This window comes from Chaetodon trifascialis, chromosome 19 (assembly GCF_039877785.1).
Source record: "Chaetodon trifascialis isolate fChaTrf1 chromosome 19, fChaTrf1.hap1, whole genome shotgun sequence".
In the NCBI taxonomy this organism is placed as follows: domain Eukaryota; kingdom Metazoa; phylum Chordata; class Actinopteri; order Chaetodontiformes; family Chaetodontidae; genus Chaetodon; species Chaetodon trifascialis.
Genome location: NC_092074.1, coordinates 6383564 through 6455652, shown reverse-complemented (window position 1 = coordinate 6455652; position 72089 = coordinate 6383564). Strand labels below are relative to the sequence as shown.

Here is a 72089-nt window from a genome sequence, read left to right as displayed (position 1 = left end):
TAGTTTATCAACAGTGGACAGCAGGACTACATGCTTGTTAAAGCTCTGCAGTTCTGCGGCTGTACGGAGAGTTTTAACATCTTTCAGCTGAATTTGGCTTTCCAGCCCACAGCGTTACTGTTTACATCATCAACACAGTCTCCAGCAACAGCAGGCAAACACCTGTATGCTACCATATCAGTTTTATTAGGTGATAATATGTAACTCACATGTTTATGGCTTGTGTCTGCTGCCCCCTGAGTGGAGAACAAAAAATAAGTTGATGCAGACAGGTTTAAGTGACAAATTTATAGCACTTCAGTGTGAATGAAAAGTGCAGGTAATACAGTGGGTTAAAGTAGCACACTGAGGCACACTGAGGCGGAGTACTCGATGGTTCAGCCTCGTGAAGGACAATCAGCAGTGTACTTGAGCAAAGTGCAAATGACAAGCTCAGTTATTCCAAATCTGCTATTTCTGTGTACTGACTGAAGTTAATGGCAGGCGGGTAAATGAACTGCTTGAGGAACAACACACCTAAACAGACCATCCAGCCCACTCGAAACCCTTGAAACATTAATGCGCTGTATGCTGTACTGAATGACATTTTACAAAACACATGCATTAATCCACCAGATTCACTTTATGCTTTAAAGCAATTAAATGTCTTTATTAGACCACTATTTTATTTTTGAGACCAAAATGGCATTAACATGGAAAAACCTCACAATAAGTTAACCACACTAATCATTACTTTGAAAAACAGTCTAAATCTCACCCCAAAGTGAGATGCACAGCAGACTAATCAAGGCGGGAGTGAGAGTCTGTGTACGATGGTGGACAGATGGCTTTGCCCCACCTGGGCACGTCTCATCGTGGTGACTGAGTGAGCAGCCTGGTTGATATTCTGCCTTTGAGGTCCCGCTGTACCCTCTGTGTGTGTGCGTGTGTGTGTGTGCTTCACCCACCGGTGTGTCCAGAGATGTTTACAACAACATCAGCCACATACACAGGATATGAAGCCATTTTTCACTGGCGTGGCAGCGTCGCAGTCTGTCACGGTGTTAATCATTAAAGCGTCCCTTGGTGGTTTACAGATTCATCTGCATTCATCTCCGTGGATGGATTCAGTCATGAAAGCGTGCTCAGATCAACAGCTGCATCATTATGATTAAGTCCTGCACTGTTTACAGGCTCTTGTTTATTGCAGCATTTATTCCGAGGCCAGTTAATACAACCGAAGGTGAGCAAAGTGCTGACACGCTCAAAGAGCTTGTACTGATTTGCAGACAAAATGTGCACGTTGAATACGTTCATGCATCATGTTTATTCCATCTCTCTCTGCTCTGATGTCTCAGATCTGGCTCTCGCTCCTCTTTCTCCCCGCTGTCCTGCATGCCTCCACAACAGCGGCGGCCATGTTAGGTTATATAAACCTCCAACCGGACTGTGCAGTGCTTAATGTCTGAATGGAGTCAGATCTTTGGAACGACTCGCTGAAGAAAGAGAGGGCCTCCTCGCCTGCCTGTCTGGTTACATAAGCAAATTCAGACAATTAAGTTTTAACAGGCTACACTGACCTTTTACTTTACGTCTTAATTACAAGCTTCACATTTTGCATGTTAGCTGCCCTCAGCACTGCCTGCTTCAGCCCCGGAAGGAGTTCATCATCAGGCTTTGTCTGGAATCCACACAAGATGCTGCTGGAGCAGCATCGTGTAATAAAACGCTCTTCTAATCAGCATTAATTAGTGTGGATTACAGTTCAAGCTGAATTTATGACCATAATGACCAGAGCATGACGGCTCAGGATAGACGCTCTTTGTTTGAGCAGCAATGGAAACAATTATTGACGAGAAAAGAATTGTTGAGATTTGTGAAAAGCTTGTTATTTAATTGTTCATTGCACAAATGTGTCATGGCTCTAATTTTAAACTAAGAAATTCAAGTTCACTCTGAGCTTTCGGCCAAATCGACTCCCTGTGTGAATGACCTGTTGTCTATTTCGGTCATGTAGTGCCACCTGAGTACCTTTGCTGATGATGAATATGGGATATGTGGCTTTTGTTTATCATTAGCTATTTTGTAAGTCAGTGGAGTAATGTGATAACTGGACATTTTTCAGATAATATGTCTTTGGGTTTAATATGTACTGTTGCTGCTGCTGTGTTTTACAAATAAATGAATGCAAACATGAATGCTGCATGAATAGAAATTTGTAAAAATTGCGCTCTCCTTTAGTTAATTTGTTCACTTAACCATTTATATGGCCACACAGGGAGCTGTGTGTGTATGTGTGTGCACGTCTGCTGCCCACGAGAATCTCTAGTACACAATTCAGGGTCAATTAAAACAAGCTTGATGTCATTTTGAACAGGACTTTATCGAAGCTCATCACTTCAGGCTGATCAACACCTCAAAAAGTACAAAATGAGGGTTTCTACCAATTCTACCAGACCAACTAGTGTAATGTTGTTTATCTGTGTTACACGAGTAGCTTTGTGTTCATACACTAAGCAACTTGCAGTACAGTTAAATGTCTTTGAGCGATAACACTGATGACCTCTGAGTTACTCATGTGAGGTCTGTAGCTGGTCAGTGTGTAGTGTTTGACTTGGATCATTTGTTAAGATGATATTATTGTGGGTGTCATGCTAATTCCTTTAGCGTGTTAATGATAATTCCCATTATGTGTTAGTATCAAGCTAACAGACTAAGCACAAGTTAATATATATATAAGTATAATCACTTCAGGAATTGCAAAAAAAGAATCATAGCTAATAGCTATCTTGCTCATTTTGGCCAAATCAATTTCCCTCGCCCCCGTCTTTCTCCCACCTTGTCACCATATGTTACCCTGACGTTGACATTTATGGCAGGATATGGTAACCACTGTGACCTTTTGACCCCATGTCAAAACAAAAGCAATAAAGACGGGGAACCTGAACGCTCACGGCCAAAAATCAACCTCTCAGTTATTAAAATCACACAACGGCTGCAGCGCGGCGCACTAAACACACAAACCCATCTCAGTACTGCATATGCAAGCATATATAAACACTTTATTACATCCTTGTTGCCAGTGACTGTGGCAGAGTAAGATTTGCTAATTAGCAGAATGATCTAATCTGTGGCACTAAAACAGATGCTGTAAAATGTGATATGTGATATATGACCAGCGTGGCCGTCACATGTTTCAAGTCAATTTCTGGAGAAGAACTCCACACATTCATCAACGCTATTTGGAATAATTGAATAAGCAATAAAAACAGCTAAAAACCTTTATTTATGTACTGGACAACACTCTGCAAGAAATAAGCACCACTGAGTATGCAATAGAACATCCATTCCTCCAGCTCTCCGTCCATCCATCATGTGTTTACTGCCATAAGACTGACACCTGGGAACAATAACCGAGATATGAAGATGCTCTTATTTCCATTCCGCACATTTTCCACCCTGGAGGACGGCTTATTTCATACTCTATCCAATCACGTTCTACCTGCAGAAGATTACAAGCCCCCACCGACTGCTCCACCCTCGACACTTTCTCCTTTCTCTCTTCTTTAATATCAGTCCTTCATTCCCTCTGCTCTGTCTTTCCCTCTGTTTCACATCTCTGTCGTCCTCTTTCCTTCTTACACCTGAATCTACCAGATAACCAAATACTGTTAGATGTATCATCAGATACTGCCTGTAAAAATGCTGAAAGATATTACGCCTTCTATTTTTAAAATGCAATTTATAGATAAATCTGACAAAATCAAGGCTACTTTTGTAAATGCTGTGCCTTTATTGCTCCATAATAGTCCTTTTCCTGGTCTATTTTTATCTGAATACTTACTGTGGAATTATTTGAAGCTTGTGAGACGGACTTCATGCGTGACAGATCCTGACCATGACGGTGAGATACTGCGGAGCTTTGATGTGGCTTGTGGCAAGAAAGACAACAGATCTTTGTTTTTCACTGTTCCACGCACATGGAGTTGGATGTGTGCGTCTCTCTCTTCTCTTGCTCTGTGTGTGTGTGTGTGTGTGCGTGCTGGCTGCCATTTTGTTTGCTCTCCAGTTTCGGTTTCAGACGCTCCCTCTCCTTCCCCGCATCAAACATCTCTCTTTGTCTTTCCGAATGAGCGATCTTTGACGGAACCGTTACGTTGAAATGTCTGATGAACGTTTCACAACAGAGGAAGTAATTGTGAGACGTCACTCGAGTGTGACTGATGCAGTTTGCCACAGGTTTAAAAAATATATGTATCAAGCTGACAGAGATGAAACAGCGTCTCGTTTTCCGCTCTGCTGCAAAAACTTCAGATGATATGCACAGATTCAGACATCGCTTTAACACTGCGTTGGTCCGACAATAGCTGGATTTAAAGGTTATCTACAGGGAGGGTAGTTTGACATTTTACAGTAACAGATAAGAGATTGATGTGAATCTACCTTGTAAAAATAAATCTTGTTTGGTAAAACACCTTAAATGTGAAGGTTGCAACAGCTCCTCACTTGGTGCAGCTGTTATCTCTCCTTACAGAAGCCTGCAGTGACAAAGGCACTGAAGTGAAATGGATCGAGTGGGTGTTCCTTTTCAAATGAACATTGTTGAATTGTCATTTAACTACAGATGAGACAGTAAATGGAAAATATACCAAAAACATTCTGGAGCTCAAAAGAACAATCACCCCGCACCCTAAAATGCTTCCTCTATCCTACTTATTCACATTCGAACCATAACAATAAGATGACACTACCCTTCCAGGAACCACAGCGAGCCTGAATAACAACAGCAGTGATGTAACATTACACAACGAGCCCAAGTGTCACTACAGCTGGAGCTCTCTCTCCGCAGAGGAGCGAGCGCTAAGTGCTGCGGCAACATCCCCGTGGCCTGCTCGACAAAGAACGCCATGCATTATTGACCTGAGAAGTCCGAGACCCCATCACTTATTCATCTGGCCCCACCATTTACAGCTCAGGAACACATGGCTAAAGAGCAGCGGGTGGAGGATCATAACAGTGTAGGCTACCCGCTTCAGACAGAGGAGAGCACTTCAGAGGAGATCGTGGAGGGGAAACACATTACCTTCTCCACTGCGGCCTTGAGAACAGCTACGGTGGCTCAGACATTCAAATCCAGAACCAGACGCGAACCCATCAGTCTGCTATACAATCATCAGCCCTTGCCTACGGCATGATAACATCGTGTCATGATGGGTTGCATATAGAGCAAGAACACTTGCATGAAATGTGAAGTTTTATTGGTGATGTTCTGGACTGTGGTGTAATTGGGAAGAGAGCTCAAAGCAGTTTGTTCAGCTAGGCTGGAACAACACTGAGAGGCAGCTTTAGAATTTAAAGGCCCATACAGAAAAACACTATAGTATGATGAACGCTATGACCACTGGGTAGGTGAGGACCCCATGGACTGTGCTCTCTATGTGCAGAGACACAAACACTCAAACCTCATCTGTTCATAACATCCTACAAGGCATGTTATACAACACATAAGTAAATCACACGAGGCGTATCCGGTCCGTGCCCCTGGCAGTTTACTGTACGAAGCTATTCAGAGGTAAAGCAGACAAAGGAAGTCGGTGAGAGAAATGACTGTTGGTGCTTTACGCTGTGGTTTAAGAAGCTGCTGCGGGTCAGACTGGTCCACGGCTTTATTTGTTTCTCATCATTATGGGAAGTGCGCGTGGTTCTCGGATGCCAGAAGTTCCAGTTTACTGCTTTCTGGAAGTGTCGGGGCCAAATTACGCCACTGGTCAATGACGGGAAGTTACTCACTTGGTATTCCAGTCACACACCTTCTCTCATGAACTCTGCTCTTCCAGAGTGACCGCTCACTCTAAACAGCCTGAGGGATGCCACAGGATGACCTGTGTGTATGCTAATGTAAAAACTGCTTCACAGTTCATCCATTATCATGCAGCACCGAAGTAAAAGCGATGTCATCATCCTATTTATTATCTCTTGAGGGTGGCGTTGCTGCTGCTCTCGCTAATAGAGACCAGATAGACTGAGGGTGAAGACAAGGGCAAGCCTGGTGATTTAAGGCTGACCGCCTCCTCAGCCCCCTCCTCGCTGCTCCTGAGCTGCATGGCTCCTTATCAGCCAGCTTCCTGCTGCTTGGAAACAAGTGCAGAGAACAGCAAAAGTGACAATATATGAGGAGACGAGACAAGAGCACCTCAGCGGCGCAGACTGAGATGTTTATTTTAAGCGACCGTAGGAAGTTTAGAAGAACAGAAAGTACACATGCACGAGGATGAAGAGGAAAATACGCAGCATACCGCCTGTCACCTGATGCCCTTTAGCCTCACAGTCACCTCTGGAGTCTCCATGGGTTAAAGGGGTTCTGGCTGCGTCATTCGCCCACCCATTGGAGCACCCTCAGTCACATTTATTACAGATGACGTTTTGGCTGCTGGGGGGCCTGGGGAGATATGACACTGACAAGCGAAACATGACAGGAAGGGGTGCTCATGGGCTGATGTTGGCAGTAAAGCTGAAAGGAGAAAAAGTAAGATTGGGATCAGACGGGGTGGAGGGTTCGAGGGGATGGCGGTGAACATATGACCAACAATCAAACAAGCAATTTCTGCACAGGCCTCTGCAGCCTGTTTTGAATTAGAAGCACAAGCGCTGGTGTTTTACGACGCAATAAACGTCAGGGCGGAGAGAGGCGAAGGCTCTCTGAGTGAAAAATACAGCAATGTCCTTTTTATATGTGCGCATTTGATGGAATCCCCGGCAGGAAGCAGCCACAGAGCGCGAAGGCAGGAGTCCTGATGTTTTAGCCACACTGCAGTAACAGACCGTCAGACTGTTATGTCCTAATCAATATTGATGTGTTTCATTAGCCCTTTGGTCACAGCTTGTTGGAATAGAGCATATTTGTACAGAAGGGGATTATGAGACAAGATGAAAGAATTCCAATCAGTGATCCCCAGAGGTTTCTTTCACAGCCCAACAGGACGCATTCAATGCCCAACGACTCCCTATTTCACTCATGGTCATGGGTCTTAGCAGCCAGGCCGCTCCAGTGTCATGAAAGGGCCTGTTAAATATTTGAGAAGTCGTAAAAACAAAGACATTAAAAAGCAATTAGGTGCACCCGGAGGATGAGAAATACCCTCTGACAGAATACACTCATCAGAAAAAAGCTAATTTATTTGAGCCACTGAAGAACTGTAAAATAAAAAAATGTGTGTATATATCACAATTTGAGGCCATTATGTCTCATGTCTCTATAATAATAATAGTAATTATTATTATTATAATTTTTAAGGCCATTTTAATACATTATATGCATTGTACATGGATGAATTAGGGAGAAATTCTAAGCAGTTGAACAAAAAAAAAAGATAAAATGCACAGTAAAAGAGAAAATGTGAGAAAATTGATTGTTTAATATCTGTATGGAGACTATGGAGCTCAAAACAAATTCATTCTAATGTCAAATCAGATGCAAAACACATAAAACATGACACCACGCGTGCCATTATGCCTTATAATGCCTGCAGTCTTCGCACTGTGATGCAGTCATAGTGCATGCGTGCTGTATAATGAAGTCTGAATGTGACAAAGCTCGCATCAAATGAAAGAATCAGTCAGATATTCTGTCTCCCCTCTGTCCTACGCATACCCTGCTGTTCAAGGCTCAAGCAAAAGCATTGCAGAGGCTAACCTGCACCGCCACCCTCGGTCAGCTGCACTGCAGCATCATAAATCACCCGACCCGACACACAGACCCACAGCAACAATATCACCAAAAAAGCACCACATGACACTCCGCTGATCCTTGAATGAAAACCGTCTCCACACTCCACACAGTGCCGTGTTTGCAGAAGACTGATACAGTCGTATTGTCCCCGCACCTGAGCACACAATGCCACGTAATGTAGAGGGCAGAGGGTGTATTCATGTTGATCCGAGCAGATTAATTGGTGACTTTATGCTTCAGTGACGCCGTCTATACATGCTTTTATTGTGGAAAGTTGCGCAGGGATGGTTTACTGCGAGAGCCGTGGTTAATGCTATGGTGAAAGTGATATGTTTGAAGCGGTCTGCATCATATCCCACACACTCACACACACAAGAGAGTGCAGCTTGCCGTAGTAAAATCTGAGACCTGAAGCTTATTATCATCTGGAATTTAATTTTTAATTTAGTATTCTGGATTTGCAATCTGGGCTGCACGGTGGCGCAGCAGGTAGTGCGCGTGCCTCACAGCAAGAAGGTTGCCGGTTCGATCCCCGGGTCAGGCGGGGCCTTTCTGTGTGAAGTTTGCATGTTCTTCCCGTGCATGCGTGGGTTCTCTCCGGGTACTCCGGCTTCCTCCCACAGACCAAAAACATGCTCATTAGGTTAATTGATGACTCTAAATTGTCCGTAGGTGTGAGTGTGAATGTTTGTTTGTCCTTTCATGTGGCCCTGCAATCGGCTGGCGACCGGTTCAGGGTGTACCCCGCCTCTCGCCCATTGTAGCTGGGATAGGCTCCAGCCCCCCGCAACCCCGAAAGGGATAGGCGGTATAGATAATGGATGGATGGATGGATTTGCAATCTGCATTTCCACAGAAAGCGTTCATAGTATTTCCTTAAAAGATTCAACCTGCACTTTATCTGGCTCAGATTTATACTCTCCACACTTCCATTCCTCTCCCTAAATTCCTCTCATTAATCAAAAGAATAATAATGTTACCCTGCGAGAGCGGGATGGAGGACAGATGGCAGAACGATGACAGGGCCTGACAGCGCAGTGGATCGGCCTCACAGATAACTGTCTCATAAATGTGGCTTTAAAAGGTAAAAAGATGGAGGAGGTTTTTGATTTTCACTTCCAGGGAAGCTTCAAATGCAGGAGCATCACTTGGGAGATGGTAGTTGTCATATCACTTCAGTGAGTGGGTACAGCTGAGGTAAGTTAAATAAAGCTAAATTTAGAGGAGTTGTGCTTGTGTGCGAGCACCGAGAGGAGTCTTGACAACTAAGCAGCTCGTGCCTGTGACCCATCTCCATTAATAAACAACTTAACTACCCGACACAATGCAATGAGACAATTCTATCAGACAAGTTTCAGAAAGCCTCTGAGACAACTTTTAAAACATCTCAAACATCTGCATTTGCGCGATGAGGTTTGCTCTCCACGCTTCGCCACAGCTTCGAGGCCTCGGTAGCAGCCATTTTGTTTCTGTGTGTTGTTCCGCGCGTCTGAGAAAGTGAGAGGTGGTCCCGCGAGGGCTGACGGGGCACAAAGACGCTCAACCCTGACTTGCAATAACATCAGCGCTCCTCTTTTCTGCTCCACTGACAGGAACAGTTTGACGATTTGACAAATATGAATGGTGCTTTCTTTGTGAGTGAGATGTGAGATTGACAGCACTCTCACGTGCGTGCTCTGAATATGAAGCGACCACCAGCAGCCGCTTCATTTCTATGCTTCAGTGTTTGTACTTTGGGTTTTTTTTGACCTTCAGAACCAGGCTAGCAGTTTCCCCTTGTTTCCAGTCTTTATATTAAGCTAAGCTAACAGGCTGCTGGCAGTAGTTTCATATTTAAGAGACAGATGTGAGAGTGGTACAGATGTTCTCTTCTAACTTGAGGCAGATTTATGTAATTCCTTTATGTTTCTGTCATCTCTTTCACAGCTTTTGCTCTACTGAATATACACTTTCAAAGTTTTGACCTCTGTAAAATAAATACTCTGCAGCTTAATTGTAAATATCAGAGGCTGAAAACCATCTTTTTTTCAAGGCTGAAGACATGTGGGAGACTTTGTGTTGTAAATGCACTCCTGATGTGCTCACCATGTGCAAAAGACAAAAACTATGGACAAGACTCTAGAGTCTTGATGATAAAATCTTTTCCAGGTCATAGCGACTTCGCACAGAGAAAATAAAAGAAATGACGTGTCCAAAAAGTAGCCACAGTCCCCAGTGAGACAAAACAGCCATGTCTCCTCTGGCTCTGGACTACGAACCAAGAATGGGCCTCACTGTTCAGGAAAACGGAGAGAAAGAACGGCACAGTCGACCACCACGGGGTATTATCTGGGACAGAGTCACTAATGCGACAGCAGCAGAACAAGCTCTGCTGAATCCATGAGGATGATTTTGTTTGTCATGCAGCTAAAACCTGAACTGCGCTGTGACAGCGAGAAAGTACCGCAGTAGACATCTAGCTCACACTCCCAATCTAGAGTACTTTAGAAAAGAGGGAGTGAGGCAGCGGCCTAATTGTTTGCTCAAGGGCACTTCAATAATGCCCCAGAGCAAAGTATTATGGCTGCTTCTTTCCTGTACTTCGACATGGTGCTGTCCTTCGGATTCAGACCCAAACGTAAACTGCCTTTTGTGGCTCTGCTCCTGGCGTCGTCAGCCATTATGTAAAGTGAAACATGGCTTTTACTCCAAAGATGAGATAGAGCACCTTTTCTTGCAAATGACTGCCAGCGGCAAAGATGAAACAACGCTGAAGCTGACTGATACGTGCAGACGTACAAAGATTGTAGATAATTTTTGAGTAAAAAGCCTTTTCCCTTCAAATTCTGATCAGATTTTACCGTTTTAGAGAAAGAGCTGGAGAAATGATCCCTCAGACTGCTCGTAGAGGGGTTAACTAAGCGTGACTGTCCTATTTTCTATGACTAATGTGTGAGGCTTTACAGTATGTGGCTGTAGTATGAGGTTACTATGAAGCTGTTTATGTGGGTTGAGGTGAGTGGTTGGTTTGACCCTGTTGAGGACCTTTCAAACCACACAAACTGGTAAAAAAAAGAGAGAAATGATCTGCATTTCTCTGGCTTGATTTGCATAATCATGGCTTGATTATCACCTCTATCAGCTTGAGGCTACGCAGCCTTAAAAAGGAGCAGCTAGATAAAGGAAACAACCACGACCTGTACCTGCACCAAAACACGCATTGCGCAGCCAGCCAGCCAGCCGGCCGGCCGGCTCAGTGTTCGCCAGCATTGATCGCAGAGGCTCTCACTGCATTTCAGAACAGCATCATCCAGGTAGACGTGAAAGCGCCCATGTGAAATGAACAACAGCCAGAGTGTTTCTGAGAAACAATCAGCGGATGGTGATGGTGCTGTGAGTCACCATTTGTCCAGAGAGCAGCCCCTTCACAGTGTATGCAGTATAGGCCTGACACCCCCTCCCACCACCACCAACACCCCCTCCCTGTTCCAGTCTCTCTCCCTCTCTGCAGTCCAAACAGTGCAAGCCGCATAACGCGATATGGTATAGCGGTCATGGCAACTGGAGCATCCTTGGGGGCTTTACTGTGCTCTCTATATACTGTCGGCTATAATCTGCCATTGAATGAATGCATAGCTGTCAGAGTCCAAAGCCTGTAGGCTGCTCTTCCTTCACAAGGGAACCCAGACTGGTTTGCTTGTGACTTTTAGCATTTTAAGGGTCATAAAAAATCACCACACACTCACTAAAGGAACGTGCTTTGAGGGATCTGTCGGTAAATATAATCCTGGTGTTGGTGCTCACTCCCTGACATCCAGTGATGTGACAAGCATTCAATCAACCCTCCAGTGACAGCATCTGTCACTGGCAATCCGCCAGCAGGCCCATCGCCCCATGTGGTGATACAAAATGATTCCAGGTGCGCCAGAGATCAATATGGCTTCAATATCTAATCTGCCGCATCGTCAAACCTCAGGATGGCCAACAATCATGTCTCTATTCCTGCATCACGAGGCTCGGGTTCCTCTCTCTGCAGCCACGCCATTGTGCGCTGTGCGTGACAGGCAGCACAGGGGCGTCAATTCATCACACCAAACCAAACCCAGACAACTGTTTCTGCAGAAATCCAGCGAGCTTCGCAGCAGACGGCTTATTTCATTTCGCGTTATGTATTGGAATTTGGGAAAATCATTACGCATACGCACGCGGGGACCTGACCGGTCCCGCCTGCTCCTGCGTGCTTTCGAAACACAGCTAATAAGGTCAAATTCTATAGCACACCATTTTTCTATGCGGTGTGTATATTCACGCAGCGCTCCGAACGGGCATGTGGAGCGCTCGGGCACCGAATCAGCACCCAGCCACTGTGCGCCACGCGCGACGGACAGACAGCGCGTGCGGGGCTCATTGACAGATCGTCGCCTCGGAGACGGCGGGCAGGATGGATGGATGGATGGATGGATGGATGGATGGAGGGAGGGGGGCGGGGTGTCATAGTGCGGGCTTCACCGCGGTCCTCCCCGGCGCTCTTCTCCCCAATTTCTCCTCTGACACCCCCACCCCCAACCTCCGCCCACCAAGACATCTCCGCGCTGCCTTCGTGCCTCGGTCACGTAAATGTGGCACGGAGCTGTTCGCTTGTGAGGCAAAGACACTGGGTATAAAAATAAATAAACAAAAGGAAGCGACGCATTCACGGAGCTCGATCGCGCCCCCCTCCCTCCTGTTTATATGGGCTACCCTCCTCCCATCGGCTTCACCATGGCGCAGTTTACTACACCAGACATTCTCTCCATCACTCGCCGCAATCAGCCCGACTCCTCTGCTCAAACCAGCGGGGGTGCTCTTTTTCTTTTTCTTTTGCTTTGCTTTGTTTTTTTCTGGCTGGTATGAGTGCGACAGATCGAGTCATGATTCACCATCTTGCTGCGACATCGGCAGTCTACCTGCTGCCTCCATCAGCTTTGAGGTGGGAGATGAGGCTCGCAGCCGCTGATTCAGTCACACTGATTTCTGAAGGAAACGATCCCTCTCCTGAATGCTCAGAAACAATCCCGCACCTCTTTTCAAAACGCGCCCTTTGGACAGAAAATCGACATGCCGAGACATTCATTTCACCTCCTCTGTGTGGTTTTCCTCCTCTGTCGCTGTCCAAGGTGCTGAAACATTGAAAAAACGCCCACATTGACATTACGCATTATAGCGCACCGCAGCCATCCTCTCAGCAATCCACTGCGCGCTTGAGATTTATCACCCGGGAGGTCACGCATTGCTTTCCTCGCCTTCTTCCCTCCATCCTCCCCATCTTTCACCCCTCTCTTCCCGCTAACAATGCCGCAATACATCCCCAAACAAGGTGCAACCTAAAGAACATAACGTGAATGCGCGCTTGCATCAACATCATTCAGAAATCCAACGCTCACGTTTCAGGAATAACAAACATCTGCTGCTCCAATGCGCCAAAAGCAGCTCGTTTAAGAAACAGAAAAAGATAACAAATCTAGTAGGAAATGTCTCGAGTCTTACCTGTGCCTGTTGTCGGTGCCCCGCAGTCAGAATGGGAGGAAATGTCTGCGTATATCAACAGCTAAGCGATAGCAGCCTCTCTCTGTATATGACTGGGATGCTGCAAAGGCACTGCGCGTCGGCTGAGCCCTCCTCACTGCTTCTTCAATGGGGGGAAAGCAGCGCAGCTCTCGTCAAAGATGGCGGACGCTTTTGACGTCAGCAGCAGCTTTTAATAGATATCTGTCAGAGAGGGAGAGAGAGAGGGAGAGAGACTTCAAAAAAAGTCTTTGTTATAATGGGCAGCAGCACTGATAGCCACTGAATATCTGAGATGTTTTGAGATGTTGGATGTGCCAGATACACGTTCAAATGGTGTCTGTTCGTACCAGTTTCTGTGCATTAATACAGATCTGTTAGTTTATGCAGGATCATCCTGGTTGGAGACGTCTCTCAACACTCTCAACATTTTCATTTGTCTGAGCTTCTGAAACCTAATAAGTGTTGATTAATTACAGCAGCAGAAAAAAAAACGTGGCCACGTTCCACTAAAACTATCCTCGCACTGCCACTGCTCACAAAGTTGGCCTCCGGTGGATTTTAATGGGAACTTCTTCAAATCAAAGCAAGCTGACTAGTCATTGTTTACAACCAGGATGACTTATCAGACTGGTTGGTGTGACGGCGGCTGTGCTGAAGATCCCACGTGGCAAACTGATGGCAAACTGATCTGTGGTCATTTGGTTAACTGTATTCTCTGGTTGCACCACTACAACATAACATACAGTGACATAAGTAACTGGCGGCTCCCGTTTTAAAACCTGATTCTGGTCTTGAAGAAGGTCTCCATGTCAAAATCTAGTTTTCAGACCTGGAGGCATGTAGTGGTGGAAAACATGCTGCACACAGTGTGGGAGGAACTGTGGCTGAACAAAGGTCCAGTATTTCTTTTTTGCTCTGGGCCTCCAGGAGACTAAACCGTCTATGGTGGTAACCATGGAGCTAGTTAGTGATTCCATGCTTTCTCAAGAAAGCACCAAACCTGAAGAACTTTAGACGGTATGCATATTGGAGGTGATTGTATTCCAGCTCTAATGACCTTGAGGCCTTTTTGGCCACGTGGCTGTCCAGCTGTGTGTGCTACTTTGCTGTATCATCACTGTATCCGCTTTAACGCCCCAGAAAAGGACGACCTTGTCCTTTTTTCAGGTTGACAGTCAGATAAAATGTATTAAAAATAGTTGAAGGCCTGTTGTGAAGTGCAGGCTTTTAAAAAATAACCTTGATGTTATTGATTTCTTATTATTAACAAACCCTATGAAAACACCAAAATGAACAATTCATCCCACGAACAAGTAATGTGTGTATATCCAGCGTGATGCATCTTATTCCTGTGAGCCACAGAGCTCTTGTTGTCCAAAAAACGAATAATATAACACATTATTAAGACACCATTGCACTGTTCCTTTATTACAATGAACACGGACACTGTAATTTGTTGTGAGTCGATCCCACAGCCACTGTCCTGCTGCGGTCAATACTCATTGTAACCCCACACATGGATTAATCCGCCACTGGAAATAGTCCCCAGCAGGTGCATGATTTACTCTGCTTTGACTGAGGTTTGCTTAAAACTACAGAGCCCAGCTGTTTAAGAAAATGATTGAGCCTTGTGTTTCAAAGTGAATGCATATATTTGTGGCCTCTTTTAAAAGCTGTCTTACGTCTTCAGAAGGTGTTTGAGACAGACAACCACAGGGCACGGAAGACCTGAGAAATGGACTGAAACACTGTCGCTTTTGGTCTTTTCATGGGACTTCATGATAATGAGAAAAAGAAAGAAAATCACCAGCCTTAACCTTAAATGCTTTGCTTGTTTTTTGGACTGTCTCAATGGGTTTGGCAGACCCACACATCAGCTCCTGCACATTCATCACATTTATTAATGTCATTCAGACGGAAAATACAGCCTGACTTTGCACAGAGGCAATATGGTTCCAACCATGTTCTGCATGGCAGCAACCATATGACCACTTGCATTTACGCAGAAATGTTTTATAAAATACCATAACGCAAGGTTTACCTCTACGTGTCCTCCTCATATGGAAGATGTTAAGGCCTAACCAGCTGGAGGTTCGTATTTCTGATCAATTACGGAGACTAACTTGGAGAGTGAGATCGATTGATGTTTCCCCAGCACGTCCACACTGAATCATCTATGGCCTACGCGGCACGGGAATGTCCCCTGACTCTTCTCCTCCAGCCGCTGCTTGGCACTGTAACAAATGTGTCTTCAATTGCTCAGAAGCGAACCTGTCTCCTAAATTAATGATAATGATAACTCTGCATGAAAAATCCATTTGGAAAGGAGAGCCAGAGGAGAAGAAGAGAGAGGAGGGAGTGTGTGAGCGCGAGTGTACTGACTCCATGTATGTCTGCAAGGGGGGCACGTCTTTGTGTGTATATGTGTACTCAGTGTCCTCAGATGTGTGTGTGTGTGTGGAGAAAATGAGGATTATGAATCCACAGGTCCCTCATTCATTCACTCTGCTCTAAAACAATATTGCAAAAGTGTAATGAACCAAATTAAGAATGGATGGAAGTGAAGGATCATGGTTCTGTTTGAAGGCAGGCTACAGAGACCATGCTGGACCAGGTTAGAGTATCAGGGCTTTTAAACTAAGGGTCACTAAGGCATGTACAGGGGTCCCATAACAACAACACATCCGGTAATTTCACTATTATCAAAGGATTAATGGCCCCAGTCAGAGAATGAATATCATAGGGTGACTTTTTGGATGGGCTTTGATACTAAATCATGGCTAAAAAATGTATTTATTTCATTTGATTTAACATTTATTTTATCTTCTCATTGAGATTCAAAGTCTGGAAGTTTCACATAAAGGTTTGAATAATGTACTCAGATGGGGTTTATTAGCTCACTCATCCATCAAATTAAAGTCTAATATGAATGGAAATGTGTCTGTATTCTTGATACGTTGGTGAGGGAGAAATGGCAACCACAAGCGGGACAAAAATAGTCACTTTGGATTAACGGGGGGATCTATTCTACACAATTAGGGAATTAAATAACTCTCAAGACAAAGCGTCTACATACATGCTAGCAGCTCTGTGAAGCTGTACTTAGACACAGCATGCTAATATCAGCATGCTAACATGCTCAAAATGGTCATGCAACTATGCTGATGTTTAGCAGGTGTGATGTTTAAGTTTATCATGTTAGCATGCTAACATTTGGTAATTAGCACTTTTGCGGGTTTCTGTTCGTAAACCAATGTTAGATTGCAACATCTAAAGTGAAGGGATCACCAAAGTTATTAGAATTCATCCTGAGGGGAACGTGAATTTGTGGAGCAATTTCATGGCAATCCATCCAATATTTATTGAGATATTTGACCCAAAAGCACAAACGTTAACCTCATGGCAGCGCTGGGGGAAAGGTCAGGGGATCAACCAAAGCCATTTAGATTCATCCTTTTGGGACCGTGCAATGTTTGCACCAAATTTCATGGTCATCCATCAAATCGTTGTTGATATATTTCAGTTTAGACCAAAGTGGTGGCTGACAGACCAACATTGCCAAAGACCAATAAATCAACTAGATCACATCACATGTTGTGTTGTTCAACTGTGGGTATTTAAAGGTTTTATTCAGTATGAATTTGGTTATTTTTAGAATTACAAGTAGTCAGTAATTCCTATAAAATTCTATTATTGGGGTGACACTGCCTTTAAAGGTCTAGTGTGTAGGCTTTACCTTAGAATAAGCTCTTCATATCTACAGAAGGAGCAGGTCTTCCTCCGCACAGTTGCCATGTGGTACCGCCATGTTTCTACAGCCAGAACAGACCAACCAAACACTGGCTCTACAGAGCAACTTAGCCATTTTTCTCTGCCACCGTGAGGTAGGGTGAGGCAAGGGGTGTTCAGTTCATCACAATCTGCAACCTCACTGCTAGATGCCACTAACTCCTCCACGCTGGTCCTTGAAGAGAACCTTTACATCATTAGGGGACACTCAAACTCCTCTGAAACCCAGGTTAATTAAATGATTAAGTCAAGATGACTAACCATGGCTGTTCAACAAGAAAATAAAAGAAACTCTGGACAACAGCACAGAAATTGTGCAACATCCACTTTTGTTACAGGTTTTATAGACTGTTTTCATGTTGACGTTAATCTTCTCACCATAAAAAAACGTGTTCACATTATCTCAATAACAGTTTAAGTATTGATTTGAAATCACGTTCCTTTCTTCTTCATATGTGAATATAACATCCATTGGTTTAATTATCTAATCATGTTCTGCTTGTTTTTTTGTTTTTTTTTAATTGAACTGCTTCCAATGACTCAGCAAATCTACATTTTCTTTCTCCCAGAGTACTAGATTTGTGAGAGCCTATTATTCAGGTTAATCCCATTTTAAATGCTATTCTATTAATACTGTGAGCATTTCAAATGAATATTATCTTTTGTCTGCCAGGGTTATCAGCTGTGTGAACCAGGCATTGTCAGCTTATTGCTGGAAACATCCCCATGGCACTGCTGCTGCTTATCTGTCACATTTTATCCTCCACAGAGCAGCTCCAGATTGAACATTCTGATGAAGTCCTCAATCTGCAGGTTCTTAGCTCTCTGGCTTGTGGATTTGGGGGTTAGATTGGTCACTGTGACTTAGCATTTAAGTATATTATGAGCCAGTAAGATGCTTTCTATTTAGAAGAGTACCAATAAACTAAATGTCATTGACAGAATAGAAGTCTTTAACAACTCATCCTTCACTTTCCCCTTTTCTTTTAATCCATTAAAGCTTGCTGTATTCTCACTTTCTGCAGAGATTAAAGAGAATGACTAACTTCTCAGAAGAGGCCTTTGAAGAGGGGTATTTGCAGGGAGGGGTGTGTGCATGTGTGTGTGAAGTGTCTGGGGATGGAGAGCTTGGCTTTAGCAATGCCTCGTCTCACGGTCAAAGAGCAAAACACAGTGAGTGGAGGAGAAGATTAGCTGCAGCATTATCAACTCTGTAGCAGACAAGCTCACACACTCTGATCTCCCTCTCACTCTCTGGCTGATTTCATTCTTAATTAAACTTCGCAGGGAAGGTGGGAGTGTGGAGGGAGGGAGAGGATGGGGGTGAGCTGCAAAAGAGTGACGAGGCGGAAAAAAAAAAACAATAGACACAGGCTAAAAAGAGAAAAAGAGGTGTGAAAGATCCGGAAAGGACGAAATTGACCGAGACAGAACATGACATTAAAGATGAGGAGAGGCGCAGACAAAACACACTCCATGGGATGTACAGAGAGTGTGTGTGTGAAGAGAAAGAGGGCAGAATGAGAGATGAAGCCAGTCAGCCAGTCTGTGTGGTTGGGCATGGGGGAGGGTGCTGCTGCAGCAGCAGCGGCAGCAGCCTTGCTGTGACTCAGCACTAAAATCTGCCTCTCTCTCTCTCTCCTCTCCCTCAAATATCAGTCCTTAGTCATTGTACCAAACACACTACTAAAGCTCTGTCTCCTCAGCGTTTTGAGAGCTTGTCACGACGGTGCATCTCATCGGATTTGGCTGCAGTGCTGAAATGTTCTATCTGATTAAGCTTCCACGTGTTTCTCAGGGTTGATCCGACATGTATGAAATAGCAATGAGTGGATTTCTATGCGTCTTAGTTTCCAGTGGGCCTATGCACCCACGCACTGACCGACTCATTCAATATTATGCAGGTTTATACTTCAAATTATGCAGGTTTATACTTCAAATTCACTACATTTCAGTCAGGAATATTGTACTTTTAAGTCCTCTACATTTATCTACGAACCTAAGTCTCAGCGTGAAATATGAAGTCAGCTTACAAAACACGATTTGCTGTTATAGAAGAAATGACCCAGCACCTTTAATGCAATTAATGCATCAGTAATAATAAACCAATAATATCAAGTAGTACTAGTTCACTAGTACAAATGGCCCCTGTCATATGATGTTGATGTATGATGATGTAACACTACTGAATTTTAATTCATAATATATTATTACTTGGCTATGTGAGCAGAGTCTTACGTGTGTGTGTGTGTGTGTGTGTGTGTGTGTGTGTGTGTGTGTGTGTGTGTGTGTGTATTTTACAATCAGTAACCAAAACAGCGACTGACTGTTTTCTAAGTAAGACCCTATAAGTGCAATATTTCCCTGTGAAATGTAGTAGAGTAGAAGTTTAAAGTAGCATAAAAGTGAAATACAAAAAAGTACCAAAGGCGTATTTAAGTACATGAATCAATACACTTTGCACCACTGAATATTGGAGTGTATTTACGCATTTATGAGTAACATGTTCGAGAGAGTAACAGACTATCTCTGCACGTCCTCCTCTCAGGATGCTGTTTCATTTGTGGCTGCGTTTGCCTGCAGGCCTGTTGTGTTGTTTTGTCTTTGCAGAGGCGCTGAACTGTGAGCGAATCAACAAAGACATGCATGACGAATAGTTTTCAGTCTCATCCAGCCCACTGGGGCGAGGGATATTCAATCTGATAATTGAGGTATTGATAGATCGGGAGTCAGTGGCGACATTGATAAGTGTGAGACTGAAGGTCTCGCATTCGATTGTGAGGATGGTTGTCAGAGGGAGAATTGATCCACATCGATCCACAGCTCTACACCTCATTGCCCTCTTTTTCTTGTCTTTTCTATCCTCGGCTTTTCTATTTTCTTTCTGCCCTATCTCTCACTTTCTGTTTTCGTCTCCTTTTTGGCTCAACGCGCACCTCTCCTCTCTTCCTTTTGCTTTTTCCTGTTAGCGTAGCATATATGACAGATTTTGGACGGTACAGAGTATTTGTGAATCAGCAAAAAATAGCACAGGCCAAAGTTAGAAACCCTGTGTGTAAACAGCTGAGCACAAGAGAGCAGAGACGAAAAGGCTGGAACAGGACAGAGCAGGCTGAAGCAGCCGGACAGAGCAGGAAAAACAGCGCACCACATGATGCAACATAAGGTTATGTAAGTCATCAAGTATCCTAATTTAATACGACAAAACACACACAAACCCTGGATAGCGTCACATAAGGTGACACAAGGTAAGATAATGTAACATAATGCAATACAAGGTAATGCAGAAATAGAATAGAGAGCAGAGAAGGAGAAGGATCGAAACAGAAGTTGCGAGGGTGCACTGGCCCAGAATCTAACGTCCCTCCTGGCTACCTCACAGGAAGTGGCACATTGCTGCCAACTGAACTCAAAATATGCGCACTCTCGATCTCCCTTATGTGCATATGAGCGTATCGAAGACTGCATATAAATGTGTGTGTGCGTGCGTGAGAGCGAGTGTGAATGTTTGAATAGCTGAGATTGCCCTGCTGCACGACCGGGGTTGAAATGCCCAGTGAGCAGAGAAATGCAATGAGCACTGTATCAAGACAGGGAAAGTAAGACATTTCTGCTTTTTCATGGCAGCGAGAGAATACTGCGCGTGGTAGAAACACATCCATTCTCACCGTCTTTACCTTCCTCTTTGAATGCACATAACTACTACCAGGGGGAATTAAAAAGGCAGGAGACAAAGAGGACATCAACATGGCTGCATTGATGGAGCGTTGCTATTGGATGAAGGCGAATTTAAAAGCTTTCACTCAATCTAATGCTGACAAATTATTTCAATAAATGCATTCAAGCTACTGTGTGTAGAATCTGGATATTCCTGACTTACGCAACCCCCAGTGTTGGTATGAAAAAATACTGTTGACCAAATACAGTACCTGCTAAACAACATTCTTATTATATATATATATATATCATTACATATTTGGTGGCACAGTGGCAACACTGTCGCCTCACAGCTAGAAGGTCCCGGGTTCGATTCCCGTCTGGGGCGCTGTGGGCGCCGGGTCATGTCCTCCACCATGCCTTCAGTGCGTGCTGCTCGAGGAAAGGGGCCTTTCTGTGTGGAGTTTGCATGTTCCCCCCATGTTCACCTGGGGTATCCTTCACAAAAAACCCCCACGAAAAACATGTAAGAAGATCACCACCTGACCAATGGTGACGAAGAGAACTGGGTCCCCGGCGCCGCTGTCGGCTGGCAGCCCACCGCTCCTGGTCTGCCGCGAAGGAAGGACTTTCCAGGATGGGTCAAATGCAGAGAAATAATTTCACAAATAAGCATGGCGTGTGCATGTAGTGTGTGCATTGTTGCGTTGTGATAACAAAAGTACATCTCTTCTTCTTCTCTGTTAGCCTTAGCAGAGCTCTGCATTTCGTGTTAATTAGCAAATGTTAGCATTCTAAACTAAGATGTGAACATGATAAACATTCTATTCAGTCAGTGGTAAGTAGATGCAGAGTGTTGCACTTTCTAAGAGAAATAGGCAAACATTTTTTTGGGGGGGGGGGGTGAAGTAAAAGGCAAGCCAACGTCTCTCAGTTAGTTTGTGGGGACACGCTTTCAGTGATGAAAAAGGCTAATCTCAAGAGCCGTTGCAGCTTGAACATGCTTAACTGGATGAGCTACGAGGACAAATGCATTTGGATGACACTCTTAGAGAAGTTTAGTGCTGAGCGAGCTAACGGCTAAGAAGCTGAAACCTCATCCAGAAGGAGAATTTGTGAGGGAGTGCCTCGTTGCCGCTGTGGAGCTGCTAGCGCCGGACAAAGTGAAATTAATCTAAAGCGCCCATTTCTTTGCAATAATTCATAGAGATGAAGGAAAACTTGACATGTAAATTGTGTGATCTGGTCTTCATGCTACATGCTACATTAACAAGCAGCTCTCAGAGCTGAACGTCAAGCTCCAGCCTGCTCCTCAGCTCCCTGCTTTCACATGTGAAATCATTTGAAGTCAAATTAAAGCTGTGGCGAGGGCGACTGGAAAGAGGAAACACTGTGCCGTCTCCTACTCTGCACGAGCAAAAGCCTTCTATGACATCTGAGTATGTGGCTGAGTGTGAAAACTCCCTCTGGCATTTTGCGAGAGGTTTCAAAACAAACAAAAGGGAGTGAACATTATTTGCTGTGAACCAGCCGACGTGCCTGACAACCTACAACACCAAATCACTGAGCTGCAAAGCAATGACCTGCTACCTGCAGTTCCAGCCATCGCAGAGGTGACTGTAACATATGTGTTTAATAATTTAGTATGGCCAGAGGCGGTGCCAGAGGGGGAGGCATCCTGATACTCCTCACCTGTAGTTTAAACTCAAACATGAGACTTTACATGGTGACACAGATACAGGCTGGTATGCAAAGTGTGTTTCAGCCAGCTAGCGTTTGCTTCACAGGCCAGTCCAGCTCTTTTTCAAAAGAACCTGCCGAAATTTCTGGACTGCACGGTGTACGTATAGCTGCCTTCACTTCCCATGACTTTTCCTCGTTTCCACTTCACTTTCTCGTCCCGTCCTCTCCTGTTCCTCCCTCTCAACCTCTTTCCTCTCTTTCACTTGCTCCTCAGCATGCAATAACCCCCCCTCCCCTCTACCTGCTCTGCCTTTACCCTCCTCCTCATCATGTATTTCACCCCCAGGGTACGGATCAACACTCCCCTATCTCCACTTCCCTTTTAATCTCGCTCTCCTGCCTCATCCTTCACCCCTTCTTGTCATCTCCCTTTTATCCTCCTCCCCCCATCCCTCCGTATCTTCAATGAGTCGGGCGTTGCTACTGTGTTTGTGTGTGTGTGTGTGTATGGTCAGTAAGGTCAGGATACTCGTTGGCAAATCACATTTTCTCTTTCATTGGTTCTATGATCATACGTTTGTTTGTCATGGTGCGTGCTGTGCTCTGCTCTTGGTGTGTGCTCAGCATGCTGTTCACATTTATCGTGTGTGTGTGTGTGTGTGTGTGTGTGTGTGTGTGTGTGTGTGTGTGTGTGTGTGAGTGTGTGTTGTGTTCTTGCCTCTAAGAATCACATACATAGCCCTGTTCTTGTGTTTTATGTGTGTGTATATATTGGGCTACTCACACTGCGATGTGCATGCAAATGTTTCACCTCAACAGATCGAAAGATAGATTAGCTCCCAGTGTCTTGCACCTGCCTGTTGCTATGGAAACTGGGTATCCTCTGTGCGTCACCTGTGCCCATGTTTGGTCTGGTTTCCTGCTCCCTTTTATCAGCTTCCTCTCTCTCTTCCTCTCGTCCTAATTCATTGTCTGTGTCTCTCTCCCTCTCTCAGTAGTCCAAACCGCATTTGCTGAAACAGAAACACGCATGCACACACACACACGCACGCACACACACGCGCACACACACAAACACACGTTGATTTCAGCCATTTTTGGGGACATAATATAGTCCTCTATTCATTTCCTGCAGACTTGGCTCAACCTTAACCATAACCACTGACTCAAAAATCACCTGTTTTCCTTTTGTACCCAATTGGACAAGCTGTTCCCAGTTAACTGGCCTTTTATCTGTAATATATCCCCAAAAGTCGCTAAAAGTAGTGTCTCAGAACTACACACGTACACACACACACACATAAAGCACTGGACACAAACCACAGCCCTGAAGTCTTCTGATAACCTAAATTAATTAATATGAGTATTTGCATAAGCTAAGCTATAGACTAAGCATGTAGGGCACACACACACACACACACACACACACACACACACACACACACACACACACACACACACACACACACACACACACACACACACATTAAACCAGACAGAATATGAAAAATACTGCAAACACGAAGCTCTTAGGGAAGACAACAGCATAATGTTACTCTGTAGTCTTTTTAAGCAGAATTAGCTTAGCTTTGATCAACAGTTATTCCTGCTTCAAACAGATGTGCTGCTCTTTATAAATCAGCAATAGGAAACATAGCGGCTCATACCAAGAACACAGTGATTCTTCATCATCATCGGGGCTGTGAATAATGACCCACATGGGCGGAAAGTGTGTTGGAGTTATACAGGGGGGTTATATAATCTTTCGAAAGTCGCCAAGAAATAGTCCAGCACATAACCCCTGTAACAACAGCCAGCTGCTTTTACACTTTGGTAATTAGATGTAACGTCAATGTCTTTGAACACTGCATCCATGTAATAGGTTTAAGCATTAGGGGAGCTTCGCTGTCATGTTTACGATAAGCTCTTGGTTAAGGTTAGGGGACGAATGTGGTCGTGCATGGAAAAAAAGAGGGCTTTGTCATTTGAAAGTAAACAAAAGTCCCCCTTTAAATTGTCTCAAAGACAAACAAGCAGAGGAAGTTTTGTCCAATTGTGCTAAGTTTCTATTTGGCAGACGCTGATGCAGCTAATAAGGAAAAGTGTAGGTCTTGGCTAGCTGAGCGATACCTGCGCACAGCAAGACTCTGAGGCAACTTCGCCAGAGGTTGCCAGATTAGTTCTGGACAGCGGGGCGCCAGGTATCAGAAAACGGTCTCGCCTGGAGGGAAATGAGGATGAGGACAGAAAGGGACAGAGAGTCAAGCAAAGACAGACAGATGAGACTCCGGTGAGAATGACAGCAGAGAGAGAGAGAGAGAGATGGGGCCTATCAATGTGAAGCAAGAGGGGGAGGACAAAAAGGCTCCACTGCAGTGAAACAACCTCAACCAGGCTGACCCTCCTCCCCTTTCTCCTTCCCCTCCTCATCGATTCATTGGTGCAGCAGCAGCAGCAGCATAACAAATCTCTGGCAAAAAAAAATCTCCTCAGTTTCAGGCTCTGCAGTGCCTGCCTGGCTTTGGGAAAACACCCCTTCCCCCCCCCCCCCACCATCACTGCTGCGTCCACTCCTCACGCCCCCACCCTAACCACAAATCACTGCCACCTCCCCCCTTCTCACTCCTCCTACACTTCCAAAATCGGCATCTCCTCCCCGACACCCCTTCTCCACCGCTTGCTATTCCTCCATGCAGCAATGACAGGCCAGTTTTTTGGAATACACCCCTTCACCACTTCTCCTTTGTCTCTGTCCAAAGGTCTATCCCTCCATCGCTCACACATACACACCCACTCATACACACAACCACGCTCCTGAGTTGTTAAACCTCACCTCACCTTCTATTGTGTCTGGCTTGAAAAACAACCGTTCCTCTCCCTTGACCTACCATAACCCTCATGCAGATCCTCTTTCTCAGTCACCTCACTCTCCCCCTTCTCCTCTGTTGCTCGCTTTAACTCCTGGTTATGCTCTACAGGCTGTCAGGAACCCGACCCTCACCCACTCTCCACCCTGCAGCACAGTTCTATCGTACAGGCACACACGATAACATCAGGAGCGTATGAATATTCAGGGAAGCTCGGCGTTCGGTTAATTGTTTTCTCCTGGCATCTTTCGCTTTTCTGGCCGTGGCAAACTGCAGCTATGGCTGCAGCATCATTACCATGCAGTGAGAGAATACAGTGAGAGTGATGAATACGATGTGCAGAGCTTTAAGCGAAATAATGCTAATGAGAAACTTAATCACAAGTGACAAAAACTCTGCAGACTCCTCATCAGGCCCCAAGATATTTTACATTGTAAAATATCATGAAGCTTAATTGATCTTGTAAAAATTACAAGATGAATGCACGACAGGAGGAGAAGGAGTGTCTCTCTCTAAAATAGTGCATCCATAATCTGAACATTTTAGTTCCCATAATAATAAAATTCAAATTAAATGAATTCAAATTATTGCTTATTCTGAAAATTGCTCGTCATGTTGATGCACGAGTGGCAGGAGGATTTCGGAAAAGTTCTTTTCTCTCGTCGCCCTCCCCTTTTACATAACATTCATCAGGATATTATTCATACTGTATACTTATCAGAACGCCCTGCTGACAATTCCTTATATAACATCCATATTTTATGACTGTGTTTCCTGTTGAAGTTTGATTAAAACATCTTTCTTGCTCAGGAATCCAACTACTGCTGAGCGATTGGCCACTGAGGAAGCCTTAATCAACAGGGAGTGTGTGTGCCCGAGTGTGTGTGTGTGATAGAGAGAGAGAGAGAGAGAGAGAGAGAGAGAGAGAGAGAGAGCCCGTCTCTCCTTTCCTTTTTTTCCAGCAGACTGAAGGAGTGGGTTTGGGGGAGGGTGCAGATGATACTGCAGTATAAAACAGAGCCAAATGCACAGACACAACAGTTGTTAAACTTTCCTACCACAGCGGACATGCTGCAGCCCGGAGGAGCATCTCATTAAACTGTCAGTCAATAACTTCTGGGGTTGTCAAAATAACGCCTTCATTTTGATTTATTAACTGTGGTAAAAATAACATGGCAGCAAAGTTAACACAGATTAATAACACTCCATGATGGCGTTTGACCCCCTACGTCAGTGAGCACGCAACGGTCCACAGCAGCTTTGTAAACATGATGGAAGCAGACTTTAAAGCACTTCACTCACTCTCCTTTCAGCTCTGCTTTGGTCTCCATCAACTCCTGATAAAAATAGTCTTCTAAATGCTAAACACCCTTTAGCTACTCCGCTGCACTGGCAAGCTAATAGCCACCTTTGCTCGCCTGCCCTTTGGTGCAGTGCAGGTAGCGGACAGCGTGTTGTCGGAGCTTTTGCAGCTGGAGATGGAAATGACGCAGTGAGAGTGAACCAAAACAGAAAAGAGCTGAACAACAAAGAGCTGAAAGAAGCTAAAATGTCAGAGGGGAAGAGCAGAGTTTGGTGTCTTTGTGGATTCATCGCTATGAGTGACACCTCTCATCTTACACTTAGACATCTCCATTGCTGACATAAAAATATTGATAAGTGCAGCTTTAAACACAGAAAGTACAATAACAAAAAAAAGAAAGTTAATCAGACTGTTTCCTTTAGATTAATAAAATATTACAATCTGTGAAGCAACTGTTCAGGATATCTTGAAATGATATTTTGAAAATCATAGTGTATCATATTAGTTAGAATAACAACACAACTGAAACTTAAAATATCTAAATATGCTTGAAGAGGAAAATTTAGCACACTGTAAACAAGTGATATGGATTTGTTTGAGAGATGATATACACAGGTTTTGCATGTAAAACTCACAAATTATTTAGTGTCCGTGGATGCTCTGAAATGTGTTTGAGTGTGTTTCTTTGACATTTTTGTGTTAAATTTGAGATTTGAAGGCAACACGTCTACTTGTTTTGAGGTATTGATGCTGTATGAAGGTACTGCAGACTTAAAGTGCAGTAAAGCCAAGGTAAAATGAAGCAGAAACTACGTGCTTTTAAGCTAATGGCACCCCGCTGGTTTTCATGATCATTTCCAGCAACACTAATGAGCTGTTTTTAGCGCAGAGGAAACTTATGTTCCTACAATTTAAAGAAGGCAGGCAAAGAAAAGCCCAGTAAAGCCAACGTATCCCTAACTTAAACAGCATAAAAAATGACAGCATCAAAGGGTTCAGTATTCCAAGTCTGCTTTAAACCAGCCTATGCTCAACAATGGTGATGGGGCTCCATTCCTACTCTGCTTGAGAGCACAGCATAGAAGAGAAGATAGAAAGTGAAAAATATTTTCTGATGTTTGAAATTAATTTCAAATCCCACTTTTATGAAGGAAGAACACTCAGTAAAATGCTGCAGCTGTAGTCTGTTGAGAGATATTCATTGTATCTGTTTCTGGTCTCTTTCCCAGGAATTAGTCTGTTTATCTGAGCCAAGGCCCAGTCCTCTGTTTACCACCCAGCGTTATTGGTCTCACTATGAAATTCAAATCAATATCCTCATCATAAAAGTCCCAGGCCTGCAGCAAATTGGAATCTATAGCTTGGAAAGTTAAAGAGATCTAAGGCACTGCCAAGGCTGCACTAATGAATGATGAATCACTGCAACACGCGCACACACACACACACACACACACACACACACACACACACACACACACACACACACACACACACACACACACACACACACACACACACACACACACACACACACACACACACACACACACACTGTCAGTAAAGCTGCACAGGCACCAAACATCTACAGACAAACCCACAAAAAAGGTTTACACACACATATGTACACACACATGCAGTCAGTTAGGCTGGTGTGAAACATGACTCCCTCATCAATAATGTATAGTAAACCAGGATCTGTACAATGCCGCCATTGTTTTACTAGACACAGCATTTCCATCCCCTGCTACTGTGTTTACAGTTATTGGCTCTTCAGGGAAACACACACTGGATCCATCTTAGCATGAAATTACACAAATAGATTTCTTTAAATCTAAAACTGCAAACAGATGTTTTTTTGTCATTTAACTTTTTAAGTTATGGACATGTGCTGTATTGATTAGCATTAATTCAATTAAGTGCATTAATGCATTTGGGAAGCATGCAGTATTTTAGGAATATTATATCTGTTCAGCGTAGTGTTTGTACAGTTTGTGTGTGCATCCACGTCAGAGCTGAAACTATTAGGCTCAATGAATTGATCTCAGGAAAATTAATTGGCAACTACTTTCAGTTTTTATTTTCTATACTTTTTTAAGTACCCCAGTAAAATCTGATGCAATCCACTAAAACAGCTCAGTCATAAATTCCACTTTATGAAAATATTACAGCTGAGTTTTGGACACTGTCAGATGGGTATTGTTATTATTTTTTGCAGTGGGCAGTGGTGTTGAACTTGGACTTGATGCAGGTGGGGTGGGGGGGTGGAGACAGTCGTGACAGTGCATCTGTTTGTGTGTCCATTTATATGTTGTGTCTAGAGTATCTGTCTGCATATGCTTGCTTGCATACAGTATATAATTATTGGATTGTATGCATGTGTGAGCAAATCTGTGTGCCTGCATACTTCCTGTGAGTAACGCAATGATAGATGGTAATAATAACATACTATCATGTGGTAAACAGTGGTAATATACTGAGTGTGTGTGCATGTCTGTGTTTGTCCCAGTGGGTTGTTTTGGGAAGTGAAGGGCTGGAGTGCTGAGTAAGCGGTGCAGGACCAGAGCTGGGAGACTGCAGTGCTGCTGGCAGCAACACACACTAATCTGAGCTCAGACTGATACTCAGCAGAGAGGAGAGGAGAGGAGAGGAGAGGAGAGGAGAGGAGAGGAGAGGAGAGGAGAGGAGAGGAGAGGAAGAGAGGAAAAGAGGAAGAGAGGAAGAGAGGAGAGGAGCGGAGAAAGAGGTTCTAAACTTGAAAAAAAAAATACCCTTGGACTTACACTATTAGCATGTATGTACACTCACATTTACTCATGCAAACACAACACATAGTGAAAATAAGCAACAGCAGAATAATGTAAACATCCAGATACACAAATGCACAAAAGCCTACATAAACATAAATATATGCACATCCTGGATGAGCCCTGCTTCAACATCTGCAACAAGATTCTGCAGATGTTACACAACTGTGGTGGCCAGCGCTGCCTTATCTTTAACTCATCCAATGCATTGTTTTACTTAACATTTTGTTTACTTATGTATCATTTCTTGCTTTTTTATCCATACTTCTTACTGTTGCGTTGCCCCCTTTGCTGCTGTAACACTGCAAATTTCCTCAGTGGGATTTTGAAAGCATAATCTTATGTGATGTATAGGGACACAATACAACACACATGCAAGCACATACATAAACATGCTATGCTCACATAGGAAAACTAATATCTGCCCATATTACAGAGCCTTCAATAACACGTCATGAATAAAACAAGCGCACCTCTGTGTAAAAACAGCCACAGATATCATGATGTGCTCTTTAAAATAGACACGTGCTGGTTGTACAACGGGAAAACAACCATCCACAGGCACACACAAACACACACGCTCAAGCACTCATACTGCAAGACCATATAAGCCCGAGCCCACGCCCTGACAGACACACTGCGTCACAGTCGGCAATCAGAGCCAGCAGCCTTGTTTACTCCCTCTAACCTGTGTGCCACTTATTGTGCTAGAAAAGCCCTCATCTTCTCCTCCCACCCACTCCTCCGCTCCCCTCTCTTCCCTCCGCCGTGCTCCCTCCCCATCCTCTGAGTCACCATACACTGTTCTTTCTCCACCACCACCACCACCACCACCACCACCACCCCCTCTCCTCTCCTCACTTCCTTTCGCCTTCCCTTCCCTCGCTGTCAGTCGTCTCCTTCCCTCATCTCTCCCGCCTCATAATGAACGGCTCTGCTGGGCTTTCGGGGAGGTTTTTCACTCTCTAGTCACTGTCTCCGTTTCTCTGTCTGTATATCATTACATATGTGTGTGCCTCCTTTCACCTCCGCTCTCTCGTTCCATTGCTCTTTGCTCCTCTGCCTCTCTTTCCCAACACTGTCATGCATTGCCTCTCTCCTCACACCCTTGTCATCAATGATATTTTGACTATGTATATTTAAACAATCCAGACCCTGTATAACGAACCTCAAAGCAGCCCTCCGCCCCCCTCTGCCTGTATGTTTGATTATATAACTGCGTCCCCATGGACCTTGAGGACACTGCAATCTAATTTTATCTGGTGATGGTGGTGGTGGTGATGATGGGAGTGTGCATCAATGCGACATTTAACACAGAAAAGCACGTCTATTTTCACTCCTGGTATGGACATCAATGATTAACACATGGCCGAAATATGAAACACTGCTCAGCTGCCGTCAGCCACCCTACAGCCGTTCATGTAGTCAGTTCACCAAGGACAAGACATCTTATTATGATATCTTCTCTTCATTAATACTCCATGTGAAATGCAGATTCCTGTTTCAAAGACAGTCTAACATGAAAACAGTACATACACATGGCTGCCATTTTGATGTCTTTCTGTGCTACAAACACAAGAGCTCCCTCCAAGTTTTCTGTTCTCCCAGCTTAATAAACAACCAGAGCCCTGCATTGCTAAATTTGCCAAACAGTGCCACACGGTGGCTTAAACATGGAAATGCAATTTGCTGGAGAGCAGGGTTTTTTTTCCTTTCAGGAGCTTCATGTTTTGCAGTTGGTTCCAACAGCATGAAGGACGACCAACGGTGAAATCAAATACAGCAACATTAAGGAGGCATAACGAGAGCTACACTTACTGAGTCTCTGGCTGCACAACCAGAAAGAGTTCGTCAATTCATGAGCAAATGGGTTTCTTTTGTGTGACTGCAGGACTGCATTTCACAAACTATAAAGAAAGTTCCAGTGAGGAAGGAAGGAAAGGAGAGAAAAAAGAAAGCTGGTATACATAAAGGAGCCATGAGCCACATGTCTGTCCTCTCTAATTAATGAGTAAGTGTGCGTTCTGTATGAAAGAAAGAAAGAAAGAAAGAAAGAAAGAAAGAAAGAAAGAAAGAAAGAAAGAAAGAAAGAAAGAAAGAAAGAAAGGTTGCACAGGAAGAAAGAAAGAAAGAAAGAAAGAAAGAAAGAAAGAAAGAAAGAAAGAAAGAAAGAAAGAAAGAAAGAAAGAAAGAAAGACAGAAAGAAAGAAAGAAAGAAAGAAAGAAAGGATGCAAAGATGGGAGGACAGACAAAGAAATAAAGAGAAACAGAAAGAAATAAAGAAAGAAAGGATGCAAGGGAAGAAGGAAAGAATGAAAGAAAGGGTGTGATGAAAGAGAGAAAGAAAGTATGCAAACATGAAGGAAAGACAGTCAGGAAGAAATGGAGGAAGAAAGAAAAAGAAGTTGCATGGGAATATGGATAGAATGAAGAAAAAGAAAACTAGAGGCTGTAAGGGAATAATCAAAGAAAGAAAGAAAGAAAGAATGCAAAGAAAGAAAGAAAGGTTGCAAGGGAAGAAAGAAATAAAGAGGAAGAAAGCATGCAAAGAAAGAAAGAAGGAGAAGGTTTTCCCTTCATGAGCCGCTGTTAGCCTGTGCCCTCTCCTCTCCTCAGCAGACAGTGTCTCACTGCAGCCACAGCACTGCAGAGTCAGGGGAGGATTTTAAGCAGCTTCCTAACTACAGTGTGTTCTTACAGGAGAGGTTTGTCCCTGTGCTCATCTCCCAGCTTTGATTCAGTCACTGCCTTCTTTAGACACTGAAAATGATATCCATCGAACTTACACTGAGCAAGCTTAAAGTGATTTATGTCTTACTTCAGTTGTCTAAATTTACTCTTAATGGCCAGTACAAATGTGAGGGATAACTCTAAAATGAGAAATCTGATCAGTGTTCATATCGCCACCTGACTGTTGTTTTAAAAATAGACTTGGAAAACTGTGAGCCTGTCCTTAAACTTTCAGGGCCATGGGATTTTAGACAGCATCGGTTTCTGGGTTTGAACCAGGCTGACAGCACAGTGAGTACAGAAGCCATCAGTTCTGTATTCATGTCCAAACTCTTTATATCCAGTACAGCTTCCAGTGTATTCACAGATATATATGTTCGGTCTTTACTTTGTTTAAAGGTTGCCAAGAGACAAACGGACCCTGCTGAGCATCACGGGTGTACAGTCATGATGGGTGTGTATAAAAGAAATATCTTTAAGCAGAAACATTTGATGATTAATTCAAGCAGATTCTACTTCTGGAAATTTAGCATGATGAAATTACACATGTACTATCCTACTGATAATTCATGACTACGATGTATTGGCATTTCAAATTCTGACCCTAAATGACAAGGATGTCCAGCTATGCTGATGAAAGCAGCTGTTATGAAAAAAGATTCATCCAAAATCAATCCAAAGTCCAGGTCACCAGCTCAGTAACAGGCTAGAATTCTAAATGTCAGAGTGTCTCTCTCTGGCTAACCTCTGTTAGCTCTACACTGTGGTTTTTGTCATCTCCAGGGTTTTCCTCTGGATGTTCTGGCTGAAAGGCATCATGAAGTCGTCAAAGTCCACCTCGAGGGATAAGAGCTCCTTCCGTCTCTCTATCTTTGACATCAGCTGGCTGGTGGTGGGCGGCTTCCCCCAAACCTGAGACAGACAGACGCCGTTAGTTGGGCACTGTGCTGAACCGAATCGCACTGGTGTGAACACTGGACAAGCGAGCTAGAGTTAACATAAAAGCGTGGATCTGGATTAGAAACGTTTATCTTGGGAAATGTTCCTTTTTGACAGCAGAATGGATCTTTTGCAACAATAAGGTGAGGAAATAAAAGGACTTCAGTGTGCAGTAAATGTAAATAAAAAGGCCTTTAAACAGTTAGATGAACCAGACTTTTTAAGGCTGAGGTCAGAATGTCAAACTCTCTAAAAATTGATCAAAATGTGTACATTTCACAAGTGATTTATGGGGTATATTCAATGGTATAACACAAGAAGTAATAATTTGTGCTAAGGATGCAGATGCTACATTATATACACATGTATGTCTGACCGTTTTTGGCACAAAGGTGATGTCCACAGCGTTGGTCTTCCCCGCTGTGATCCTGGTGTTTTGCAAGACGACGCTCTTTGAATCCTTCTGAGGGGAAGTCTTTCCTGTCGTTGCAGTCGATGCCTCTGCTTGCGCTGCTCCTTCTGCGGCAATGTCCTGTAGGGGGCACCACGTTTTTTAGATTTGATAAAGATTAATATTGATGAGCTGGGAAAAACTTTAAGACAGGTGGACATTAATACTGCAGACTTTTGTAGAAATAAACAACCGATACAACGTTAGGACTCCTCTCCTTCCCTCTCTAAAATAACAAACACAAATACAAACACAAGCTACAAACAAGTTGGAAATTGTTGTTACTTTTCTTGCCTGTAGATGACACAGAGCCAGACGTTTACATGTGCATCTTAACCTGCTGCGACTCTCTTGGCTGTAGGTGGTGCGGCGCGGACTGGTGCTGAAAGTCCTCTGGATGCTTTCCGCTGTGTTTCAGCCATGAACCGTTTTTAAAGTTTTTAGTTTCAAACACTCAGAACTTGAAGTTACAGACTTCTACTTGAAACATACTGCATGTTTTTACTGATAAGGTCTGAACACAGAGGTGTTTTTCTGTTTCTATAGAAGCCCACTGAACTCCGGTTGTGTGTGTTGGTTCTGGCTTTCATTAGAATTTCGAAACCCCATAAAATGTAGCTGGCATGCAAATCAGTCTGGCAGCAAAGACTTGGTAAAGTAGAAAATAATCACTGTTAAAAAAGGTTAAAAGATGGTGGTTGCAAATTGCAACCTCCCTGCTAGATGACACTAACTCCTACACACTGGTCCTTTAAAGATACTAACACAGTCTTATGCAGTAATGCACAGTGAAACATTTATGACAACTGGTTAAAACAAAGAAATCTGCCTGTATTTTCTCATGTACACAATCCTATATTTAAGTTATATAAGGATATTAAAAACTTGCATGATTGTAGGTGTGATAAATCGATCAGGATCACAGGTTCAAAGCACTGCATTAGAATGAAAGGCGTGTGCTCTGACTTGAGGGTGCATGCATTATTTACAGTGACTGACCTGCTCACAAGTCAGAGTGCATCAGACTTTAATAAGCTTATCAGTTTCTTATAATGGTGAGAGGATTTCTGCAATTCTTCAATACCAGAAAGTGGGCTCTTCTGCGCTTTCCTCACATGAATATTCCTGATGAATTTGTTCTACAGCACCACCTGCTACTTTCACAAAATCAATACATTTTGGACTGATTATGGGAAATGCAAATGGGAGTTCCGCCATGGTTTAGCTGTAACATAGTTGCTGTCTTACAGACTTCAGATCTGTTTTAGGTTTTTAATGCTCAAAGAAGAAGCTGGAGTACACAGAAGAAAAGCAAGGTGGGAGATTACCTCCAGTCAAACGTTGTTTAAGTTTTACTTTACCATAATTTAAGGTGTGTTCAGACAGTAAGCAGGAAGGAGAGGGACAGTGGCTGCCACTCTGGTGAAAGAGCACACTTTGTGTATTTGCTGCTGTATTCAGAGTTCAATGAAGACAAACAGCATTATTAACTGATTATCCTTGTCTGGAACCCTAAACAGTGTTTGTGATAGCAATTAGCAAAACCAGCTATATCCACCATGTCATATTGCTAACCATTTCCTCTATTAAAAGTTACAACCCTTCATATTTAGCTATGCGATGAGATTATACTGAGCGGTAGCTGCACTCACTGTTTGAAAGGGCCAAAAAAGTTGGGACGCTGTGTAAAACATAAATAAAACAGAAAGATGCAGCAACACATTTCAAACCAGTCAGGACAGGAGCAACAACAGACTGGGAAAGCAGTGGAACGCTCCAAAAACACCTGTTTGAACATTCCACAGGTAGACAGGTTGATTGGTAACAGCTGATAGTATCATGATTGGGTATGAAAGGGGCATCCTGGAAAGGCTCAGTCTGTCACAAGCATGGAGCGAGGTTCACCACATGGTGAACACATGATTGTATAGAGGAGATTACTACACGGACTCAGAAACACTCCATGAAGCCGTTGTTGGTGAACACAGTTCATTTGCAAATGACCGCATTCTGTCAAAACTGTGTAGGTATGTATAGTACATACTGTGTACAGGGCTGTTTCAGACCAAGCCCTGCTATATCTGCAAAAAAGCACCTTTTCAACTGTATGACTCAAAGGCTGCATGAATAGGTTTTGTGGAGGGTGAACACTGAACACTGAACACTGAGTGAAATCTCCATTTCACACAAACACAAAAACAAAAAAACAGGGAAAGTTTGAAGCCATGAGATTTTAATACATTTGTTGTGACTATTTGGGTACCTTTTGTTTGGCAGGTTTAGGCCTTTGTGCTTTGCCCCCCTTTCCCTTCCCTGTCTCCTTTAGCTTGGGCAGAGAATCCATCTTGTCTTTAACCAAGTCAATTATCCTGGAGTCTGCATAAGCTCTGGCGACGTCCAGGCAGGTTTGTTCTGAAGGTAAAGAAAACACACAGTCACTGTAGGAGTCACTGTGTTAACCATCAAAGAGGGACAGCTTGTCACAAGAATTCTGCTGTTTCTTGATAAACTTGGCTCAAAGGATAGTTTCATAAACAGTTTTGATATAATTTCTGCAGTGCAGTCAAACCTTTCTTGTTCTCTGCGTTAACACTGGCACCCGCCTTGATGAGGAAGTCCACACAGGAGGGTCGAGAGCTCTCAATGGCCCTCATGAGGGGTGTGCCCCCACCGAGGGCCCGGGCGTCTATGCTGGCCCCGGCCTCCACCAGAAGGTCAATAAGTTCCACTTGGCCGGCGTGAGCCGCGTGGTGGAGTGGCGTCCAGAAGAACTGGTCACACACATTCACATCCGCCCTGTCAGGAAGAGGCATGATCATGATGTGTTTGTGTTCACTGACACGCAAAACAGAAATGTGCTGAACTCACACTGGTGATTAACTTTTCTGCAATAGACATTCAGTGTGTTTAGAATAAGTTATTGTCTCTATTGGTTTTAGTTGTTAGTGCTGACTCGAATTGCCTACCTACCCACAAGTGATTCACAGGAACAATGCAGGCATGAAACGCAGCATTACAGTCTGTAATTCTGTCACTGATCAGCCTCACTGCTTACATTCACATTCCTCCAGCTGTCTCAGAGCCGTATGAAGTTACTGCCAAAGTGCCGCGAAGCCAACCTTTCCTACTGCAGCTGCTTCATATTAAAAGTGCTGAAGTGTTGGCTTGCACTGTGCAGCAGTTACAGGAAACACATTTGTCACTGAGGTTAGCGCTGACAGTGATTGCTCATCCAAAATGCATCTACAAAACAAGACGTTACAAAACACATACTCTGCTGCATCCTCTGTCGTACTGGCAAAGCAGCTGCTCAGCGAGTGTTAAACTGCACTTGCTGTTACCACCAGTCACCGAGTCACTTTAGGAGTGACTTTTTAAGGATTAGACATCCATCCATCCATCCATTATCTATACCGCCTATCCCTTTCGGGGTTGCGGGGGGCTGGAGCCTGTCCCAGCTACAATGGGCGAGAGGCGGGGTACACCCTGAACCGGTCACCAGCCGATTGCAGGGCCACATGCAAGGACAAACAAACATTCACACTCACACCTACGGACAATTTAGGGTCATCAATTAACCAAATGAGCATGTTTTTGGTCTGTGGGAGGAAGCCGGAGTACCCGGAGAGAACCCACGCATGCACGGGAAGAACATGCAAACTTTACACAGAAAGGCCCCGCCTGACCCGGGGATCGAACCGGCAACCTTCTTGCTGTGAGGCACGCGCACTACCTGCTGCGCCACCGTGCAGCAGGATTAGACATCTAATTTCTAATTAAATTTTATTATTTTTAAGGAAATTTCTAAGGAAATTTAATTGAAATTTGTCTGTCGTTTGTCGTTAGGTAGGGTTAATTTTGTCAGCTATTTTTTTACTGAGTCTTAGTCCTGTATCAAACGTCTTAGTTAGTTTTTAACACATTCAGTCAATCTAATCCTGTTTTTTGAGTCAAGTTTTAGTTGACTTTAAGTCTTTTTGGTCTTTTTAATTGCAGTCATAGAAAACGACAACTACTGCAGTCCAGTTTTGGTCAATGAAAACTGTGTTTTAGTCTTTTTTTAGTCATCAGATTATAGCAAACATATCATTCAATCTAGTGTAGCCAAACCAAGAGTCATTTTTGTCAAACTTATTACAAATAATGTTTTTTTCCTCTTTTTTGTATCAATAAAAATACAGAAATCATTAATTATTAGAAATATATAGAGAAATTAGTGCTTGTCATTTTTTTTACCGCAAGATTAACGTTCTTTGTGACCTAGTGAACTTGTAGTTTTTTTTTATAAGCTGTGGCCACTGCAAGTAACGTAAGAAAAACTACAGGATCCGATTGTAAACCGGAAACAAAACAATAGGCACGCCCTATGCACGTGTTTGGTCTTGTCTGCTTGCTAGCTGTAAAAAAAGTAGGTTACCGGTTTGTATGGATGTCAAGTGCAAAATGCCAAAATGGAGAAACAAGACCAAAGTTATCTGTGTGTATTGTCGGTGTGAACTGAATTATCACCGCAGCACATCCAGTCTGAAATACCACTTGATGGCCAAACACACGGCGAATGCGAATTCTCTGCCGCCTCCTTGTCAAAACCAGGCGACAATGGATGGCTTTCGACAGAGACATATGGATGCTGTTATGATCAGAGGAAACTTAAGAAAGGAAAGTTTAAGCCATGGTTTAACTGCACTATAGCCTGAGTCCTAGTTTACAATAATGTGCACTTTACGTAACTTTATTCTGTATCACCCTGTTTTGATCCCTTAGAAAGCGTTGTTGAAGAGGCTTTTTTGTAACTAAGTATTTATTTTTTTGTCATCTGTTTATTGACAGTGTTAAATTGTGTGAGATTTGATTCATTCAAATGTGAATGACTGCTCAAAGTGAGAATGTTAGTGTGAAATAAAACACTACATGTAAAAAACATTTGCACAAAGCAAACCTATCCACTTTTCCATGCTGATAAGAGCATTAAAATGATAATTCAAGGGACATTTAGAATAGATAAAAACGTGCGATTAATCGTGAGTTAGCTATGACATTCATGAGATTAATCACAATTAAATATTTTAATCGATTGACAGCACTAATAGAAATATATTAGAAATTATTAAGTCTTTATTTTTTTTAAACTACATTTTAGTCCTGTCTTTTTTTAACCACAATATTGCATGTTGATAGAGTCACAGTTAATGTTTATGACACTTTGAAGTCATGGAAAAAAGGTTTAAGACAAACACATTTAGACATATTTTTGGTTAATGAAATTAACTCTAGCAGGTAGTGGAGAGTGACAACAGCTGCCCGCTGCAACTGAAAACAATGCTGTAAAAGCAAAGTAGAACAGCAAAGTCTGAGGACAGACAGCTAAAAAAAGGAAATGAAAGATGTTACAAAGCTCAGTAAAGCTGAGGAGAGCTGCAGAGTCACATAATGTATGTCTGTAGGTTCATTACGATGAGTGGCCCCTTCCATGCTGTCATTTGATATAGAATAATTCTGACTGCATTTCATTGTCTGTTTCATTGTCATTGTGTTGCACTGTGACGATGCCAATAAAGTTTGATCTAATCTAATCGACTCTTATTATAAAAATATTGATATGAGATGCTTTGAATTCTCATTGTTGTTCATCTATTTGTAGATAATTTAGTTGTGAGAGTAATTAAAAAGTAGGCCTGTGTTGGTAAAAGTGGTGAAATCTCTGTTTCCAAAGTGTAAAGCCAAACAGAAAAGAAAACACGCTGTTCCTCACCCACGACTGAGGAGGTACTGAGCCACCTCGTAGTTGCCACTGGAGCAGGCCACCATCAGCGGGGTCTTGTAAAACTGATCTTGGACATCCACAGGAACCCCCTGGCTGAGAGCGAGGTCCAGAGACTCCAGGTCTCCACTTTTTACACAGTAGTTGACATTGACGTACACCTTCTCTGGCTTTTCTATGTACCATCCTGAGTCATTCATTATGGGATGTTCTGGTGGGTGATCGCGGTCAAATCGACGGATGTCTGAGCAGTTGTAGTATGTCTCAATCATGAAGTGGGGTGGGCCTCCGTCTGGTCGCCGGGGCATAAGCTCCGGCGGGAGGGTGCAAATGGGCATGGGGAGAACAAATTTACCCTTCCTCTTACCTCCTTTTCCTCCCTTTTCTCCCTTTTTCTTTTTGGCCATGTAAGAGGAGAGGAGGAACGGTTTCTTGATGTACTTGACACCTTTGATGAAATCATTAATGTTGATACGTCCCTCTCTTCCCTTGTCATGGGCTGAGATGACTGTATCGAGCTGGTCGAGCTCGACTGGAGCTTTCAGTTCCTCCAACACTGAAACAAACATGTTGGTGGTAACTGTGACTGATTTGTCCCCAAAGGCTTGCCGTAATTCAGTCTCAAACTCGTGAGACCAGTCATGGAGGGTCAGGCCCCAGAGCTCTGACATGAGGCTGACGCTGGATTTGTTGCCTTTTCGCTGTTGCTTCTCTGCTTTCCTCAGCTCCTTGGCAGCTGCTTTATGACCGGCGTCTTTGGCAATCTGACGTGGGAGCAAACCTTCCTGGTTCTTCAGTTTGGGGTTACAACCTGATCACAGAGCACAGTTTCAGGAAAGAAATGTAAACACACCGCAGATTTACTTAATCTAATCTGGGACTGTGTTTGCAGCTGCATACTCTACCATTTTTTGTCAAACACTTGACCATGAAGAAAATTGAATTTCCTGAGTCTTCATGTATCACAAGAGAGATAAGATGACAAGACACAACTACAAAGAGAGGCCAATAGAGCCTGTATTGACCCTGTGACTGCAATCTTTACAGATTTTTTATCACAGAGCTATCACTGAGTGCCAGAAAAAGCTGAAATTCACTGCACATAAATCAGGATGCCTATTATTGTTAGACTCTGTCTCTCAGCACCTCTCTGTGCCAGGAACTTGCAGCAGTTAGCATTGCCTGTGGCAGCAGCATAGTGTAAGGGGGTGCAGTCGTCTAGGTTGATCACTCCCATGTCTGCCGAGTATGCAGACAGCACCTGAATCACCTGGAAGACACGAAACATCACACAATCCTAAATGTAAAATCCCATTGCTGCAGATATTTACTATTGTAATTTGAGTGAGGGCCTGAATTAGATATTTAAAAAATTAGGTGAGCAGAAACAACACCTCAAAAAAGCCCCCCATGGCGGCATAGTGCACTGCTGTGAAGCGTTTTCGGTCCAGGGCGTTGGGGTTTCCTCCTCTCTTGAGAATGGCTTTAACGAGCTGCAGGGAGCCGGCCTTGGCTGCCTCCATCAACGCTGTGACGCCGGTTTTCTGAGGAAAGACAGGAGAGACGTCTTCGGTTACAAAAACAGCATGAAGAGCATCTCACGATATGTTTTATGCACTTTAAACTACCAGTTCTGACAGAGTCCATGCCACAATACCGCAGTGTCAACCCCCCGAATCCAATTTTTAACCTGATTTGTTGCATTGGGGTCTGCCCCTCCCTCCAGCATGATGAGACACATTGGGGTGCAGCCCTGGGCTTTTTCACACATCAACTGGAAAACATGGCTGCCCTGCGCCGACACATTGTTGACATCTGCCTGGCACTTCAGTGCCACCTGCAGGCAGCGGGTGTGTTGCTTGGAGGGGTAAATACAGTAGAACAGCACACCTAGAGCGAGAGGAGGAAAGAGGTGCAAAGGTTGATAAAAAGGGAGTGATAGAGGGATTGAGGCAAATAGCAGGGATATATGATGGGCATTCAGCTTTTGAGTTGTATCTCAAGAAAAAAATCTTAAAATCAACATTATTTAAATAATTTTTGTTAGATTAGAGCAGTCCAGGAATAGATTGAAGAAAAAAATCAGACAGGGAATGTAGCTTGTTATCTCCTCGGAGTACAAAGAGTGCCAAAAGCATCCTCCTAGCAAATGAGATGTCAGGAGGGCTGAGCAGATGCTGGTGGTCTTGAGTAGCAAAAAAAAAAGAAAGAAAGAAAAGAAAACAAAGAAAAAATGGCTGTGGATGCGCTGTAACAAAATCATGTAGTCTGATCCTGCAGTAAGGGGCTGCTTTCAGCTTGCACTCTCTTCGAATCCCACTTTTCTATGCCAGTCACTCTGACCAGCCAGCTCTGTCACTTTGTTTGAGACAGAACTGCATGAATTTCCACTCTGGGGATCAGTAAAGGCTTATCTTATCTCAGCTTACACACACCGCGGTTTTAGTTTTGTCAATAAGCCTCTGTGAGCTTGTCATGCAGGGTGGACACCACAGGTCCAGGTGATACACTTTTCAATGTTTCACTGGCAGCAATACTTTATTTTCCTTTCTTTTCACACACACTCACAACTGGAAGCTGCCCACTAAGACCACAGTCTGATCTGTGCCACAACTGCTGCTCTTTCTGAGGCTAATGCAGGCCAGTGTGCACTCAGCCTACTGGAGAAAGGACTTGGCTGTGAGTGTTGAGACTGGGCTGAACCAGTCCTTGGGGAGTGCAGGATGATATCAGGTTACTCAGCACCTTTCACAGGAAAGGATCACTATTAGTGGTTGATCTGTAATTAGATGTACCCACACAGCCTGACACACACATACACACAGTTGTGCACACACATACACATGTAATATAAATTACATACATTATGCATAAGTGTGCATTCATGTACAAAAGTGCACACGCAAATACTTTTCTCCCTAACTCAACCTCTCTCTCTCCCTCTCTCATTCACTCACTCTCAAAAGAGCCCCAATTGCAGTAATTGATGCCCCAGACACACTGTAATTGGGGTCATTATCACAATTAAAAAGAACCTGAAGAAAAACCTGAGGCATGCTGACTGAAGCTGTCCCAGATACCACCTCCTCATCAATATCTAAACAGAAGCACCATGCATTTTCATGAGCTGTAAGACAAGGCAAGGTATTCAGCGTGAACCTGCTGATCTAACTTGAGATGGAAAACACCTCTATTTGAGAAATCGACACTTCAAGCTCAAGTGAGAATTCATTAGTGGACGAGAGGCTGTTCCATTACTGCACCTCTCACCTCTCAAACGTCAAGTTAGATTGCCAAATAGTGGTTTGTTTGCTTGTTCCTCTACTCGCTTTTAACTTATGACAAATTCTTGTCATCATTGGCTTATTTGCCAATTTGATTTTATGGTCTGTCTGCACAAATTTCTGGACTATTTAGAAACTAATTTGATCCAATCTTCGTTTGTTGCATTGATTTGAGCAAATGAAAGCCAGATCAAGGGAGCCCAGCCCCTCGACCAGCAGCCTCAGGTCCCTGTGCACTGTGCCAGCACTCCATCTCCAGGGTGAATAGCTTAAAGTCTACCAGACAACACTCGTCACATCTATAGTCATGGGTGACTTCATCATCAGAAATGTTAAATAACATGAGGACAAAGCTATTAAAATCCTTACAAACAAACCGATCATCATCAAGGTCATTGCACACATTGTACTGACCAATTGAAAAGTGACTGTGACTCTACAGACACTTTATGTGTCCGGCCCGGTAGAACTGAAAGACGTCATAGACTAGAAATCTAATGTAGCAAATTGTCAGTCTCAACTCCTAATTCACCGCAGAGTAAGTGTTAACCTTGTATGCATCCTTGCATCCAGTGGCTGTTGCCACAAGACAAGACAAGAAATGGCACATTTAAATATCAGCACTCTCATTTTAAATGAACAATCTTTTTAAGTGAAACCTGTCTAAACACAAACACATCTGCCAATCTTATTGAAACTGCCCCAGAAAATTAGAATTTCTCCAACTCCCTTAGACAAGGCAGAGGGGCGGAGGAGGAACCACCAGATGTACCAATGCTCTGAGGCCAAGGGATATTTCTTTTGATGTTTTGAGTTCATTTGAGCATCATGCTGTCATATTAAAATGTCATGTACACATTCTTGCATATGTTGTCTAAAGACCACCAAAGCATTGTCCAAATTTCTTGTCTGGTATCTCTGAGCTCTTATCCATTATCAGCTCTAATTAATCATACCTTAAATCTTGTCATTACACGGGGACTTTCTGCAGACATTTCATCAGTCATGGGTGTGGTTCTGTCTCATCATTACTTCACTGAATTCACTGTCTCGCTTCATATGCTGCATTGCAACACACTGGAAAAATATGATAGTTTGCATCTGAAATGGCAGAACATTTTATCTTGCATATAAATAACATGTTTGCCAACCCTCCCATCATCTGTTGATGATCAAGTGGATTATTAAAAAGAAAAACTACGATCAGCTACTGACCGTATTGGCCCAAAAACAAATAAAAAGAAACTGTTGCAAAGCTGAATGGAGATGGCGAAAGATGAAACTTCAAGTCCACCATGCTACTATATCTTAAAATAACTTCTAGCAGAATAAAACTGAACAATCACAAATCACCTGAGCGTTACTAAATGCAATAAATTTGCATTTCTGCATATTTTAGAGATAAGATTGCAGCCATCAGAGTGAATAATATGCAGAAAAAGCAGGAAAATGTACCACAAAGTATTGCTCCAAATACTGAATGCACCATGCACATCAATGGAATTGGAAATGATCAAGAAACTTGTGTGTGAGTTCATCCCATTCCCACCACTTTTCTAAAATTGCTTTTTAACTGTTTTGCAGTGGAAGTTTTAAAAATAATTAATCACTCGATGCTAACAAGCACCTTTCCAACCACTTTTAAAACCGCTTCAATTAAACCACTGCTCCAAAAAGACAAAACAGATTGTTCTGTCATCTGTAACAACAGACCAGTCTCCAAGCCCCAATCTCCAGATTTTAGAAAATATTGTTTTTAAACAGCTGAATGATTTCCTCTGCAACAACACAGTGTCTGAAAGGACACAGTCAAAGTTGTGAATGAGCTCAGAATGAACAGTGATGAGAAAAAGCTGTCTGTGCTGGTTCTGTTAGACCTCAGAGCTGCATTCAATCCTGTTGATCACAACATTCTGCTGGACAGACTTAAACACGGGGGTTGATCTCTCTGACACAGTTCTTAAATGGTTCAGGTCTTATCTAACTGGTCGACAGTTCTATGTGGCCAAGGATGATCACTCTTCTGTTAATATAGACCTGACACGGTATCCCACAGGGCTTTATACCCAACTCAAATGATTACAGTTCCATCAACAACTGAATTACGTGTATCTCAGACATCAGCTTGTGGATGACTCAGAACTTCTTCCAGCTAAATCAAGACAAAACTGAGATCCTAGTTATTGGAGCCAAAGCTGAGAGAGAAACACTCTCCAACCGCCTAAAATTATTCACACTAAACCGCAAGGAACAGGTCAAAATCCTCGGTGTTATCCATGACTCAGACCTACATTTTGAACATCACATTAGAAACGTGACTGAAGTGTCCTTCTATCATTTAAGGAATATTTCCAGAGTCCCACTGTTCCTCTCGCAGGCAGACACGGAAAAGTTAATCAAACTTTTATCTCCAGCAGGCTTGACTATTGTGACGCTCCTCTGTCTGTTGTGTCTAAGAAAGCTATTGGTTAGTTACAGCTCGTAGAGAAAGCGACAGAAAGACCACATTAAACTAAACTTACGCCTTAAATATAGATCTGGCCACTTTCCAACTTCCAACTTCTCTACTACTTTTTCTGTCTTGTATCTCAGGATCTCTGTCTACCTTCTAAACAGAACGATGTGCAGAGGGATACAACCGTTACGATATTTTCTTTTCAGTGGTACTATATTCTTATTTTAGCCAATAAACTCTCTGTAGTTCACACCCTTGTCCTTTAAAGTTTATTCCAACCTGCTGTTCAGTTGTTAAATATGTGACTGGCCTGTGGTAGTCTGTCACTTTTATGTAGATTTGTGGTTGTTCAGGTCTCACTTGCCATTTCAATCTCTGTAAAACTACCCGATTTAACAAAGTATTGCATCTATCAAGTACTACACTGCTTTTTCCAAATATCTGCTCGTGTTTCATTATCCAGAACCCACTGTCTGCACATGCTCTATGCCTGCTATTGCTCACCTTTACCCTCGCTGTCTTGAAGCCGCAGGTTAGCACGGTTCTGGGCCAGCAGTGCCACTATGGCATCACTGCCCAGGTCAGCAGCTAACATGACCGCGGTGCGGCCTCTCTTGTCCTGGATGTCGGGGTGTGCTCCCTGGGAGAGAAGGAAGCTGACCAGGTCTGAAAGGAGTCAGGATGAGTAGAGAAACAGTCAGGGGAGTTGAGTTTTTGGTTTCCAGATCATTCAGTGAAGTGATTTCTCTTAGGCTTTAAGAGAGGTTTAAAAGGCTCTTGGCACAAACAATTTGGACAGCAGTGTACATGCACTCATAATTCCTGGACATTACTGAGGCAATTTTACAGTAATAAAGAGAAAAATCTAATGTCTAATTGGGATTTTGGAAGTTGTAAACACTTAAATTATGTTGCAGTAGACTGGATATTCACAGCATTATATTATGCAGACACACTGACTATCTAAAGCATTTGCCTTCAAATGACAGTCATGATTAAATGTGACCTCATTTGAAAATGATCAAATTACTGCTGTCCAGCAGGTCAGTGGAGCACCTTCTACTCTAAAACAGAGTAAAGAAGAGGCCCATCACCCTGATTGTTGGCTGAAACTGCCACGTGAAGCACCCCTGTGCCATCTTGCGGCTCAGTGAGATTGATGAGGTTTTCCACCCCGAGGTTCTTCATCTTCTCTATCTGCGCCTTGTCCCCTTCATGGACGCACTGCAGCAGGCGGTAGATCTGAAGGACCTGCAGGCGGCCCTCTGCCGGCCTGCCACTCATTATGGGATCAGACAGGAGCTGGTGGAAACAAAGAAAAAAGGCAACAGAACTTATTAAAAATATGCAGGTACAGATGCAAATGACCGAGGACAGAAGCAATTCTGTAGCTTTTTTTTTAAAAGTGACAAATTCTATTCAGGTAGGTTTTAAGGTTTAGGTTTAAGAACTGCATAGTTGAGCTCTCTCAATAGTGTCAAATCATCACAGAGGACAAATGCTATGTCACACAACAGCCTGTGGAGCCAGTGCAGCAAACCTGCTTAACTTTGTTTGTAGTTTTAAATTTTCACTTGTTCACCTAAAACAAACATGTCTAGCATCAATTTAGAGCTCAGATTCAGAGATGTTTTCCACTCTAACATCTAGTGCGGCAAATTAAGCTAGGCCACTTCATTAGCATGCGTGCCTCCCTAAATCACAAAGTGACAATCTACAGTTAATTGCGTATGACCCGGTAACGTTACTTTTACACTACTACTGACCCTTTGACTCATGCTGACCCTTTGCTGTCGCTGTAAATTAAACATTAGTCAGCATGAAGAATAAATAGGTCTTCAGTCATCAGTCCACCCACCTGCACACTGAGATGAAGGGTAACGTTAGCCACAGCCACCGGCGTTTCCTTGTTTGGCACGCGCTTGTTACGGAACGGGAAAAAGTCCTTTTAAGTCCAGTGAAGTCCTTACACTTGGTTATTCACGTACCCGCTACGTCTGGACAGCTAGGACAGTTACACTAATCCCGAGTTTCCCCACAAAGTCCTTCCTTCATTTTAAAGCATAACCTATAACTCTGTGTAAGGCGTAGGAAGAAAACAAACTCCCCATGGCAACGGAACGCGTGAAAATCCCGGGAAGGACTTTTTGTGCTTCGGTGGTGTCTGGTGCTGCCTTCAAGTGCAGTCGATGTGCTCGGTAATACAAAGATTACAGAACCAAATGAACTGGAGACCGGGAAGATGTACGTTACAGTAAAACATATCGTATTTTGAAAAGTCCAACAAAAGTGCACAACAGAAATACTCTCAAGATTAAACTCAATAAAAATAAAATATTGAGGGAGCATAAATGAACACCAGCCACACTTTGCTCCATAAACGTTGCATGTCACTCAGAAACGTTCAGGTGTCAGAGAAGTCCCTTTTGTGTTTTCTCCTGACATTTCTAGATTCATTATTCTTTATAAATGTATTATTTATTTATCATTAGCTTCCACAGAGTGATCACTAGTCTGCCTCGGGTCCACAAATACTACCAGGATAAACACCATGTACATATCTACTCCCATCTTATCATGCATCCTTAACATCCTTAAGTAGCCAAGGTAGAATTACCAGTTCTTTGCCCTTGACCGCCAGCGCATAGATCAACTTACATAGTTTTGTTTGTGTGAGTGACAGTGGAATGGCAGCTACTGAGTGCAGAGGGGCTTATAAAGAGACCAGTAATACCCACTGATAAGTAATGAATACACAAAGAATGGAAGACAGGTGATACTCCTTCCTTCAAGGGGCTTCTTCAAGTCTTCGTGGTTCATCAGCAGCAACATCACAGCCTTGATGAAAATGATACTGAACACAAGGTGTCACTGAAGTGCAGTGGAAGAAATGGCTTTCCATCTCTCTCTCTCTGAAGTCTTCAGCTTAAGTTAACTAACTGAAGTCGAGAGAATGAGATGAGAGAGGTAAAAGACAGAGCCAGAAACATAAAGTCAATCCAGCTGTGTGTATTTGTGGTAGCCAAAAAAGTGCCAGATTAAATAAGTGAAGTCCCAAGCAGGCTAAACAGTGTGTAAAAACTGGAACATATACTCATTCATTTAATAAAGGAACAAGATTCAGATAAAGTGAGACTACTGACATCGGCTGTGGAAAACTGGGTATCTGTATTTCAGGCACACATGTTGCAAAAACATACAAAACATATACAGTACCTGGCAAGGTGAAGTGGTAACTCATAAAAATCTTATGCAGACAAAACTTATGAAAAATATTTACATTCCGTCAAGGTTATATAATGCATAGAAACATATAAAATTAAATTCCCACACTGAACACTGAGGAAAAAAACAGAAAAACGTATGCATTGTGAGCAAACCCTGATATGCTGGTATTACTTCATGTATTGTTTCCACCATAATGTAAAAATAATCCAGTATGTGACCGAATCTGCTGTATTGTCTCCACAGAAAATGCGCAATGTTCCTTTTAAAATCCATTCAATATTATCTACAAACTTGACATCATGCCCATATTTACTCCAACAGACATTTCAATTAAACTTCTAAAGGCAGGAAGTGTGTGTGTTCGTAAAGAGGTGGGATTTGTATCATAGAGACAAGGGTATGTGTAGCTTCATTATTTGTTATAGTTAGCTCTCCAAAGAATTCCAATGAAAGACTGATAGTAACAGCTTCTTAACTTTAAATACTTGATCCTCCACCAAGTTTAGATGGCCCTTATTAGGACAGAGAAAAAAAATCCCTATTCTTCCCCCTGGTCATCCTCCATCTCCCTGCATGTTTCTGGGCATAGCTAATGTCCTAAAAAGGTCTTATAATTTTGCTTTTGTATGATTTAGAAAATCCTGTGGTCTACCGACTGCACTGTCAGTGACTTCATTTGAGCATTTCCTTCTAAAGAATAGTGGTTTGGACTGCGTCCCCTCCACCTACATCACTCTGCGCTTTTTCCAAGACAACTGGCACTCAGTGTTGTGTTTCTGGGAATTTGCTTGTGGTCAAACTGAAACTTTGAGTACGGAGAAAAGAAACAACAGTATAAACTCTGAACATTTGATCTGCTGTGGGTGGATGACACACAAAAACCAAAGAACCCAATCATCTGACCAAATCTCCTTTCATTAACCTAAGTCAGACCCGGAGGCTAACTCAGCGTAATCAGTAAAGAATTCAAGTTTATGGCACAGCATGAAATATGGAATTATAAGATAACCCTGCAGTGGCTTCATATCATAGAATAAAAAACACAATGGCTCTTCGCTCAAATTGTTTTCTTTAAAGCTGTGAAACACACAAAACATGACTGTGGTTGAGAAGGATCTTTTTCCTTCCTTCTTCGGACATAGAGTAAAATATAATGTATTTCTCTCCTTGCTGACTGAATCCAGTCCAGTCATTTCAGTCTCTTTGACTGCTCAGCCGGCGGCTCTGTCTCTTACAGTCCAGCAGACAAATGAAATGCTCTTGTGTTGAAAGTTTCACCCACAGAGACTAATTACAGTGAGACTGTATCCAATCAGATGGTTTCATACAGCAGCATCCCACTGAAGATGGTCAACGGTTCAGACGAGTAGGCCAGTTTGCCGGTGACGAGGTCGATGCAGACTGTGTCGCCCACCTCCATGGGCAAGATGATGTTAAAGACAGCAAGGGCTCCGGGGATGTGTTTGGCCTCTGCCATGGGCTTCTCCAGGCCTTCAGGCTGATACCCAGCTGAATCCACCCGGGCCACGCCTGTGTTGGACTTGGACAGCACGGCCTCGATCTTCATGTTCTTATGGCCGGTAAGGACGCCGCTGAAGAAGTACTTCCCACTCACTGGAGCTGTGAAATAACCTGGAGGATGGAAGCAGGTTGCAAAGAAGGCTTAGTATTGCATGTTTACTGTGTAATGAGGAGCTCAGACCTTCGTATTTCACAATTGACAAAGATTTCTTGTTTGATGAGTAACTTTCATGAACTTCACATGTCAATTAAAAAATACCTGTAAGATCACATTCAAAAGTTAATGCATAGAAATAACCCTGCTTTAAAGGGTCAAGTGATGCTAAAAAAATCAGCTTATTTTCTTACTTACCTCCAGTTGTATCTAGCCATGTATAAAGCATTGGTTAGAGATACTCTTGCTTCTGCCACCAGTACAATACAATGGAGGTGAGTGGAATTTTGATTGTGGTGCTCACGTCAATGAAATAGTCTGGCTCAGAACAAATAGGTCCCATTGATGGCTGTTTTCCCCAGTTAAAGAAACAACTGACCAATCAGAAGCAGGACTAAGAATGGGGACACTCTCTTTCTACATTGTTAGCAAGTGACCAAGAGAGAAAAATGAATGAAGGCAACTGTTACTAGAAACAGCAGCCTCCATATTAACTGAAAAGTTGCAGGTTGGATACATCACTCACTACTCATTGGTTAGGGTGAAACAAAAAAAAAAAAAGTCTCCTCCCAGCAAGAAATCAGTGAATATGAGCACGATGTCATGCTGAATAAATGAAGGGAAAAATAGAAGGTCTGGCTGGTTATCAGGCCTTTCTGCAGAATCAATATTTCTGTTACTCAATGTACAAACCTCACTGTCAAAAGTTTAAATGGGGACTATTTCTTTGGAAGAAATCCCTTGAAAAGAAAGCTGCTCACAGGGAGCAGCAGTAAGTGGACTATCCTGAATAACCAGGAAACTGGTTTACAGTGCCACCACAAACAAAATTCCATTCATCGCTGAATTTGGGTGTAGGCATAATTTTCACAGAGGGGAATCTCAAAACATCAGAGAACTGACCCTTAAAATTCACATAAAAACGCCTCCTTTTCCTTGAGCTGATCTTAAAAAAGAAATGGTGTAACGAGAGAGTCCTGATCTTGGCAGGCACTTGTTCAAATTCCAGCCGATCTAGAGCTCACCTGTTCGGGGATTGTAGGCATTATTTTCATTGACAAAGACCTCGTTGAACACTATGGTTCCTGCGTTTCTCATCGGGCGAGTCAGAGCAGCAGAGAAAGAAAGGCGTGGCACGTGAGCGTCGGACCCTGCAGGACCTGACCGCGGAGGAGAGACCGAGAGTAGGAGTTAGCATGAAACACAGATCAAAGAGGAGTGAGCGCTTTGAACTGCAGCTTAGTAAGAACAACACATACCCTGTTCACCTCTGAGACCTGAGAAGAAAGATGAAAGATAAAAACAGTGAGTTAATCATCCAACAATGTCATTCTAGCCATTTATTTTTCATTGTTATTGCAGCATATCTAGATGTGAAGAAAAGAATGATCTAAGATACGCCTTGTAAATCAGTAATTACATGTGATAAATAACTCAGAGACAAAGTTTGTCATCTTTACCTGGGGGTCCAGCTGGTCCCTGTTGGCCCTCTCTGCCTGGAAGCCCAACCCTCCCTTGGGGTCCCACAGGACCCTGAGGTCCACGCTCGCCTCTGTCTCCACGAAGGCCCGGTAGTCCAGGTGGACCTGGGGAAGGAGAATATATCATAACATGTGGGAGACACCCTCATGAAAAGCATCTTAGAAGAATTCTAAAAACCTGCACAGTCAGCCAAGAATGCTAAGATATTTAACCTGGGGTGACTCAGGATGTGCCGTTCAGCCTCATGTTTACTGAAACCGCTCTTTCAGACAGATTGCAGACTTCAGAGGCTCTTTAAGTGAATGTTTCTCACGATGACAGCTCGGATTCTTTCTTTGGTCTATTTTTCACCCTGACCTTGCCTCCCTTCCACTGAGTGCTGCCTCTTGTCCAAAAGTCAAATCCCATGCCCTCCATCCTCTGCGACTCACCCGTGAAGTCCTGCTCGATGAAAGTGTGGAACTCCTTGACCAAGTCCACCACTGAAGAGTTCAGTCTGTGTATGTCGGAGTGGACGTTCTCCAGCTGGACGTTCTGGATGTTGTCGATAAGATCTCCTTGAGACAGTACGGTGACGTTGAGTCCATTAACGCAGCTCCACAGTCCAGACACATGTCGGTTCAGGCCCTCCTTGATCCTCTCCAGGCTGTCTGAAAAGGAGTCGAGGCGTCCGCACACTCCCTCCAGCTTGGAGAGTCTTCGGTCCAGGCCATCGCTGGACCGTCGGCACTCCCCGATCTCTGTCACATAGTTGCTCCTTATGATTTGGATCTCTTTGCCCAGACTGCCGAATCGAATCTTCGAGTCATCGACCTGCTCTGTTAGCTCCTTCTGCAAATTGTCCACCTTGTAGAGAATATAAATACTTGTTAATGTGTGTATTTTGTTTGAGTTTCTTTAGACAAAGCTCAAGTATAAATATACCTTTTTTCCATATTTGCTCCAATCTATTTTCCTATGGTGTCTTATACACACAAAAATGTAAGCGTATTATCACGGCCATGTCTGACAAGAAGACTCGTATGTTTGTGATATGCCCAAATATTTTCCTAACTATAATAATATTATGTGAAAACACTGTTGCCAAGATAAGCATGAGCCATGTTTGATTTACATAATGTTGTTTTAAAAGTCCATAAAGAAAAGTTATATTTCAGTATATACAGTTTATTAAAACAACAGATCATCAGCGCAGTTAATCGTCACAATCAAAGCGATAGCTTGATCTTTTCTGTTTAATTCTGTGGGGCACAGTGCTTCCCAACCTGGGCTTCGGAAGCCCCAAAGAGGTCACAAGACAAATCTGAAGGGTCACAAGATCATATTATGTACACAGTTTCTGGTTATTTTCTCTAATTTTTGCTGTTGTAGCCACAGAGACAGCATGGCTGTATGCACTGCAATTTATCAGTCCACCACTGAACCACGCTGAAATATATATATCAGCCTTTGCTGAATCCTCCTGACTCTGGTGAACCTGATTCTTCCTCTAGCAACACCAACAGTTTGACATTTTTGAGTGTTCTTGAAATATCTCAACAACTGTTGGGTGGATTGCTGTGAAATCTGCTAGAGACATTCAAATCACCCTCAGGATGAACTGTGATAACTCTGGTGATCCTAGAGGTTTTCACTTTTTCCACCACAACCAGGCCATAATTTCATTTGTGAGGTACTTTGGTTTATGTCCACATACCTGCAAGACTAATGACATTCTCATCAGCATCAACTGTGCTTTGTGTTGAACCAAGATGGTGTATTTAGTATACATTATACCTGTCAAAGCAATAGCAGCAGTAGTATCATCACCACCTCATCTTACCTCAGAGAGGATGTTGTCCTTGGTGTTGGTCAGATCAGTCAGCGTGTCCCCATGTATCTGAACAGTCCTTCCCAGACCCTTCAGAGTGTTGTTGATGGAGTTAAAAGTGCCCATGACCCCAGCCAGCTCTCCTTGGATGGACTTCAGATCCCCTCCTAATCTGCCATTATGGGCGCTATGACCATCCAGGCGCTTCTTCAGGTCATTTATGTTGACTCTACACTGCTCAGTGCACTCCTCCACATCCTCTCTGAGTCGCCCGACCTCCTCCTGAAGGTTGGAGCACACCTGAGAGCAGACAGATTCTCCTGAGTCAACCTTTCTGCGCAGATCTGTTAGCTCTGCCTGGCACTTGCTGAGGCCGCTGTTGGTGGAGTTGGCGAGCAGGCGCAAGTCCTCCTCTACGCTGCTGCAGACAGAACAGTCCTCAAAATCACGGCCCAGTGTTTCAACCTCTGTGACAATCCGGTTGAAATGCTCGCCATTCTCCCCTGTCACATCTTTTATCTTTTTGACATCGTGCGTTAGGTTGATCACTCTGTCGATCAGCGAGTCCCCTGTCATAGACAAATCATTTAACCTGGTGTTAAACTTCTTGATCTCATCTTGGTTGGCCACGACTCTCCACTGTAAGGTTTTCACGGTGTCCTCAGTCTTATGGCCTTTACCGTTAGGCCCGCAGGTCTCATTGCACATGTTTGTGATTGATGTCAGCCTTCTGTCCAGGAAGGTTGTGATGTTTTCCACCTGACTTAAGCGGCGGCTGTGGTCAGTGACCGTATCCCCCAGAACAGCCACATCCAGCTCTATCTTGCCGATCTTAAAGCTGTGGTCATCCAGCTGACGGAGGACCGTGTTGCGCAGCTGTGTGACGTCTCTCTGGACGTTGTCCTTCATGTTGTTCCCAGTGTTCGTACACCTCTGTTCAGTCTTTCTCATTGTGTTATTCACCCTCTTCTCCAATTCTCTCAGTTTGCCATTCAACCTGTCCTCTGTCACTCTTCCCTTTCCTCCACCTGTCCCAGCCAGCTCCTTATCCAGCCGCCCTTTAATAGTGTCACACTTGTTAGCTGTGGAGGTGACACGGACCTCTACGTCAGACACCCTCTTCTCCAGCTCAGTGACTGTGTTGCAACAGGCCTGGAAGCGTTCAGTCTCACGGCGGGAGACGTCCAGGCTCTGCCTCAGGTGCTGGTCCATGGAGCTGATCAGCTTCTCCAGGGCTTGGATCCGCTCCCTGTCCTCTTGCTGCTGGCGCCTCAGGTCCTCCACACCAGCCTAAAAGAATTGGGCATTGAAAGAAGTGAGCTTATTTTATCTTCTCTTTTATAATGTCAGCTATCTCATGCAAAGGTTTTTGCCAATGTCCAATGCCCTTTATGCTTTTTCAAAGTGCCCCCATGGGAATAAGCTGTACACCTACAGCAGGTGCCGACAATTGGCTGATCTAAATCAGAAGCCAATTTAATCTAAACTGTAAGGTTGCTTTTTATGCACAGCGCACATATAACAAACATGGCTGGATTACTGAACATTTGGGCCCAAGGAGCCAGAGGGCCCCAAGACCAGCCCTCTGTTGCAAGTTACTGGTTTTAAAAATTCCCATTTAAAAATCTAAGGGGTAAGCCTGTATTTTTGCTCCTGATCCTTGCCAGTACTCCAAGAGAAATGTTTATTTTTATAATATTTCTTGCAACATAATACAGCTGCACAGTGCGTACTGAGGCTCCAGTAAACCTACAGCAAAGTGAAAGCAAATGAATGAAAAGAAATACAAGTACTGTATGTTTATGTTAAACATGCTCTGCTTTAAGAATCCATATCACAGGTTTTCTTAGAAAAATATACTTTCCCATAATACTTTATAGAGCATGCTCAAGTGTTTTGTCAAATATTTGTGGAGAGCAGTTTCAGTGTGGATCTGATATGGCAGGGAGATTTGGAAAGGGCAGAAAGGGTCGACACAGCCTCTCCTCACCTCTTCTATGGACGACATGAATACTGAAGTTCAAACACAGTTTTCAACCAACAGCAGCAACAGAATTAAAAAAGATGCAAAACAACTGTGAGGAACAGAGGGTGTGGGGGGGCTGTGGTGGGTAGCAGAAAAAGCCATTTTATGTGTGTGTGCCCTGGGGCCTATGATAAATAAAACCTTGATTTATGAAAATGTTTGTTTTATGTTAAATCCAAACCGTGGTTGGAAATTGTTTTTGCCCATGCTTTTTTTCCCTTTTGTAATCTTCCTTTGTTTCTTTCTTTTGTTTTTGCAGTATTTATTTTTACTCTGTTTTTTTTTGTGCGGTGGCTTACACACAAATGCTCTTTTCTTTTATCACCGCCTTCAAATATATTTGAGACCACAAAGCAAAAAATGGACTTTTCACAGCCATGAAAACTACAACTGCACATTACACAGAGTGACATCCCACAATGGCCTAAACAAAGCAAGAGTCATTTTTGCGTCTCTCTTATGGATCTGATTTTTACATGCTGGGCTTCACCTGGCAGGCAGAGCAGGACAGAGACACCCTTCTCTCCAGCTCCGTCAGGATCTCCTCCTTCAGACTGTTCAGCTGGTTTCCTCCAGGTCCCCCTCCTCTGACCACTCCATCCAGTTCATTGCCCCCTCCGTTCACCAGGTGGTTGTTGATGTTGAGCAGTGTCTGGTCGTGGACCTGAATGAGCAAATGCCGCCATAAAGTAAAACAGTATATCCTTGCATTTAAATCCTAAATATAAAGACTGTGGAAAGAGAATGCTGTTTACCTGGGTCCTGTTGTAGAGATGGTCCAGCTTGGTCTGGATGCTGTTGATGGTTTCCTTCATGTGTGGCTGAGCTGAGTCAGCAGGGACAATGGCCCCATTCAGACCAGGCCTGTGCAGAAGGAGAGTCGAGATTTCCTCAAGTTTTTGGCTAAGATGTCTCCAAAAAAGAGGCATGTGTTCAATAATATATGACATGAAAGTAGTTTGTGTGAAGATTTAGTCTAAATTTCATCAATTAAGTCAAACATATTGGACATATTCAGTGAATTTATGAAGCATCCTATTACACAAATCTCTCTATATACATTAATAAACAAGCATATCCTCTCTCAAATAACGGACTTGCTGAAATAAACTACAATAAACATGAAAGGATATACAGTGTGATGTATATTAAGTGTTCTGGGAGATGTCAGCAAACAAAAACTAGCAAGTCTGAGTTTCCTGAACATAAACAGGATTTTGGGCGTGCAGGTGAATGCCCTCCATGAAATAAAACATGTACATGACATATGGAAAACAACACGTACAGCCTCTGGTTCATGCCGTGAATGGTGGTCTGCATGTTGTGGAGGTCTTTGGTCAGACCACGGATGGTTTCCTCCAGCTGTCTGATCTTCTCAGTGTCACCTGTCACCAGACAAAAGGAATAACAGCCAATATGAAAAAGTATTTCTGTATTTGTGCGTCCATCCATTCTTTCCTCACTGGAAAACCATCCAACATGGGAAAGGACTCATTTTCCCTCATGTTTTTTTTGTGTGCATCAATCAGTTTAGCAACATTTGAATGAAAATGTGATGACAGTTGAAGGGGTTGTTCCCAGTCCACCAAGTGCCGATGAAACCAGATCCACACAGTCCTGATAGAGCTGATTAGCTAGTTCCTGAGTGCTCAACTTTTTTTTCACCTCAAACTTTAACTCTGATTGCTGCTTATCTAGTCATGAATATTTAACAGCTGAAACCAAGTTCTCAGGGGCTGTAAATAAAGTCACCACACCGCTTAACTCGACAGTTATGTATCCTCTTAGATCTGTTTAAATCATTTTGTCAGAAGCAGTCACTCATTCATTAAATACTGACAAGATACATGTAAGAAAATATTGACATCTTGAGCATTTACAGTTTTGATGTTATTTCACCAAACGGATGAACTCCTGATAACATAAAAAAGGCATTTTCAGTCGAAGCAGTCTGGGTTTCACAGAGCCTCCTTCCCATCTCTACCTTCTCCCCTCTGTCCGTTGCCTGTGTTGTGGCCCGTCAGCGTGACGTGGGGTCGCCCTCCATTGACCTGAGTGTCAGTGGTCACCCTTGGCCCATCGTGACAGTCCTCCCCAGAGTATCCATGGCAACACTTCCACTCCATTTCTGTCACCATCTTGTAAGCCACCTTATACCTTGGCCTCCTGTATGTCCGGTAGCTGAGGATGAAATGGAAATATCTCATATAAAATGTCATTTGGATTTTTATTTGTTCTGACTTGACAAGACCTGACTTTCTCCACTTAAAAACACTTAAAAACCACTTACAAACACCCAGGAGACATGACTAAGACTTGAATTATTTTTCTAAAGTAAGACTCATGACTTCATTTTTAGCCATCGTGTAAATCTCAGTAACTACTGGATGGATTGGCACGACATTTTGTACAGACGGTCATGGTCGCCACAGGATGAATACGACTGTGTTAGCATTGCTGCTTTGAGCATGTTAGCATGCTGATGTCAGCATTCAGCTCAAAGCACAGCCTCACAGCATAGTATGTCTGCAGCCTCTTTAGTCTTGAGATTTCAAACTGGTACAGCGATCAAGCCAAGGACCTATAGCAGCCCCTGAACCCCGTGCTGAATACCACCACAGTGCACTGTTGATATTAATGTACACTGAGTCATTAATGTCTGGAAATATCTGCAAATCATCTACTGATGATGGATGGGATTAGGAGTGCTTTGTAAACTTTAAATGTTATTCTTGTCCCATTTTCCAGAAGAAATCAGCTGCATTCAGCGAGCACTAAATCTTCATCTGTTACTCACAGACTGATCTGAAAAAAACAAGAATGTTTTGCTTGGATAGCTCTTCTGTAGTTGTATCATTAATGTGTGATTTAGCTCTGAGAGTGAAGCGACTCCCTGTTACAGTAACGATGCAATAAATAGACCAGAATTGGCCGGAAGTCTCAATAAAGACTTATGGCAGCGTCACAGGCACATAAACAAGCCCTGACTATGAAAGTTCAGCACGTTGCTCTCCTTTGTGCCAACCCACAAACATCACTGTAGGTATCCCAGAGCCTTTTCTGTGCCATAGAAAAGATTTCATCTTCCAGCTCCCTGCTCTGAGAGCGTGAGAAAAAGGGATCCGACATACTCTCAGAGGGAAAACAAAAACGGGGCATGGAGGAGGAGTTGGTAGAGCGAGAGAACGAGCTAGAAAGGAGGAGAGTCATAAAAAGGAAAAGAGACAGTAAGAAGAGGTGGGTTTTTTTTTACAGGGCAGGAGACTAGACTGTGGTGCCTGGAACCTCTGTTGGCTTCATTCTTAGCATAGCCCAGGTTTAGGCCAAGGCCCCTGGCAAGCCTGGGGATCAAGCAGCCAAGCCAGGGTCGAACAACATGGCGAAAACTTCAAAGGGGGAAAAAGGAGCACTTAATTAATGCTGCCTTGCTAGCATAACATCCACATTTGGAAAACTCGTTCAACCAATCACATTTATAATAAATTTGCTCCAATGCTTGTAATATTGGATATCCCCAAATCTGTTACAGGCTTAGCTCCAGGCTTACTGGAGCTCTACCACAGTGGTACGTGTGAGTTTGAGACTAGTACGTCATTACTGGACTTGATCAGCCAAATACTGAGCTGCAATTATGTCTGTAGTGATGTTCCGCAGCAGAAGCCCAGACACAACCAGACACCTTCCTGAGCAGACTCTCCTGAGAGAGAACGGACAGAAAATGAAAACAGCTGAGTGAATTCAGTATCCACAGACAGGAAACAGGGGGAGAACATGGATGAATAGAGGATACAGACTTCTGTAGGACTGAGGGCAGAAAGCTGGAGGAGCAAGGCTGAATACAGATCAGATTCCAGCTCCAGAGACGAAGAATCAGACGAGACGTGAAATCCGAAAGAAGACAGTAAAAGATACTCACGCAACTCTAGGACACTGGCCCCAGGTACAGCGTTGATAGTCTGGTTTGATGTACGTCTCCACCCCATCCTCCATCACGCAGCTAACAGTGCGTGTCACCACATAAGCACACCAGTTCCTGTGGAATCACACACACAAGCAGGCAAAAGGAAATGACAAATGAATAACAGTGTGATGACTGCCAGTTTACCGTCAGTTTAGTCAGGCGCTGACACACACGCAGCGGCCTTCCTACTCACTCTGCCGCTGCTCTTTGTTTCCAGGCAAAAAGTAAAAATAATAATGAAAACTGTGGTCACTTGTTGACTGTGAGGCTCCACGGGGAGGTTCAAGATAATATCTCAAACCCCTGACTGATTATTATTCTGTACAGCATTCAAGAGAATGGTGGTGCAAATGTCAGATCAGTTCAGGATAACTGCATGATTGCAACAATGGCGACCATTGTATGCCTCCCCAAACCACACACACACACACACACACACACACACACACACACACACACACACACACACACACACACACACACACACACAAACGTTTATACCGCATAGCCATATCTAATTGGCTACATTCATTTCACAAATAACATGACAGTGAGAATAACATGTCTTGCCTCTCAGATGTGTATAATTCCATGTTAATCTTCAAACATTCGAGATGCTTTACAGGAAACGAAATGAAAGAGTGTGTCTGGAATTGGCCGCTGGGATAAAGGAATAGTTCAGCATGTTGGGAAACATGCTTATTTGCTTTCCTTTCAAGAGTGAGAGCAGAAGACTGATATCAGTCACGTGTGTTAAAGCTTCGATTCACATGCCGTCGACTCACTTGGAAACAGCTGCCTGTTGTGCCTGAAATCGTGGTGAGTTTGTCATTGTGAGCAACATAACAAAAATGTCCCATAACAAAAATGTCCATATACACATGTTGCAAAACTCAAAGGGACAGAGTTAGTAACACACACACACACACACACTCCCACACACTCCCCAGTCTACACGCTGCTTGGTTTGTCCTCGTCCCTCTGACCGCCCTTGACCCTCAGATATCTCTTAATAACAACTGCAGAGAGATTGACAACACAGACGTCCTTCAGTCGCTTTCTGTCATCATTGTCATGTTACCCAGAATCCTCATCCAATGCTGTTTCCCCGGTGGTTATTAGGGCCAATTAGTGTCGCGCTCAGATTCATCTGAGCAGAACTCTGAAGGCTTTAGAGATAAAAGTTGGAGCGTACAAGGAGCTCCTTCATGCTGGAGAGTCAATCAGCAGCTTTCTTCTCTCTGTCCGTCTTCACATCTGTCAGTCTGTCTCTCTATGTCTCTCTCTGTCTGTCACTCGTCTCCTGTGGAACTCATTCTATTTTCATTTTCAGGCTCTCCTTGTCTGTGTGGATCAGTTTCTACCCATCTCACTGTTTTTCTCACCCTTGCTGTCACTTTCACATCGTCCCTGTCCACCTGCATTACATCTCTGCTTATTATCTCCTCCTCCCTCTCATCCTTTCCACTTTTCCACTTGTTTTTTTTTTCTCGATCTCCCCTGTGTGACTACACCTCTGCCCTGTTCCCCCGAGACCCTGATCCTCCCCTTCATTCCACAGCCTGTCTGACTGACAGAAAGAGTTTATCATGTGTCGGTCCTCCCCTGTCCCTCATGACCTCCTGTTCCTGTTGCTACTGTACGTGGGAACGTGAACAGGACTAATAAACTGTCAGGCCCTTCTGTAAAGGTTTGTCTCAGGAATTATGAGGAACATTCAAAGCGTTGGTTGATCCTGGTTTAGCCATACAGTTAGCTTTGGTTTTACAGAATTTGTTTGGCCCAATGATTTCTGCCTCAAACCCCAATCAGGGCCTGTTTGCCTGATATGCTGACTACACAAATAGACCCCCACAAACCCAGCACAGGGGGACACTTCCGCTATGGACAAATCATGTCAAGCCTGACAGAGGGGGTCCCTATTTCAATGGACGTGGGTGGGTTTGATTGGCACAAGTGCTGCAGCAAAGGGCCAATCAATCATTATGCTGCTAAAGTACAACATGATGCAAATATGCAAGTATTCCTCTGGCTCTACCGAAAGATGAATGAAGAAAACAAAGACAGAGCAGAAGTCAGCATTCAAGTTTTTGCCGAATTTATACCAGCAGGCACATAAGAGTTTGTCATAGGCAGCATTTCACAAAGTAGCTAAAGTCTCCCCTGACTCTACAACTCACAAAACCCCACAGTTTCTTAAGGGAGTGTGGGGCCTTTATCCCTGCGCAACAGAAGATCAAACTGCATTACTGTTTTTGTCAGATTTGACAACCTTACCCTCACTGAAAATTGGATTCTTTCAGAAAACATCAGTTGAAATAGCGTGCTCACAAATATCTGCTGCGCATCTTGGCAGGTAACGTTAAAACATACTTTAGAAGCAGGGGAGCCCGCAGGCCATCACAGCAACATGCCGGGAGACAAATTTTTACACAAACAAAGGAACACCTTCATGTATCACTTTGCCGACGAGAGGAGACAAATGATTTAGAACTTGACGCAGCTTGTTTGACATCGTTTCACAACATATAGAAAGCTTCCCCTCCAAAAACTCCAAAAAACCCAAAGCTTTCTTAAGGGAGTCTGGTACTTTCTGTCGAGGTGGCAAAGGAGTAAATTGCAGTACTGTACTATTTAGGTTGTTTCCTTTTTGAGCTTATTACAGCCAATAACAACAGTCTGTCTGTCTCCCATCAACAATGTCCACACACAGGGTAGGATATTGGAAAATAATGGAACAATATCACAAAATAACAATTTACTATTGAGTGACTGGTGAATTTTAACATTTGCCTGTCAGTGGCTGGTAGATGTTCACATTTTAAAGAGTTAAAATCCCTCCCTAAAACTCTATAGTCACAGTATACACAGTATTACTCTGAGCTGATTTGATATAAATATGAAATTTGGAGGGATTCAGTTGAGCCTGGACTCAAATCAAATCGAGCATAGGTAAATGTCATTTGGCTGCAAACAACCAGCGTCCATGCAGTTCTATAACTCCCTTTGCAAAGATTTGTGTGTCTTCCCAGAGCTCTGCATGGCCTCCCTCTAGCTTAGTATTGGACTGTATTACGTTGTGCTTTGCTGGTCTGTGGTTTGTATTCTATTTAATGTTTCTATCAGAGGTTGGTGCGCTGGTGTTTCACAGCCTCACATCTGAAATCAGCCAACGTCAGTGCTTCCAAACACAGCTGTCTCTCCACTCATGTCTTTCCAGAAGTCTTGCGGTTCATCGCAGTGATCCTTATTGCATTATACCCTGTGCGGGTTTGCTGGGTTATCTTGATCTGCCGTTTGTTATGCTTCACTGTGTATGTTGGACTCAAAGATTTTGAGAAACGGGAATCTAACGTCTCCATCAGGAGTTGGACCAACACAGAAGGGATCGGGAACATGTAAAATAAGACAGCGGTGAAAAATCAAAACAGCTCTACTCTTCCCCCTGTAGCTACGCTATTTTTTTGGGGGGGTGGGGGTTTGTCACTGTGATTGAGTGGGCCAGCTCTGCCAATCTATTATCCTGACTTACTAACTCTCAGGGTCACAGACACAGCAGATAAAGCATAAAGTTGGCAACGTTCACACCCTATCTCCGCTGATGGAGCACAGGCACTGTGTCACATATAAATAAACCTAACCATCTCTCTTTTTTCACCACTGAGCAGACACAGATGTAGATGCGTTCAACTCCTCCGTCTCTGCAGCCTCCAAACACCCACCCACTTAGCGTTCATGCCGCCCTTCCTGCTGGTCCATTTTCCATCTTTCCATCATGGGCTTCTCACTCCGCTGAAATACATAAGAGGAGCCTTTATATTTGTAGGAGGATGACTAAGTGTTAGTTTTGTGCTGAAGGAGCGTGTCTGTGGGTGTGTGTGTGTGTGCTTGTGGGTAGGCGTACGCCCTTCACAAAAGAGACTACAGTGAGTTTGTTTATGTGTGCCTCCATGGACGTCTTGTGTAGCACCGGGGGTGACACCTTCAGAACATTTCAGCTCCAAACCCCGTGGCCTCTCTCTAACTGGCGTGAAGTTAAGCATTCCAAACAGTAATCCAATAAAATCCCATTAATCCAAATGGCAGCAGAGAATTCGCTCAGATGAAAGTCCACTAACCCGACTTGGCATATTTTCAATAAGTGTAAAATACAATTACAAGCGCACACACAACATTTAAAAGAAAGAACGCTCTACAAACACATTCATGCATTCACAAGAGACTCACACAAGCAGACACTCACTTCACTTAAACATAAAACCATACACCTTTATGCACTGATGCCAATTAAACATGAAAATTACAGTTCAAAATCAAACCTAATAGAAAACTGAGAGTGTGTGTGTCCGTGTGTGTGTTTTCCTCCCTTCCACGGCACATTCAGTAGCTAATCTCCCTGTTTCCTTTACTATATCAGCGCCACAGGAAAACACTGCACATAAACAGTCCAGTTCCTGCACATATTACAGCATGTTTATAAAAACAATATGTATTTGTAGAATGAGTATCAGATAGCTGCAGATAAAGACAGAAACCGTCTCCTGCTAATCTTAAAGAACTAGCGGAAGCAGATGTGTGCTGCTCTTTATCAGAGGAGAGAAAGTTAACCAGACATGGACTGGCAAACCAGTCGGTTAGCCCTCATTCTTAATGCCTTCTCTCTTGTAAACCCAATTTGTATAAAAAGGGTTGTCTAACACCATGTTTGGTTTTCCAGTGGTAATACATCAAAGAAAGACTGGTTTGTCTGGCAAAACCACGTCTGGTTAATTTACCCAATACGATTGAGTGCAGCTGGGATAATGTCTATAAAATGTTAAACCATTCAAAAAGTCTTGGGGTTGAATAGTCATACGACTCTGATTCCAAAAAAGTTGGAACGCAGTGTAAAATGTAAATAAAAACAGAATGCAATCATTTGCAAATGAACTGTGTTCACCAACAACGGCTTCATGAAGTGTTTCTGAGTCCATATAGTAATCTCATTTATGCAATCATGTGTTCACAAAGTGGTGAACCTCACTTCATCCTCACTTGTGACAGACTGATCCTTTCCAGGATGCCCCTTTCATCCCCTATCATGATACTATCAGCTGTTACCAATCAACCTGTTTACCTGTGGAATGTTCCAAACAGGTGTTTTTGGAGCGTTCCACTACTTTCCCAGTCTGTCATGGCTCCTGTCCCAACTTGTTTGACACGTGTTGTGTTGGTCCATCAAATTCAGAATAAGCATATATTTACAAAAACCTTCTAGCTTCAAAGAAGAACTCATACAGAATATACACCAAGTTGCCAGTTTATTAGGTGCACCTTGCTAAAACTACAACAGTTTCCTTCAACATTCCTACGATGAATCGTACCTGCATGAAAGTTATAATGTTGAGCTTTTGTTGCATCTGTTTCAGAAAGGTGTTGATTCAACTTGATGGTCATTTTGTTGGCTGCAGTTTGTGGTTCTGTTGAGATATAATCAACATCTCTCACAAATGAACATTCTAACCTCCCTAAAGGTCAGATTTACTGCCAGGTTGTTGTATTAGACTGTGTATATAATAAGTATATAATACTGTAAGATTGTGAACATGTTAATACTTACATTCAGTGTTTTGGACCTAAAGGCACTGTGTGTGTCTTTGAGACCTAAGTACTGAGTTGAATGCATTTCCTACCATGTAAAATGATGATAAAGCGTACCCAAACCGATGCGCAAACAAGCACAGGAAACAACCTAAACACACTTACATGCATGTTAATGAATACACATACACATTGTCCTTCACCTACAGACACATACATACAAAGAACATTTCATTGCTCCTCTGCCGGGCACTAGCAGTAAAACTTCCATTGTACACGTCTTATTTTTATTTATTGAGCCATTACTCAGCGTGAGTGGAACTCTTGCACCTGTCTGAGCATCACTTTATTTCCCAATAAATTTCCCCACCTTATAAAACAGCAGACAGACACTTCATAGTCGGGCAGGAAGTTGCGGTCTGACATCTCAACCCACACATACCAGGTTCATTTTATTCAACAGTGTCTCTGCATGAGCCCAGCGGAGAAGAATTGTGGGTAATAGCCAGTGACAAAACATGGTGAGTAAGTAGGTGCAAGACAGAATGAAAGAAAGAAAAAAGGGGGGCTAAGGTTTAATACTTAAACAAAGAAATCACTTGGCGGCATCTATTGTTGAGGGATCTATCATTTAGCTTCAAGGGAAGGTTTCGACAGCAGCTTGAATGGCAGGATGGAAGGGGGTGTGTCTCACTGTTTGAACTGTGACCCAAAGGTCAAGCACCCCTCCAACATCCTTGTAAAGGTATACCCCTGTACACACACCCAAAAGCACACAGACTGTCACAGACGACAACACGCACACTCGAGTGCACTCACTCATGCTTGAGCGATCGCGCAACGACAGACAAACACACATAAAGGCAGACACGCACATTCTTCCAGGCTCTCTGCGCTGTCTTAAAATGCAGTTTTACTCGCTCACACACGCCATTTTCTCGGTGGACAGTGTGACTGTGTAAACTTCTCTCTGATTGTTTAGCCTGGCAGTCACAATGATATACAGTGAATGTCCACGATACTGCCATTTGCTTTAGCATTATTGCCCAGATACATCAGGGCTCCGACGTCTGCAGGGGTTTTTGTGGCTCACTTGAATTTTAACCATTTATGGAGGCCTGTGCATTTGAAACACAAGTCTCCCCAAAGCCTTAAAATCACAGTTGCCCAAAATAGCACAGACTATTTATGCAGGTAAAGCTTTATTAGTCGCTCTAAAGTACAAACCAGTAAGTTCAGAGGAGGTTTACTGTTGTTCACATGGGGTAGGACAGGGTGAATATTGGGAAGGGATCCAAATGTCTAATAGTGCTCCTTATCTAAACAAGTTAAGAAAGCTTCCAAATGAAATGCGTGCTTTGGAGCTATGGTAAACAAGGCACAATGGCTGTGCCTGAACAGGATCCCTTTTCCCACATTTTCATTACCATATATAATGAGATTTATTCACTGCCCTAATTAGCAGAAAGCAGAAAATCACACAGATGAAGTGAGTTTGGATACTTTCCAAGGTTTGGTCAAGAAGAGGACAATCCTATTACGGTCTAATTGCCTGGTGACACATTTTGGTGTGCTACTGCGATTGTAGTGACCAGGCTTTCGCACCATCTTACAGCACGTTGCTAATGCTCTCAAAGCTTTTCCACAGTTGCGTCTTGTGGAGAACTAAGAAACAAGACTAAGAGTTTACAGCCATGCTAACACCTCCTGAGGCTGTACTTATTGAGCTACTTCAATGCCAACATGAACACGCTAACATGCTCACAATGTATGCATTTAGTTGGTTGTAATCTGCATCATCAAAGCGATTACATTTCACCCAGAGGGGGTTGATTTTCTATAGTACATTTCATGGCAATCCATCCAATAGTCGTTGAGACATTTCACTAAAAACCACACATTTCGACTTCATGGTGGTCCTCCAATAGTTGTTGAGATAATTCAGTGTGGAACAAAGAGGTGGCCAAACCAACCAACTGGCTGACAGACTGACATTATCATCCATAGAGCCAAAAAATGCAGCTGACATTTGAATCACTGTCCTGAAGTGCAGATAAAGGTCCACTATTTTTCTTGTGATGGACACAAAGCGAATTTACAGACAACACTAGACTGTGCGCCAGCAGTCTACTTCTGCTGCACTGGAGCCATTGGGGTCAATTAGCTTGCTCCAGAGCAATTATTAAAAGAAGCTTAATTATGGACAATTATTCTCTCACAGATTGCTTAACCCTGCTGGATTCTCAAGGGTAATTCTTTAGATACGCTATCACCATTAGCGTATATGAATTTCTGACCTCCTACATTCCCCCCACCAAAAAAAAAGAAAAAAAAGGCATGAGGTAAGTGCCATTGATCATACTGGATGTAGGCAGAGAGGGGGGGAAATATCTACTAAAGTCAGCAGAAAGAGTAGATGAGAGGAGCAGTGAGTGTCTTGAGAGACTTGATTGCAAAGAGTCAAAAGTCCTGCAGCTTTGATTTGACATGGTTTGGATTGTCTTCAATGGAAGAGACTTTTCTCCTTTCTCTGTCAGGATAAATTGTGTCTTTTAGTACTTTATAATCCCCTGGTGTTGTTTTTTCCAAGCTTTTAGCTCAGTAAGAAGATTGTCTACCGTGGTGGTTTTATATTTCCAACATTCTTACTGAAACAAATGTCATGGTGTTATTACTGTCACTGAAATCTTCTAGTTCAGGAGACACTATCTATACAAGACTGTGATACACAGTGTACGATCAAGGCTAGTCTGCCCTGACCTTTGGCGATACAGTCATACAAAGGTGTTGGATGATGATGTGAGGAGTTTGTGCCGGTCAGTCAACTACCTCCACACCAGACTGGGAAAACCATTTGTTTATTGGCCTGGCTTTGAGAACGGTTGCATTGTCACACTGAAACAGGTCTTCCCCAAACCCTTTCCACAGGCTGGAAGCACTCTGTTATATACAAATATATGCTTTAGCGTATAGCATTCATTGATGGAACTGCATAACTGCATTAATGGCCCGACAACATACCGTTTGTCATCATCCTAACCCACTCACCAGAATAAATGTTGGCATTGTGTGTTTCTGCAAATGTTGAAACTTTTCTGTTTCTTTATGTTCAAACTCTACATTTCTTTATGTTTCAGTTATGAACGCTATGGTTCAGGTCTGGTTCGATTTAGGCACACAAGCTAGTCATGTTTTGGTTTAAAAGAGCTGGTCTTCTGGCCACAAACATGGCTCAAACAGTAGCCTGCTGCTTGGCGATCATCTCACTTAGCTGTAAACTATGTCAGAAACGTTGATATGATACATATGAAACATACAGATTTAATGTGTCCATGGCTCACAGAAACATAGAACACCAACGTTTTATTCTGATGACTGGCCTGAATCACCTCCTTGGCTCTCCTGTTTTTCCCATTCCAATGTGTAAAGCAGAAGGCCATAAAAACAGCCTATATCTTAAACAACTACAAAAATCCACGTCAACACAACATCTGGAACTGCAGTGACTGACTAAGTGTAACGTGTGTGGATTTATTTATGGCCCCTGCTAATGTATAGAAAAAAGTGGAACGGGAAATAAGTATGATTAATGAGGAAGAGAGAGATGCTCGGTATCTACTCCTTGCTCCCCTCCGGTGGTGATTGAATGTCTTGTCCTTCACACTATACGTGAGCCAAAGCAGATCACCAGTCAACCTTCATCCAGTCCCAAATGCACTGCTCCGTCCCTTTTCCTCCGTCACTGTCCGGAGCTGATGGGATGACGTGCAGCTCTGACATTTTGGCAGGAGATGTGTCGGACAGCTCTGGGTCCTCGTGAGCTGCCGGTAAGGCCCCTGCTGGATGTCTTCAGCTCATTCAGCAGCCTTTACCACTTATGGAATACTTCACACATCTGTCAAAACAGATCAATTGAGTTCAAACAGATGTCAGAGGGGCAAACCGCGTTGCCACGGGCCAGCGCATTCTTCTCCCTGTTGCGTCACTTTGTGTTTGCGTGTGTGGTTTGTATGTGTGTGTATGTCATAGGCCAGCCATGCCGACTCCTTCATAGCCTACTGGTTTCAGCAGGGGGAAGGCATTTAAAGATCCAGTCTCCTGTCTTTTCTCTTGTCGTGTTGCTCCTCCCCATCTTTTCTCACTCTTTCATCCTCTCTTGTCACGCCTGCTCGGGTTCCTTCTCCTCTCCAGATCTTCTCTTGCTTTTACTGTCTTGCCAGTTTTCCCCATCTTTGTTCTTTTTTCCTTATCTTCCTCTCACTCATCTAGCCCTCTCTCATTCAGATACTGTATGTTTTTCCTTCTTCTATTCTCTACCGCGCCTCCTCTTGACTTCTTATCGCTCACTTCCTTTAGCTAACAGTTCAGCTTCACCATACACCAAAGAGGCCAAACGTCGTCATCTCATGACTCAGGCAGCAGCAGCAGCAGCAGCAGCAGCAGCAGCAGCACACTGGGCTCTGATGTGGAGAGAAACCTGATAGAAGCTCATATTGCAGGAGCTCAGCTCCCAGAAGCTTGGCCTGCCTTGCATACACACATACACACACGCTAAGTGCAAACACATGCAGGCAGACATATACCACATGTGAGAGGCTCTGTCATTCATTCACTCTGTTGTGACCCCTTTACACACACACGTGCACACACATACATTATCAGTCATTCAGTGCACCAAAACTTCCTCATTCATTCATTTTCAAGCACACAAATAAGTCACACGCACATCTGTCCATTGAGGTGAAAGGGTCGTCCACACATGGGGCCCTCAGGCAGAAGCTCGATTACATGCTAGTAACACACTATGGGGCTGCAACAGCACAATAAAAATATACACGTGTTGGCTCACTGACAATATTAACAGCTTTATGAGCAGGGGCTCTAACCGTCGTCACCCATTTATGAGCGACTATTAATCAGCAGTCACTCAGATCTAAATGATTTCCTTACTGTCCCATAAAAGAGGTCAAGAAGGCAGTTTAAGACTCCTAATGCCGAGTCACTCAATTTAAAATTCCACATTATACGTTATCAGTCCCCTGGATTAATAACTACGAGTTCAAGTTCAGTATCCCTGCAACTTGTCACTCGCCCGTAGAGCCATTCACCTTTACTTAACTGGAAGATGCTGTTTGCCACAATGATAAATTTCCCTCTGACAAGGCTGAAGCTGGGGGGTGCTGCTAGAAGTCTAGGCCCCCTGAAAATGTTTCACTTGGGGCCCTGAAACAGTAAATATCTATAATCCCTGTAAGCCCTGTCTAGCTCTGGGCCCCCTGAATCATCACAGACAGCCATCGACCCACCCATCACCCCCCCCCCCCCCCCCCCCCATTTTGGGGGAGGCCCCCCGTGATAAGTAATGGACCTAATCACCAACAAAATATTTCCTCTGATATCAACGATATTTTTACATTATGGACACAGAGAGGCTCATTCAGGATATGATAATAGGTGCTGATAATATCACTCTGAGGTGAACTGAGTATCTAAATGGGAGTTGCTGTTATTAAAGTAACTGTTAACACATTAAGGCTGCAAGTAAAGCCATTAGCCAACAAACATCCAAAACAAGATAACACAATTACAGTTATCTAAAAACTGAGAAAAACAAAAATCCTCACGTGTGTTGCTGGAACATGCAACCACTTTATAAATTAATTAATTGCTGTTTCCCTCGAGGGTCCGCACTTTTGGAACCACGTGAAAGGAGCAGCGCCCTCACCACCAATCATAATTCTTAATAAATAAGCATTTCCTCCAATGCTCTTTTTCTGCTACAAACACGGCTAAAAGTGAACGAGCCGCAGCTCATAACATTTCCACACGTGTTGATCCTACCTGTGTCTGCTGGCCGCTCTCTGTCCCGTCTGAATACTGGACTCCGAATACCCAAGACCCAAACACCCCCGGGTCAACGCGAAGACAAGCAGGTAAAACACCGTCTCCATCCTCATGTCCAGCGTGGGTTAAAAGAAAACAAAGGTCATTTAGTCCCAAAGCTGATCCTCGAAAAGTCTCCCGGGCACTACTTGTCGTCCTCACTGGCGCGCTGTCCGGAGGGGATGATGGAGAGCCATGGCTGGGGGACAGGGTGAGACGCTCCGCTCCGTCCAGTCAAGTGCATTTCAGAGTCTGACTGCTGCTGCAGAGAGCAGCAACAAGAGGAAAGTTTCCTGTCAGAGCTCCAACAGCACTCATGCCCGCTCAGGGGCTCTCTCTCTCTCTCTCTCTCTCTCTCTCTCTCTCTCTCTCTCTGTGTGTGTGTGTGTGTGTGTGTGTGTGTGTGTGTGTCTCCCTCTCCCTCTCCTTCCCTCTACCCTCACCTCTTCTGTTTCTCTTAAAGACTCAGCTCAGCTCAGCTCATTTCAGCTCTCTTCCACTGAGCATGCTTCCTGGCCATTGTAAGGTCATTCCTGGCTCTGCAAAGCAACTTTACAACAAATAACAAAGAGGATGGTCCAAGAGAAGGAGGGGAACTCCAGAAACATTTCAACAACCTTCAACAAACTTCTCAATGAACAGCGGTCACTGTGGGAACATTGCACATATTCTGTATGAGAGATGTTTTCTTTTCTCCAACTGTCCAGGTATGCTAGGGTGGTAGTGTCGATTCTATATTTTGTTAGGAGCAATGACGTCTGTAGTCATAATGTTTTATTGTGTTGAAGACTTCAGGCCTCGTCTTCCTGTATTTGACATCATAACACTCAGCCTGAAGGGGTCCACCTCTACTTCTTTCCTCTCAGTGTTTATATCTACAGGTTTTGGGATATAAATGTGCTGTCCAGAGTTTTATTTCTTATGAATGGAATCTATGTTCAAATACATTTCTGAGCAATATTGGCCAAACAACACAGTCTAAAGCTGTTCTGCAGCTTTCGATTGTATCACATGATCTTCCTCGGCAGATGGACTTTGCCTAGCTGTCATAGAAATGTAGGTAATTAAAGATACTATTTATTGTAGTTTAAATTACCATTTTTCGGAGCACTTTAGGGGTTTGTCGCCCATGCTAACTTTACAGCGAGGCTCTACGTGACTTCGGCTAAGCAGTGACGACTATTGTAACAAGTGTCAATTACATCCATTGAATTTTCTTTCCAAACATGCTTGATTTAGACGTTTTTAAAGACATCAGTGCTGACTAACCTACAATGTAGATGTAGCAGAGATGGAGAAGAGGCATCAAGTCACTGACCTGGCTCAGTCACTTCCACAGCACGACTATGGAGAGTTAGTTAACATAAGCAAACAGAAGCTACTGGTCATACCAGACCAGGTCCGGCTTTAAGAGCCGAACCTCTGAGTGGACTGAACCTTTAAAAGTACAAGAAGTCAAAATGAGATTGTTGCTATTTCTAAACCA

General features: G+C 43.4%; 3 protein-coding genes across 4 annotated transcripts in view; all 3 read right to left on the bottom strand.

Annotated features, from left to right (window-relative positions):
- The window catches only part of snap25a (synaptosome associated protein 25a), a 34745-nt gene extending 21256 nt beyond the window's left edge, over positions 1 to 13489 (bottom strand). The window contains exon 1 of one of the 2 annotated variants that reach the window (XM_070987714.1): positions 13214 to 13489. The gene's annotated coding sequence lies outside the window, so the exon portion shown is untranslated. The remainder of the gene's footprint in view (positions 1 to 13213) is intronic. The other variant, XM_070987715.1, reaches the window with a different exon arrangement.
- An 18892-nt stretch (positions 13490 to 32381) lies between these two features.
- On the bottom strand, positions 32382 to 46937 carry ankef1a (ankyrin repeat and EF-hand domain containing 1a). Its single transcript, XM_070987646.1, has 11 exons — positions 46817 to 46937; positions 46053 to 46260; positions 45463 to 45624; positions 40910 to 41109; positions 40614 to 40763; positions 40366 to 40489; positions 39211 to 40030; positions 36028 to 36254; positions 35722 to 35870; positions 33384 to 33539; positions 32382 to 32980 (listed from the first exon to the last, which is right to left on the bottom strand). The coding sequence occupies exons 2-11, from the start codon at positions 46240 to 46242 to the stop codon at positions 32825 to 32827; spliced, it is 2334 nt and encodes a 777-aa protein (XP_070843747.1). The 5' UTR covers positions 46243 to 46260; positions 46817 to 46937; the 3' UTR covers positions 32382 to 32824.
- A 1037-nt stretch (positions 46938 to 47974) lies between these two features.
- emilin1a (elastin microfibril interfacer 1a) lies at positions 47975 to 70870 on the bottom strand. Its single transcript, XM_070987997.1, has 12 exons — positions 70562 to 70870; positions 59096 to 59212; positions 57164 to 57360; positions 56465 to 56564; positions 55935 to 56043; positions 55670 to 55843; positions 53166 to 54443; positions 51775 to 52189; positions 51322 to 51447; positions 51121 to 51138; positions 50887 to 51021; positions 47975 to 49818 (listed from the first exon to the last, which is right to left on the bottom strand). Exons 1-12 carry the CDS (start codon positions 70675 to 70677, stop codon positions 49499 to 49501), a joined length of 3105 nt encoding a protein of 1034 aa, XP_070844098.1. The 5' UTR covers positions 70678 to 70870; the 3' UTR covers positions 47975 to 49498.
- Between the last annotated feature and the right edge of the window lie 1219 nt (positions 70871 to 72089).

Excerpts from the sequence above, each read along its gene's own strand:
- ankef1a (XM_070987646.1), bottom strand. The coding sequence starts at position 46,242 with ATGAGTGGCAGGCCGGCAGAGGGCCGCCTGCAGGTCCTTCAGATCTAC. Across the intron at positions 40,764-40,909 it reads ACCCCAATGCAACAAATCAG|AAAACCGGCGTCACAGCGTT; the intron begins GTTAAAAATTGG and ends GTCTTTCCTCAG. Across the intron at positions 32,981-33,383 it reads TCACCTTTGTGCCAAAAACG|GTTTGGGGGAAGCCGCCCAC; the intron begins GTCAGACATACA and ends TGTCTGTCTCAG.
- emilin1a (XM_070987997.1), bottom strand. The coding sequence starts at position 70,677 with ATGAGGATGGAGACGGTGTTTTACCTGCTTGTCTTCGCGTTGACCCGG. Across the intron at positions 56,044-56,464 it reads CACGGCATGAACCAGAGGCT|GCCTGGTCTGAATGGGGCCA; the intron begins GTACGTGTTGTT and ends CCTTCTGCACAG. Across the intron at positions 51,448-51,774 it reads CATCGAGCAGGACTTCACGG|GTCCACCTGGACTACCGGGC; the intron begins GTGAGTCGCAGA and ends CTCCTTCCCCAG.